Source organism: Macaca mulatta, chromosome 18, assembly GCF_049350105.2.
Source record: "Macaca mulatta isolate MMU2019108-1 chromosome 18, T2T-MMU8v2.0, whole genome shotgun sequence".
NCBI classification, from domain to species: domain Eukaryota; kingdom Metazoa; phylum Chordata; class Mammalia; order Primates; family Cercopithecidae; genus Macaca; species Macaca mulatta.
In genome coordinates, this window is record NC_133423.1 from 891,286 (window position 1) to 963,374 (window position 72,089).

General features: G+C 44.9%; 1 protein-coding gene and 1 long non-coding RNA gene across 8 annotated transcripts; both read right to left on the reverse strand.

Annotated features, from left to right (window-relative positions):
• Positions 1 to 538: 538 nt before the first annotated feature.
• Positions 539 to 30,421, reverse strand: ADNP2 (ADNP homeobox 2). Of its 5 annotated transcripts, none has more exons than XM_077974858.1 (5): positions 30,003 to 30,190; positions 21,780 to 21,900; positions 13,783 to 13,992; positions 7,739 to 7,828; positions 539 to 5,276 (listed from the first exon to the last, which is right to left on the reverse strand). In XM_077974858.1, exons 3-5 carry the CDS (start codon positions 13,843 to 13,845, stop codon positions 2,097 to 2,099), a joined length of 3,333 nt encoding a protein of 1,110 aa, XP_077830984.1. In that variant the 5' UTR covers positions 13,846 to 13,992; positions 21,780 to 21,900; positions 30,003 to 30,190; the 3' UTR covers positions 539 to 2,096. The 5 variants fall into 5 exon arrangements, with proteins under 5 accessions (XP_077830984.1, XP_077830983.1, XP_014977736.1 ...); XM_077974857.1 differs by lacking the exon at positions 13,783 to 13,992 and adding an exon at positions 22,654 to 22,773; XM_015122250.3 differs by lacking the exon at positions 13,783 to 13,992 and having other exon boundaries at positions 30,003 to 30,421.
• A 2,963-nt stretch (positions 30,422 to 33,384) lies between these two features.
• On the reverse strand, positions 33,385 to 67,589 carry LOC144336414 (uncharacterized). Of its 3 annotated transcripts, none has more exons than XR_013408189.1 (9): positions 61,850 to 67,589; positions 60,245 to 60,352; positions 57,342 to 57,501; positions 56,771 to 57,003; positions 55,883 to 56,065; positions 52,961 to 53,080; positions 52,610 to 52,704; positions 51,624 to 51,802; positions 33,385 to 35,534 (listed from the first exon to the last, which is right to left on the reverse strand). It is a non-coding gene; the product is annotated as an uncharacterized LOC144336414 (long non-coding RNA). The 3 variants fall into 3 exon arrangements; XR_013408190.1 differs by lacking the exon at positions 33,385 to 35,534 and adding an exon at positions 50,289 to 50,425; XR_013408191.1 differs by lacking the exon at positions 52,961 to 53,080.
• Between the last annotated feature and the right edge of the window lie 4,500 nt (positions 67,590 to 72,089).

The following is a 72,089-nucleotide window of genomic DNA, read 5'->3' on the forward strand; positions in this document are numbered from 1 at the left end:
ATTCTGCTCTGCCAGGGACCACCTGGCAATGACAGTTTTGGTGGCCACAATGGGGAGCAGGTAGGGACATGCGTGCTACTAGTGTCTAATGACACTGCTCAACATCCTACAGTGACAGAATAGCCACCCACCACAAAGAATTACCTGACCCAAAATGTCAGCAGTGCTGAGGCTGGGAAACCCTAACGTACATGATAAAAGAAAGGTGAGGATTAAACCACGGCAGACAGCAGCTGCCTCCTCATCAGCACCTCCTCCACACTGACCCTGAACGACAGCCTCAGCGAAGGAAACTTCACAGCACCGACACCCCAGTTACCTTCTTTGGCACTTTCCGGGCTACCAGTATAGAATCATCAGGAATCTCTAGTCACACCTATTTTGTGACCTCAGTAATTAGGCCTTTTGGATTATGTTCTTATTTTCACACAAATGACAAGTAAGGTTTTTCAGAAAATAAATGTGGTATCTATCCCCATACTGAGGTTATTCCTATGATTCGCAATGTTTTAACTTTTAAAAGAATTAAACAGTTCTATTTATAGCGGTGTAACAAATTTTAATTCAAAATAGACACTCTGAAAACAATAGGTAAAAAAAAAAATAAAGTTTAACAAGCTCTCTTTGAATTTACAACAGAGTACACCAACAATCACAAACCAGTTTCACAACTGCCTCAAGTATGCACATTATAGCAATTACATGCAAGTATTATATTTTTTAAAATCCACATAGTAACATTGTATCTCTTAGAGGCTGTCACATCCTCCAAATATTTCTACCTAAAGATAGAGTGAACAGGCTCCTCTGCTGTGTACCACCAGAAATATGACTCACCACCTCAACTGGCTGGTCTCCATGACTGGTTCTGGTGCTTTAAGTTTTTTTTAATATCATGTGGGGAAAAAAACGAGGTTTAACATCCACAGGACAGTGACAACAATGGAGATTCTTTAACAACATGCCATCCCATCCACCCGGAAACAGCTTCCAGCCGAAACCAGCTAGAGAAAAGCCCATTTCCCCACTAAACATGACCTTCAGAAAATGGGGTCAAAGACTTACTGTACCAACCATGGAGACTTAAATCTCAGTCTGCAAACTTCACCGTGTCCCCTGAAAACCTGTGCTGAAATTTAAGTTAGTATCCACACTCAGGGGCAATAATTTTATTCCTGAGTATCATAGTCCTTCCCTTTCACTAGTTTATGAGTAGTTAGGTTAGGAGAAGAGTTTTGGGGTGCATTTTTTCAATGTTTATTCTAAAGGCACTAAAAATTTATTGTTTTACCTCTGAATGGAGAAATGACTTAGCATATCAAAAGAAAGGGAAAATCTACACTGAAAAATATTTCTGCATCTACAGAATAAATTTATTTGTAAAATAACTCTTGATTTATGAGCTACATACCAGCATACCAGATGTCAGATTCAGTCTACTTTTAACAAATAAAAACATTTGATTTTCTATGAGTTATGGGTAAAAAAAAAAAAAAAAAAAGCCATTAGGACAAACCTAAAAAAATGCAGATCAAAATTATAATCTATAAGCAAAGATCTAAGATCTTACAAATAAATCAGCGTAAGTTAATGCACTGCATCCTCAAGGAGCCTTATACATACATCACAGGGATTTGTACCCACATCTCTGAACACTCACTGTACCATCCGCTGCTGCAGGGAAAGCTGAAGGAAATCGATGCTTCCTCTCGCAGTTAAATCAAGTATTCTGAAAAAGGCTGAAATGTCCTTAAACGAAAAAGCAAATTATTTATAGATTTCAGTTTCTTATCATACGATACTGACACTACTGGGAAAACAAGGCGTGCATGAAATATCAAAAGATTTCATTTACATGACAGAGAAAAAAACCTGAAAACAATTGTTACAAATCAAACTGCAGGAAACAATAGATGTGAAATAACTACTGGCTTCCTGGTAACAGGGGTCTCTCCAGCACCTGAAGTAACTCTGCAGAGCAGCACAGCGACCACTGAGGTGGATTCACCAACACAGTGAGGAAAACACTGTGAAATTTCAACCGAAAAAATCTATCTACTACTTTAGAGTTACTTTTTTTTTCTTTTTTACAAGTTTTATGGTTCATATTCAAAGTTCAATCTATGTTTCACATTTTTAAGTTCAGACATATCAAAGCCTAAAAGTACAGAAGGCTTGTGATTTTTTATTGCTTTCATGCAAATATACCTTCTTTTTCCAAAAAATGAAGCCACATCAATTTTCCACACCCAAAAGAGTGAGGATAACAATTCTATTTCCTTTTTACTAGGATATGGTTTCTTATGGAAATAATCTTTAAGAAACTGCTTCTTTTCTTCGTAAGAGCGGCCTTCGTATTTTTTAGGATCTAATGCTAAAATCTGAAGAGCCTCATCCTTGACAATAGGTCCCTCTGTTCTGCTTTCATTCCTTTGTCTTTTAAAAGGCACAACACTTGTAACCTTTTCCGGACCTGGGGCTGCATCGGCATTCAGGATGGGAGGCTGCTCCTCCCCACGCCGCTGGTCTTCGGCCCCTAAGTGGCCATCAGGCAGCTTTCTCTTAACAGAAAAACTGGAATCATGTATCACTTCACCGTTGACTAAAAGCAGTTCACTGTTCTGAATAAAATCCGGCTGGACTTGTAGGTCTGAGCTGCTGTCCTTAGGAGCACTCCTGCAGCGCACCAAATGGACAGCGATGGCAGCCAAGGTCATGTTTCCAGTGTAGACCCCACAGCAGTGGATGCACTTGAAGGCGGGAGACTTCAGGACCGTGTGGACTGTGGGCATGATGTGGTGCCTCTCCTTCAAATGCAGCTCGTAGGCCTCCGTTGTCACAAAGGGGCCAAAGCAAAAGGGGCAGGTGGACACTCGCTTGCCAGTGCTCCCAGGGGTGCCCTCAGCCTGAGGCCTCACCTTCACGTACACAGGCACCAGTGACTTGGAGTGTATCCCAGCCAGGATTGCCAAGTAGACTTCCCGCTCCCCAAGCTTCTCCTTTGGCAATATGGTAATGAAGTCAAGGTGGGGAAAGAGCAGGTTGCCATTGGCATCGACATCTAATTGAAAACCTCTGTTGCTATAATCCATAGGCAACTTCTTCTTCCCCAGGTGCCTGTTCCTGCTGTGCTCTGAAAGACCTTTGATATCATGGAAGGTGCATGGACAGAACAAGCACCCCAAACCATGCATCAGCAAGTGGTGTATAAGCTCCTCCTCAGAGACCAAGCATTTACAAGACAGACATCGCACCGTTTTCTCCCTCATCCACTTTAGAAATGGTGCGCACGCTGCCAGTTTTTCAGGCTCAAGTTTCTCGCCAGACTTGGACTCGCTGTGCTTATGTGCTACCTCCATGTGCACCTGGTAGACGTTGGACGGAAAGAGCTCATTGCAGACGGGGCAGGTCTTCCACTGCTTGGCCTGTCTGAGCACCTGGCTTGTGTCTGCTGCAGGGGCGGCGGCCTGAACAAACACGCTCTGAGCAGCATTCACCAGCACTGGAGGAGACGGCATGCCGGGCATGGAGCCGGCCATCGGTGCAGCTGCACCTGACGGTAGGAGCTGGATGGGCATCTGGGGTGGAGCGACAGTCGCAAGGCCTCCGGGGGGAACCGGCAGAGTGACAGACACGGGGGCCAGCGTGTAGGTCGGAATCCCATTCACTTGTTTTCCTGTAGGGATGAGCTGTCTGAGAATAGAGCCTGATGTTAGGAAGGTGGTGTTCTGCGAAGCACCAGGTCTCACTGGCTGGTTCACAGGCAGAATGTTGGTGCCCACAGTCTGGTTGAGTTGCAGGACCCCAGGCCTCACTGGCTGGCCCACAGGAAGAACTCCCGACACAACAGGCTGACTAAGCTGCAGAACCCCAGAATTCACACCCTGGTTTACAGGCACAACAGCCGAGGAGGAGACTGTCTGGCTGGGAGAAAGCAGCCCAGATGGGACCACCTGGCCTGCAGGGAGAACCCTCAGTGGGGCTGTCTGGCCAGGGGGAAGAACCCGTGACGGAGCTGTCTGGCCCACGGGGAGAACCCCTGACTGGACCATCTGGCCAGTAGGAAGAACCCCAGAGGTGGCTGTTTGCCCAGGGATAACCCCTGCAGGAGTCATCTGGCCTGCAGGAAGGACTCCAGACGGGACTGCCCGACTCACAGAAAGCACCCCTGGCGAGACAGCCTGCAGGACCCCGGGGGTGACAGAGGGACTCACAGGAAGAACCCCAGGCCCAACAGGTCTGTTTATGGGTCCCACAGGCTGGGTGAGGGGTAAAACCCCAGGGCGGACAGTCTGATTTATGGGGAGAACACTAGTTCCAACAGACTTATTGACAGGTCCGACTGGCTGACTCAAGGGCAACACAGAAGGATTCACAGACTGATGAAGTGGGACCCCATGAGAAAGAAAGACGGGCTGAGGTGCTGGGGGCTGCAGGGTGAGGCTGTTCTGGCCCACGGGCAGAGGGCTGGAGACCAGAGTCATGTGGGATTGGCCAGCAGCAGGCGGGGAATGAGTGAGGCTTCCAGGGGCACCCTGGGCCACAGTCACTGGTTGTCCTGCGGCTGGGCTCGGACTGTTCTGTGGCAAAGCAAGATGGAAGCAAGGAGGCGGCGCTGGAGCGCTTGGAGCACTGCCGTTTGCTGGTGCAGCCAAATGTGCCGCTGGTTTTGGAGCAATGTGCGTTTGCTTCAAGAGTCCAGTCCTCTTAATATGTTCTGAAATCACAGATCTAAGCTTATTCTCCAAATCTCTGTGTATGTCTGATGTCAAAATGTGATACATTAATGCATCCTGGCTGCTGGCATTGGCGTTGCACTTTTTACAGAAATATTTGTCAGGTGGTGGGATCTTCTCTATAGAAAGAGTATCGTTAGTTTTCGGTTGTTCATCCATTTCCTCAGTTCGCAGGCCAAAGTAGGAGTTAATTAAGTAGTGAAAATGGGCTACCAGCACATGCTTCTTCATGCTGTAGTACAAAGTGTTTGAAAAGTTACATTTTAGACATGTGAAACTTATCACATCACTCCTAGATGATTTAGTTTCACCTAAAATATTCACTGTGTAGTTCTGAACTTTCCGGACAGGCGCATGGAACATTCTGAAGTGCCTTCCCACAACTTTGGGCTGAGATGCAAATACACAGTTTGGGCAAGGGATCACCAGCTCTTGGTCAATTTCATCTTCATGGTAACGATGTAAATGATTTTTGAATGAAGTAAGCACCTTTGTAGAGTATTTACAGAGGCCACAACAGTATGGCTTTGTTCGGTATCTCTGTTAAAAGAAAAGAAAGCCTTAAGCAAAGTTGAATAAACTGTCAGATGCTAACCTTCCACAGTCCCTGAGGACTTGACCCCTTTTCTCTTAAATGTGCTAGGCATTTAACCTGACTTAGTGTTTTCTAACCCAGGGGTTGGTAAGCTTTTTCTGTGAAGGGCCTGAGAATGCTTATGTTAGGATTGTGGCCCATACAGTACAGTCTCTGTGGCAACTACTCAGCACTGCCATTGTTGTACAAAAGTCCCCAAAATAATGTGTAATTTATGTTCCAATAAAACTTTTATTTACAAACACCAACTTGAATTTCATATACTTTTCACACGTCACAAAATAGTATTGTCATTTTTTTCTTAAGCATTTAAAAGCCTAACAACTGTTCCTAGCTCATGGGTCATGGCTAATTCATACACATCTAGGATTTGGCTCACACTCACGATTTGCTGACCCTTGTTCTAAGTCATCCACTAAAACCACAAATACAATTACTTAGTCCTGTACTTTGAATTATTAACAGCATCAATTTTAAAAGCTTCATTAATTTTCTACAAGAGAAAGTATTTTCTCCCCCTCATCCCATTTCTCTTAATTCCAATGTTATTTTTGCTCCAAATTCTAAAACCTCTGGAATTTATCCACAACTAACCGAACTTTCAAACTGTTTTACTATCTTTCTACTTCCCCTATTTCTAGAGAAGGTAGGAGTCAAATGGACAGTGTCTGGCCCATGCAAGTACCCAATAAACTATCTGATAAATAGTAAAGAAAGTGCAACTAAGCCTAAACTCACACTATGGATGACCCTAACATAAGGATAAGGCCACAGAACGCAACACTGACCATATGGAATTTCTATTTAAGGCACGTTTTGGGGAACTTAACAAGTTCGGGGCCTAAAAACACATTCATACAACAGGGTGCACTCTGTTCTAACATCCAGTAAGACTTGCTGGTTTGCAATAACTTGAGAGCACACTGAAATCTCTGGTCTCATGACAGAGTCTTGAGAACCCAGAGCTGATGAACCACAGAACACCCGCTCCCCAGTTCCACAAACAAGGAAGCCAAGACCTAGCTTCATTTAAAGCCCCCGAGCTCACTGTGGCACTATCACAGTGATCAAGGGTTAATTCTCATCCTTTCCTAAATCTGTGTGCTCATTATCACTCACACACACACACTTCCATTCTTCAGATTTTTTTTTTTTTTTGGACAGAGTCTCACTCTGTCACTCAGGCTGGAGCACAGTGGCGTCATCTCAGCTCACTGCAACCTATACCTCCCCGGTTCAAGCAATTCTCCTGCCTCAGCCTCCTGAGTAACTGGAGTTACATTATAAGATATTTTAAGAATTCAGATGAGAAAAATCAATGAGGCTTAAGATTCATGAAGTCAAGATCTGCTAAATGAGGCATCCTGTAGTAGCCACAAGCTGTGCTCAGGTGAAGGACAACTAAATCACAGTGGTTTCAAGGAATCTTGCATCTCATGGTAGAGAGGAGAGTGTCGGGTCACAGACTGAAAAACGGCACTCAAAGAAAGTGGGCTAACAAAACTTATCTTTACAGAAAATTCTGACAAAGCACAGCCTGAGCAACACAGTGAGACCCCACCTCTACAAAAAATAAAAAAAAAATAAATTAGCCGGGCATGGTGGCATGCACCTGTGGTCTCAGCTACTCAGGAGGTTGAAGTGGAAGGACACTTTGAACCAATGAGGTCAAGGCTGCAGTGAGCTAAGATTACGTCACTGGACTCCAGCCCAGGCAACAGTGACACCCTGTCCCCCAAAAAATAATAAAAATAAAAAAAATTCTGACGACTAAATTACTGAAATATGTTAAAGCCCAAATTCCCAAGGCCAGCATGACTTTGACAACAGAAGCTGGTGAGAGGGTACAGCCAAGTCAAGTCTGGGATGAGCTGAGTTTGATACCGAAGAAGGTGCTAACAACCGGTGGCAGAAAAGGTGTCCCAGAAAACACTTTGATGAGAATTCAGCAGTATGGCTCATGTTTTAGCCTGAATTTGCTTAAAAGTTTGAGGTTTCTAATTACTTAAAATGTCCCTTGATTCAGAGGTCTACATTTTTATTTCAGTTTCTGAAACCAAGATGTACATTCACGGTATGCACTTAATGCAGTGGCATTTTGTTTTACTCAGAACAATTATTAAATCAAACGTCCTTCTTACAGCAATGACATCTTATAATCAAGGACAAACAATAGTTTCACTGCATCACTGTATCAACTCTGCACACAGAAAACTCTCAGAGCATCAGTAACCCTGCCTCACCACACACTATACTTGGTTTCTTGCCACTTCTCTGAAAGGTTGCATTATTCCTCCTCCCCATTCACTCACCAGCAACCCCAATACATGTGATGTTCTTTAGACCACATTTACATTCATTCCTCACTTTTGAGGAAACATGAAAAACAAATACAAAAAATACATACCACTTTCTTTCCAGAAGGTTCCCAGAGAGAAACATCTCCCCACGATGTGTTATGAAAGTATTTCTCTCCCGGATCAAAGCCTTTAAGGTCCTTTTAAAAAGGGAGAAAAAAAGAGAAAGAACAATATGTAAATTCGGAAGATAAAGAAATATTTAATTACAACCTGATGAGATTATAAGGCCAGGCACGGTGGCTCACGCTTGTAATCCCAGCACTTTGGGAGGCTGAGGAGGGTGGATCACTTGAGGCCAGGAGGTCGAGACCAGCCTGGCCAACATGGCAAAACTCCATCTCTACTGAAAAATACAAAAATTAGCTGGGCATGGTGACACAGGTCTGTACTCCAAGCTACTCGGGAGGCTGAGGCAGGAGAATTGACTGAACCCGGGAAGTGGAGGCTGCAGTGAACCGCACTCAAGCCTGGGAGACAGAGCAGGGCACTCTTGAAAAAGAAAAGAAAAAAGAGAGAGAGAGAAAGAGAGAGAGAGAAAGGGGGAGGGGGAGGGAAGAGGGGAGAGAGAAAGAGAAAGAAAAGGAAGAAGAGGAAAAGGAAAAGGGAAAGGGAAAAGGAAAAGGAAAGGAAAGGAAAGAACGAACCTGATGAGATTACTCGGTACCTTAGAAATCCACAGGGGAAGAGAGAAACAAAAGTGCAGTCACCCCTCGGTAGGGGGACTGGTTCCACGACCACCTGGAGGCACCAAATCCAAGACTGCTCAAGCCTCTTATGTTAAATCATGCAGTTACTTGCACATATGTAACCTATGCATATCTTCCTACTCACCTTGTTTAGAGAACAATGACAAGAAAACAAGTCTGTACATGTTCAGTACAGATGCAACCATCCATTTTCTCCCCCAAATATTTTCAACCCACAGCTGGTTTAATCAACAGATGCAGAACCCCTGGATATAGACAGACTATAAAGCTCTCAGCAAGTTTTGATGGAGTACCCTTTAAGTATGAGAACTGAGGAAAAGGTTGAAATAATCAAAGTCAAAATTACAGATTCATAAGAAATAAACAGAGGAGACCTCCCAACAAGTAACTATCTACATCCTTTATACGTATGCAAAGCCTAAACGTAAGGATTCTAAAACCCATGTAGCTTCATGAGTACATATAAAGAAACAAAAAAGTACTTCAAAGTAAAAGAATCTTCATCTGGGTTGGTTCCAAGTCTTTGCTACTGTGAATAGTGCCGCAATAAACACACGTGTGCATGTGTCTTTATAGTAGCATGATTTATAACTCATCATTTACATTAGGTATTTCTCCTAATGCTATCCCTCTCCCATTCTCCCCACCCCACGACAGGCCCCAGAGTGTGATGTTCCCCGCTCCGTGTCCAAGTGTTCTCATTGTTCCATTCCCTCCTATGAGGGAGAACATGTGGTGTTTGGTTTTCTGTCCTTGCAATAGTTTGCCCAGAATGATGGTTTCCAGCTTCATCTATGTCCCTACAAAGGACATGACTCATCCCTTTTTATGGCTGCATAGTATTGGCACGTGTATACATATGTAACAAACCTGCACGTTGTGCACATGTATCCTAGAACTTAAATAAAAAAAAAAGAATCTTCATCTTGAACACACTCTTTTTAAACTATACCTTAATGCTATTGTTCAATCCATTTGTCTTAGGGAATGAAAGAAAAGTATTTTTATCTTACTCTTTAAATATTTTTCAAAGCAGTTAAAGATCTAGAACGTGTAGAGGGTTTTTTCCTCAGATGGAATCAATCATTTTTCACTCAAAAATTTTACACTTGCTAGAGAGAGAAAACTATGCAAAAGACCTATAGTGTAGACAACGGTGTCAGGAAAAACCTCACAATCAGCTGAAAGAGGCAGCAGTGTGAGAAACACAGTGCATACTGGAGACTCTCAGGGGCAGGTGAACACGGAGAGAAGAGGAGCACGCAGGTCCTAGAAAGGGGTCCAGAGGCCAGAAATGCATGAGCCGAGACCTCCCACAGGAGCAGCATCCTCAGAGCAGGGGTTCAACGGCTGACTTCCAAAGCCTGCTGGCAGCAGGTAGGGAAGGGAGGAAAGGTAGAAGGAAGGCCTCCACCTTGCATTCAGGTAAAATGGCCTAAGACAAAATAATTACAAGCTCCACAGAACAGGAATCTACCTCATCCTTTTGTAGTCATCACTAATTCAACCCTCAAATATTTCCTTTTGGACTCTGGGGATCCAACCATGAATAAGACAAATGGGATCCCAACCTCACAGAGTTTCACAATTGAGAAACGCCGATATTTTGTAAAATTTTTCTTCACAAGAAAATACTGTCTTTCATGGGTGACAGGTGCTATGAATAATAACCGTGAAGTGGTAAAGGAGTATAAAGCAGAGAGCTCCAACTGCGTCTGCCTGACCCGAGCGTGACGTGGGCAGGGGGCTGGGGTGGCTAACATGACAGGGAGGGGACAGGAGAGAGAGAACAACAACAAGGCCTGGGGCAGAATCCAGATGCAGGGCAGCAGAAGGTTTTAAATAACAATGTTTTAAAAAGTGAAAATCAGACACTAAGTGAGAAGGCGTACAAGAAAAACATTTTCCATTTCTATCTAAAATTTTAAAGTCCATGTGGCCCAAGATTACTTTTCTTGAGTTGAAAGAAGTAAAAATCTACTCCCGTTTTGCTCTCAGCTACTTCCCAAAGCGTGTAGAAAGTGTAGTCATACAAAGCACTTCACCTGTGCAGCACAGCTCACTTGTTTAAAAGTGCAAACTGTATTAAGAAGTGAGCATAAAGAGGTATCAAGTCCATAATCGCATGGTGTGGACAGTCCTGTGAGGTAATAGTGCATTCAGAATTAGCTCACGACGCCAACTTCAGAACCTACAGAAAAGTACAAGTACAAATGCTCAAAAACAAATGACACAAATGCTCAAAGAAGGGACCCACCCTCACAGGCCCTTTAGGGGAGGGGTCATGACAAGAGCACCAGGAGCACCTGGATGCTGTAACATTTGAGCATCAGAAAGACAAACGGCTGGAGAGACCCAAACACACGAAGTCACAGGAGAGCCACAGAAGTGCTCAAGAAAGAAAAAAAGGCATTTCACGAATCACCATTTGGAAAGGTTAACTAACTACTCACTTTGAAAAGGATAAAACTATCCTGCCTTTCCCAGAGAAACCAAACAGTCCCAACTGCTGAGTAACAAGAGTTTACAGAAGAAAGTCTGCTAACAATCCACAAGTGACAGAATCAGAAAGACCTCACTCACAGCAAGTCCCCCAGTAAAACCACCATCTAGGACCAGGATTATCAACAGGTGTTAAATGCATTCCATTCCAGGCCACAGAAAGAATGTAATACACACAAAGACCAGACTGCCACCTACTGTAGTGAAGCAACAAAATATGACTGGGGTCCCTGAAGTGACACAAGCAGCACAGAACATCATATATATATTCTAGCCCAAAATGCTTAACTTGAATCAACTGGGCCTTTCAGTAGAAGTTCTCATTTAAAAGCAGCTCAGGGGACAGGGGACTAAGCTGAAACAACACTACAAGAAAGTACCAGACAGATCTGGAAGGAGGGGTATCTCTGCAGGACAAGAGGCTGGTCTGGCCAAGGGAAAGCACTGCGAACCCAACCACTAGATGTAACAGGGTCCACACGGTTTCTGGCTTACATAAACCGAGTGTAAAAAATGTTCTGGGGGTCGCGTGCGGTGGCTCACGCCTGTAATCCCAGCACTTTGGGAGGCTGAGGCAGGCGGATCATCCGAGGTAAGGAGTTCGAGACCAGCCTGGCCACATGGTGAAACCCCGTCTCTCCTAAAAATACAAAAACTAGCTGGGCATGGTGGTGGGTGCTCCTAATCCCAGCTACGCGGGAGGCTGAGGCAGGAGAACTGCTTGAACCCAGGAGACAGAGGTTGCAGTGAGCCGAGATTGCACCACTGCACTCCAGCCTGGGTGATAAGAGTGAAACTCCACCTCAAAACAAAAACAAACAAACAAAAAAAAGTTCTGGGTAAAACTGAAGAAATCTGAGTATGGACTGTGTATTAAATAAGGTGAACATGTAATACATGACAAGACAGAAGAGAGTGAAAAAAGCAAGTGATAAAATAGCTAATCAATACAATCTCATGGGAAGAACGATAACATACAGAAATAAACAGCTAAACAATACGATGTTAATGGTGGCAACTTCTGAATGACAGAAATGTGGCATTTTAAATTTCATCTTCTAATTAAAAACGGTTACCTGCATTTTCAAACATTCATATAGTATTATTTTTATAACAATGATTACTTTCAATATAAAAAAACTACAGAAAAACAGTTAATACAAGTACCTTTAACTCTACGATAGATAGTATGTGGCTTATCAAGTCAATTGAGAACTAACAAGAAAAAGACAAGTTATAAAAAGATTTCTTTTTATTTATTTATTTATTTTGAGACAGAGTGTTGCTCTGTTGCCCAGGCTGCAGTGCAGTGGCACAATCTCGGCTCACTGCAGCCTCCACCTCCCGTGTTCAAGCAATTCTCCTGCCTGAGCCTCCCAACTAGCTAGGACTACAGGCACATGCCGCCATGCCCGGCTGCTTTTTGTATTTTTAGTAGAGACGGGGTTTCACCATGTTGGCCAGGCTAGTCTTGATCTCCTGACTTCGTGATCCACCCACCTTAGCCTCCCAAAGTGCTGGGGTTACAGGTATGAGTCACCACACCTGGCCAAGTTATTACAAAGATTTCTACTGAAAATTAGGTTATTTTCAGAACTATCTTAAAAGATGAAGTATACAACACGTGGGGGTCCTTTATTCTGATTCCAACAAAGAGCAAAAACATTTGAAACAAAGAGAAATAAGCATAAACACTAGGAAACACAAAGGAACTTTAAGTACATCTTAAAAACCAGCACACAAGAATCTAAGCACACAATTGAAAGATGCTGCTAGAGCAGCAGAAATGAATAAAGAAGGCTTGGAATTAAGAAGAGCCCCACAGTAATTATGAAATCATTATCACCCAATAGAAAGCAAGAATTCACTATTTCAAAATAGACAAAAGAAATAAGCCACTATCCCACCATATTGACCTTGTGATAAATTTGCACAGGCTCTCCTGAAGACTTTTTCTGAGCACTGATGCTCTCATGTGTGAGAAAACCAATGGGACTTTTCCACTGGTTCACTAGTGGGAACCACTGAAAGAAGAAGGTAAAACAACTGTCAAAATGCCAGAGAGTCCACTGGGAGAGGGGAATGACCCCTTAATACAGTGACGTGACTCAAGCCCTCACAGCGAGGTCTGTCTCCACAGTCCCAGGCCGTCCAGACCCACTCTAGCAATGCTTAAAAATTCCAAGTGCCTTAAACATGTTCTAGAACAAAACCCAAATATATTTAAAGGAAACAACAAAATCTAGCACCCATAAAACACGATGTCCAGCATGTAGCCAAAAACTGCCAATCAGAAAACAAAAAACAAAAACTGCCAGTCATACAAAGAAGCAGAAAAATATGACCCAACACCAGGAGAACAAGAAATTACAGAAAACATGAATGCAACGAGAGAAGTGAAAGACAGTGAAAGATGGATGGTAAACTGCACTTCCACGAACGAAAAATGCACTATCATGAAAAATACAACGCATGGGATTAAGAGCAGATTAGATGCTGCCAAAGACTGGTAAATCTGAAGACAAAGCAAGAGAAATACTCACACACACACATACACACAAAAACACACCTGAAAAAAACCCAACAACGGCATCAATGAGCTACAGGGCAGTATCAAGGAGCCTAACATACAGGAGTCCCCCCCTTATCGGCACAGGACATGTTCCAAGACCCCAGTGGATGCTGACACTGTGGACAGTGCCAAATGCTACATACACTACATTTTTTTCCTACACAGACATATCTACAATAAAATACAACTTATAAATTAGATTTGGTACAGGACATCGGTACAGGAAGGTATTAACAATAATAAAATGGAACAATTGTAACAATATACAGTAATAAAAGTTATGTGAATGTGGTCTCTCGAGGTATCTTACCGTACTGTGCTCACCCTTCTTGTGGTGATGGGAGATGACACGATGCCTGTGTGGCGCCCACATGACAAGATGAGGTGAGGTGAAAGTAGAGCTCGGTGGTGCGATATCTCAACACACTCCTCAGAATGTCATGGAACTTAAAATGTATGAATTATTTCTGGAATTTTCCATATAGTATTTTCAAACCATGGTTGACTGTGGAAAGCAAAACTGAGAATACGGGGGAACTATTATATGTGTAATTGAGTATCAGGGACAAAGTGGGGAGGGGAAGAAAAACTATTTGAAGAAATGATGCCACAAAATTTTCCAAATCTGATGAAAACCATAAACACACAAAATCGAGAAGCTCACCAGACTCCAAGCAAAAGAAACACAAAGAAAACCAAACCAAGGCACATTATAATCAAAGTATTAAAAATACAGAGAGGAACAAAGATGACAGAAAACATATTGTTGGAAAAAATGCCAGCCAGAAGACAATAGAGTGAAATCTTTAAAATATTAAAAGGGAAAAAAACTAGAATTCCACACCTAGCAAAAATATCTTCCTTCCTAAAAGAAAGACAACTTTTTTTAGAGAGAAAGTATAGTGAGTTAATTAAGCACATCAGCACTACAAAATATGAAGTTCTTCAGGAGGCAGAGGAAATGCCTCGTGATGGAAATACACATCTACACAAAGGGATGAAGAGTATCATCAATGACATGTAGATCAATATAATTTTTCTCTTTTTTACCGTTTAAAATAAAAGTAACAACATATTGTAAGATTTCTAACATGTGGAAGAAAACAACAGAACAAAGGCTGGAAGAAGACATTACAGCACACTGCTCTAAGGTTCTAATACTACCGATGAAGTAGTAGGATATGAAGAAAGTCAGCGAAAGATGTATAGCTAATAACTCAATAATAGAGATAAAATGGAATCATAAAAAATATTCAATCCAAAAGAAAGCAGAAAAAGAGTGAAAACTAAAGAACAGATGAGACAAGCAAAAAAACAAACACCAAGATGGGAGATTTAAAACCAACCATATCAATAATCACATTAAATAACAAGGACTGGCAAACTTCTTCTGTAAAGGATAGGTTAATAAATAGTTTAGGTTTTGCTGCCTATAGAGTCTCTGATACAATTACTCAATCCTGCCACACTGTGCACAAAAGCAGCCTTGGACAATATATTAAACTAATGAGAATAGCTATTCCAATAAACTTTTAATTAAAAAAAATTTTTTTGAGACAGGGTCTCACTCTGTCGCCCAAGCTGGAGTGCAGTGGTGTAATCATGATTCATTGCAGCCTTGAACTCCTGGGCTCAAGGGATCCTCCCACCTAAGCCTCCAGAGTAGCTGAGACTACCAGTGCATACGACCACACCTATTTTTTTTTTTCTTTTTTAAGACGGAGTCTCACTCTGTCACCCAGGCTGGAGTGCAGTGGCACATTCCCGGCTCACTGCAAGCTCCGCCTCCCAGGTTCACGCCATTCTCCTGCCTCAGCCTCCCGAGTAGCTGGGACTACAGGCGCCTGCCACCAAGCCCGGCTAATTTTTTGTACCTTTAGTAGAGATGTGGTTGCACCATGCTACCCAGGATGGTCTCCTGACCTCGTGATCCACCTGCCTCAGCCTCCCAAAGCACTGGGATTACAGGCGTGAGCCACCGTGCCCGGCCTATTTATTATTTTAAAGACAGAGTCTTGCTATGTTGTCCCAGCTGGTCTAAAACTCCTGGCCTCAAGCAGTCCTCCCACTTCAGCCTCCCAAAGTGCTGGGATTACCACTGCACCTGGCCCCAATAAACTGTATTTACAAAAACAGGCAGCAAGCCCAACTTGACCCATAGTTTGCCAATCCCTGGGTCTAGATACTCAAAAGGCACAGACTAACAGGTTGGGTAACAAAGCAAGACCAATTACATGCTATCTATTAAAACTTTAAATATAAAGTCATTTTGGATTAAAGGTTTAAAAATAAAAAAATATGTACCATGTATGATATTCAGAAATATACATTTAGTCTTCATCCCTATTTCCTGACATACAACTCCTAAAACCCTTGGAATCTCCTAAATCAGATTAACTTGTAGTTAGGCCTATATATTATGAAATTTTTGAAAATTCAAGCAATATAGAAGTTTTTATAGAAAAATTACAAAATAGACACAAAACAAGAAAATAAGATTCACGAGTAAACCATTACCCTGAAATATTCAGAATTAACAGTTACGTTAATTTTTGTCTTTTTGTGTTCTAATGCGCCACTGCACTCCAGAATGGGCGACAGAGCAAGACTCCGTCTCAAAAAAAAAAAAGAAACAGAGTATGTTCACAAATAGGAAGACAATGTTGTTAAGATGTCAATAATCCCCAAACTAATATAAAACACAATCCTTATCAAAGTTCCAACAGTCTTCTTTGCAGAAATGAAAAAGTCTATCCTCATATTCATATGAAATTACAAGGGGCCCCAAAAAGCCAGAACAATACTGAAATAATACAATTGGAAGACTCACATTTCCCAATTTCAAAACTTATTATAAAACTTACTATTTGTTTAAATCAAAACAGTATAGGGGCCGGGCACAGTGGCTCATGCCTGTAATCCCAGCACTTTGGGAGGCTGAGGTGAGTGGATCACTTGAGGTCGGGAGTTTGGGATCAGCCTGGCCAACGTGACAAAACCCCATCTCTACTAAAAATACAAAAATTAGCCAGGCGTGGCCGTAGGCACCTGTAATCTCAGCTACTTGGGAGGCTGAAGCAGGAGAATCACTTCTTGAACCTGGGAGGCGGAGGTTGCAGCAAGCCAAGATCGTGCCACTGCACCCCAGCCTGGGCGACAGAGCAAGACTCAGTCTCAAAAGAGGAAAAAACAAAAACAGTATAGGATTGGTATAAGGACAGACATATAGATCAATGGAATATAATTGAGAGTATGGAAATAAACCCATATATCCAGGACCAACTGATTTTTAATAAGGGTGCCAAGTCCATTCAATAGGGAACAAGCAGTCTCTTGAAGAAATGGTGCTGCAACAACTGAATTTCTATCTACATGTAAGAGAACAACACTGGACTCCTACTTTACACAATATATAAGAATTAACTCAAAATAGACCAGCGACCTAACATGAGAACTACAACCACAAAACTCTTAGGAAAAACACAGGAGAACATCTTCATGACCGTGGACTTGGCAATGGATCCTCAGATACGACCTAAAAACACCAACAACAAAAGAAAAAAATAGATAAATTGGACTTCATCAAAATTAACAACTTTTGTGCAACAAAAGATCCAATTAAGAAACAGGGAAAGAACCTGCCAACAGGCATTTTTCCAAAGAAGATATACACATGGTTTACAAGCACAGGAAAAAATGCTGAAACGCATTTGTGTCTAAGAAAAGGCACATCGAAACCACCATGAGATTCCACTTTACACTATTAGGATGGCAAGTGAGGGAGGGAGAAAGGAAAAGGAAGAGGGACAGAAGGAAGGAAGCAGGAAGGGAGAAAGGAAGGGAAGAAAGAAAAAAATAAGTGCTGGTAATGATGTGAACAGATTTAATTCTTGTACACTTCTGGTAGGAATGTAAAATGGTACACTTTCACTGTGAAAAGTTTGGCAGTTCTTTGAAAAAGTAAACAATAACTATATGACCCAATAATTCCACTCCTAGGTATATACACCCGAAATAACTGAAAACAGTGACTCAAACAAATATTGTGCACCAAGGTTCATTGTAGCACTATTCACAATAGCCAAAAGGTAGAATCAATCCAAATGTCCACCAACAGATCGAGACCATCCTGGCCAACATGGTGAAACCCCATCTCTACTAAAAAATACAAAAATTAGCTGGGTGTGGTCACACGTGCCTGTAATCCCAGCTACTCAGGAGGCTGAGGCAGGAGAATCACTTGAACCAGGGAGTCAATGAGATTGCAGTGAGTCAGAGATTGCGCCACTGCACTCCAGCCTGGTGACAGAGTGAGACTCCATCTCAAAAAAACATAAATGAATAAAAGAAAATACTAGTCATGGGCCATGTGCAGTGGCTCACACATATATTAATCCCAGCATTTTGGGAGGCCAAGGCAAGCGGATCACTTGAGCCCAGCAGTTCGAGACTAGCCTGAGCAACATGGTGAAACTTTAACTTTATAAAAAATGCAAACAAAACGTACCCAGGTGTGTGGTGGTGCGCACCTATAGTGCCAGCTACTCAGAAAGCTGAGTTGTGAGGATGATCTGAGCCCAGGAAATCAAGGCTGCAGTGAGCCGTGATCGTACCACTGCACTCCAGCCTGGGTAAAAGAGCGAGACCCTGTCCAAAAAAAAAAAAAGAAAAGAAAAGAAAAGAAAAAAATATACCAGTGAGGGCCAGCTCCATGGGCATGTAACTAGCACAGCTGCACAAAGCCTGCACTCGAGGGATTTAATGCTCAGCAGTAACCATCATGAATTCTTAACAATTTATCTTTGAATTTGTGTTTTATATTATGAAAGTGAACTCTGATGGGACATGGAGCATATGCCAAGGGCTTGGAGTCTCAGCTCACACATGGTCTGCCTCCTTTACCCTTTCCAGGGTCAGGGCTGAAACTGCTCTCTGCCTTGCCCTCACCCCAAAGCCCACCTGGCCTCAGCCTTCCTCCCAGTCCCCAACCCTATAACCACTCTCTCACTCACATCTTCCACCTAAGACCGTACCAGGTTGTCAAGAGGTCCACATTTCACTGTAGCCCCAAACAGGGGACTGGCACAGATTGGGGGTTGGGGGGAGGTGGCTAGATGCCACACTTGCTGTGGCATCTCAGTGTGCAGCAAGGGGGCAAGCATCCCCGTCCTGCACTGGCAGCACCAAGGTACGTTTGGCAGGCAACTTGACAAGCGTCCCTCACCCATCCCAGATCCAATGTTAATTTCTGATCAGATGTTAACTTTTATAAAAAAACAACTCCTGGCCGGGCACGGTCGCTCATGCCTGTAATCCCAGCACTTTGGGAGGCCGAGGCGGGCAGATCACAAGGTCAGGAGATCAAGACCATCCTGGCTAACACGGTAAAACCCCGCCTCTACTAAAAATGCAAAAACTTAGCCAGGCGTGGCGGCGGGCGCCTGTAGTCCCAGCTGCTTGGGAGGCTGAGGCAGGAAAATGGCGTGAACCCAGGAGGCAGAGCTTGCAATGAGCCGAGATCGAGACACTGCACTCCAGCCTGGGTGACTGAGCGAGACTCTGTCTCAAAACAAACAAACAAACAACAAAAAAAAAAACAACTCATGAAGAGTTTCTATGTGTAGCAGGGTTTAGACATAGTTTAGAAAATATTAGGTGTGTCGAAGAGTCTACCTTTCCTAAAGCTTAACTTTTCTCAGCCAGGCTATTGACATTAGCCTCCTATTGGAGGTGTTAACTCTTGCTAAGATTGAAGTCACATGTGCTGTGGAAATCTTATGAGAAGGCAGAGTGACATACCACTCTGAAATCTGAAACACACAGCAAGGCAGTGGTGAGGATGATGGACAGGTAGTTCCCTCGGTTCCTCTTCTCTTTACAGGGCTGGTTCTCCAGTCAACTTGGATTTTTTTTTTTTTTTTTTTTTTTTTGAGACAGAGTCTCTCGCTCTGTCACCCAGGCAGGAGTGCAGTGATGCCATCTCAGCTCACTGCAAGCTCCGCCTCCCAGGTTCAAGCTGTTCTCCTGCCAAAGCCCACCAAGAGGCTTCCAATAAATCTTCTTTTGTATAAATTGGTCAGATTGGTTTCTGCTGCTTGAAAACAAAGAACTCTAATTGCTGTGCTGGATTAAGAATAAATGCATTTGACATGGAAAAAGGTTCCTACTATGAGGTTCAGTGAAAAAAGAAACAGCAGCTAGTACAGTATCTTACACAATTTGACTATATCCTTTTAAGAAACAAATGTGGAGGCCAGGCGCGGTAGCTCACGCCTGTAATCCCAGCACTGTGGGAGGCCGAGACGGGTGGATCACGAGGTCAGGAGATCGAGACCATCCTGGCGAACACAGTGAAACCCCGTCTCTACTAAAACTACAAAAAACTAGCCGGGCGAGGTGGCGGGCGCCTGTAGTCCCAGCTACTCGGGAGGCGGAGGCAGGAGAATGGTGTAAACCCGGGAGGCGGAGCTTGCAGTGAGCCGAGATCCGGCCACTGCACTCCAGCCTGGGCAACAGAGCGAGATTCCGTCTCAAAAAAAAAGAAACAAATGTGAATATATCCCATTTTTAAAAATCTATACATATATAACAATGTTAATTCTGGATATTTCAGGGTAATGGTTTACGTGTGAGTCTTACTGTCTTGTTTCTGTGTCTGTTTTCTAATTTTTCTATAAAAAAATTCTGTATTGCTTGAATTTTCAAAAATTTCATAATATATAAGCCCAACTACAAATAAAATTTTCTCCCCAAAATAGTTTTAATAATTCAACAGTTAATCTAACAGTTTTAAGCCATTCAAATCTCTTAATTTTCCCTTGTGAAGTACCATATCTCTCTGTTAATAAAGTCTTGGAAAGAAAAAGTAAACAGTTGTGAACAAATTCAGGTAAGTAAGCACATTCTCAGGCTAAGGAAGCAAAAGTTCATGAGTCATGTTCAGTTCTAGTCAAGTCAAAAACAAAGGACTCTAGGATGAGAAACTTTCATTGTTACTGACATGTTACCTAAAAAGAAAACAAACTTCCTAACAGAATTCCACCTTAAAAAATTGAATTGACATTAAAAGAAGACTAAAGAGACATGACAACCAAATACATATCTGATCCTAGACTAGATTTATTAACAAAGGGGAAAGCAAGGCTATAAACGATTAGACAAAACAAAAATATCATTACCAATGACTACAAGGATATATACGAACTCTTTTTTTTTTGAGACGGAGTCTCGCTCTGTCGCCCAGGCTGGAGTGCAGTGGCCGGATCTCAGCTCACTGCAAGCTCCGCCTCCCGGGTTCACGCCATTCTCCTGTCTCAGCCTCCTGAGTAGCTGGGACTACAGGCGCCCGCCACCTCGCCCGGCTAGTTTTTTGTATTTTTTAGTAGAGACGGGGTTTCACCGTGTTAGCCAGGATGGTCTCGATCTCCTGACCTCGTGATCCGCCCGTCTCGGCCTCCCAAAGTGCTGGGATTACAGGCTTGAGCCACCGCGCCTGGCCATAAGAACTCTTTTTATTTTTTTTTTTGAGACAGAGTCTCACTCTGTCACCCAGGCTGGAGTGCAGTGGCGCTATCTCGGCTCACTGCAACTTCTGACACCCAGGTTCAAGCAATTATTGTGCCTCAGCCTCCTGAGTAGCTGCGACTACAGGCACCCGCCACCACATCCGGCTAATTTTTGTGTTTTCAGTAGAGACAGGGTTTCACCATGTTGGCCAGGCTGGTCTCGAACTCCTGACTTCAAGTGATCCACCCACCCCAGCCTCCCAAAGTGCTGAGATTACAGGCATGAGCCACCATGCCCGGCCAGGATATACAACAACTTTTATTTAACATTTTTTAAAACTATATATGCCAACTATATATTCTCAATGTTATAAGGACAGACAAAATTTTAGGAAAACTTTTCTGAAATCACATATACAACTACACAAATCAGGATTTTTTAAAAAAAACCCTATCATTTCATTCATGCATGCCCATTTGTTGATTGCTCTAACAATACTGGGAAATTAAGTTAGTTTTCTTTTGCTAAAATAACAAATAAATCACATTTCTCTCAAACATCAAAAACAATTTTTTAATAACTAATGACTAGAAAAATCCCCTCCTTAAAGTAGCTTAAAAACCTGAACAGCTTACATAGCTCACTTTATGTCATAAAGACATAAATAACTACTAATGAGGCTTTCCCACAGTCATCTGAAGTATAATAGCAATTTCCATTTTGAGGAATCTCACCCACTTTTCGAAAACCCCAGTTCAAATCTCACCTCCATATTTCAGTTGGCTACTTATGTCCTCTTACCTTCAGTAACTCCTTGCAGCTGTCAAGCCCAATATCCACAAGAATACCTTTCACCTTTTTTCGCACCTTTCTGATGTTGTCAAGATTTTCCACAGGAATTTGAAACATTTTTGAAATTTTCCTTAAAAGGAAAGAAAACAAAACTGTAATAAGTACATGTATATAATACACAAAAATACATTTTTTGACAGGGTTGGTAAAACACTAGGATTAGAGTATAATTTTCAACAAATTGTTGCAGAACAAGTGAACATTCATATGCAAATGAATGAGGTGGACCTCTTCCTTACACCATATACAAAAATTAACTCAAAAGTGGATCACACCTACATGTAAGACCTAAAACTATAAAACTCTTACAAGAAAACATAAGCATAAACATTCACGACCTTAGATTCATTAAGGAATTCCTAGATAGGACACCAAAAAGCACCAGTAATGAAAGAAAAAATAGGTATGATGGATTTTATCAAAATTAAAAATTTTTATGCTTCAAAGGACACCATCAAAAAAGCAAAAAACCCACAAAACGGGAGAAAATAGTTGCAAACCATATTTCTTTCTAATAAGGAACTTATATGCAGAATACAGATAACTCTTGTATCTCAATAATAAAAACACAGATACCCAGTTTACAAATGGGCAAAGGATCTGAACAGACACTTCTCCAAAGAAAAATATCCATTAAGGTACATGAAAAGATGCTCAGGCAGGGGACAGTGGCTCACGCCTGTAATTCCAGCACCTTAGGAGGCTGAGGTAGGCAGATCAGGCAGACTGTCTGAGCTCAGGAGTTGAAGACCAGCCAGGGCAACATGGTGAAACCCTGCCTCTACAAAAAATACAAAAATTAGCCAGGCATCCTGGTGCACACCTGTAGTCCCAGCTATCCAGGAGGCTGAAGTGAGAGGATCACCTGAGCCCAGGAGGTAAGGCTGCAGTGAGTCTGATCATGCCACTATATTCCAGCCTGGTCAACAGAGTGAGACCCTGTCTTAAAACAAAACAAAACAAAACAAAATGCTCAACATCATTAGCCATTTGGTGAAATGCAAATCAAAACCACAAAGAGATACTATGCCCACCAGGATACCTATAAAGAAAAAAAAAAAAAGAAACGTGTTGGCAAGGACATGGAGAAACTGGAACTCTCATACATTCCTAACTGTAATGTAAACCAGTGCAGCCAGTCTTGGTGTGTGCCTGAAAACAGTCTGGCTGTCCCACAAAAGATTAAAAACATACGTAACATATGAACCAGCAATTCCACTCAAGAGAAATGAAAAGCATACATCTACACAAAAACTTACATAAGGATGTTCATGAAAACACTATTCAATCACCAAAATGTGTGAACAACCCAAATGCCCCCAGATTGGGGCATTTGATAGATAAACTGATGACTGGATAAATAAAATGTGGCATATCCATACAATAGATTATTTGGCCATAAAAGAAATGAAAAACATACATGCTACAATATGAATGAACCTTGGAAATATGCTAAGTAAAAGAAGCCAGACACAAGGATTATATGCTTCTATTTATATGAAGTGTCCAGAACAGGCAAATCCATGGAAAGCACAACAGTGGGCCAAGCGCAGTGGCTCACGCCCGTAATCCCAGCACTCTGGGAGGCCAAGGTGGGTGGATCACCCGAGGTCAGGAGTTCAAGACCAGCCTGGTCAACATGGTGAAACCCCGTCTCTACTAAAAATACAAAAAATTAGCTGGGCGCCTGTAATCTCAGCTACTCAGTAGGCTGAGGCAGGAGAATCGCTTGACCCTGGGAGGTGGAGGTTGCAGTGAGCCGAGGTCGCGCCACTGCACTCTAGCCTGAGCCACAAGAGCGAAACTCCACCTCAAAAAAAAAAAAAAAAAAAAGCACAGCAGTGGCTGCCAGGGCTGGGAGAACTGGGAAGTGATGGAAGCAGGGCTTCTTCGTTCTGAATTCAACTGTGGTGATGGATATACGATGTGAACGTGCTCACAGCCATTCACTGTACACCTTAAATTGGTGAATTGTATGGTATGTAAATTATATCTCAAGCTGTTTAAAACAGTATTTAAAAAGGCATAAAATTAAAATAAATCCTGTGGTACTTGACCAGACTAGGGGTTACTGAAGTGAACTCATGTAGTTATACACCCCAGTAGCAGTAGGCACAACTAGGGCTCAAATCTTAATTCCTAAATACCACTTTCCTTTAAAAAGAACCCTTGGAAAAATGGCTGGAGCATGATAAAGACAAGATGAGCCTAGAATACCCTGTGCCAGAATATAAAGAAATTGCTCAATAAGGCATGTCAAAAGAACACAAAAGTAACCAGCTTGAAAGGGCTCCCATAGGCCAGATAAGAGACAATTTGGGCATATATCAAGTAACAGATATAACCTGTGGCAAAGTGAATTTTCCCAACACACAACAATACCTTCCAACCCACATGCTCTTACAATATGGCCCTAACTCTCCTCCCGCAAGTGGGGGCATCTATGCCCCCTCCTCTTGACCTTTGGGCAGAACTCTGTGGCTGCCTTAACCAATAAAGTACGGAGGAAATGCCATGAGAATTCCAAGACTAGATCATAAAAATGCCACGTACCTCTCTCTCAGGATGATCATGCTCAGAATCCAGATACCACGTGTGCAGACAGTGCCAACTAGCCCACAGAGACACCACAGAGGTGTTCCACATCAACTGCCAGCATGGAAGCCAAGATGCCTCTTGAGGATTCCAGCCTCTAGCTGTCAAGTCACCCCCTGCCTTTGAGTCTTCCCAGATGAGGCCCCAGACACTGTGGACCAGAAACAAACCATCTCCCTTCCCTGTCTGAATAGAACTGACCCAGAGAACTGATGAGCTTTTTAAATAAAATGTCTTACTCCACTAAGTTTGGGGTGGTTTGGTATACAGTGATAATCTATATAGTTACATAGACTATACAGTTATAGTCTATACAGTTACATAGACTATATAACTACATAGACTATAACCCACTCGAATATAGTGATTTCCTGATTTTGATGGTTTTGTTATGGATATGTAGGAGAATGCTCTTGTTTAAAGGAAGAAGAGGAGAATGCTCTTGTAGTATTTAGGGTAATGTGGCAACTTTTTTGGCAACTTACTCTCAATTCAGCGAAAAAAATTATTTGTACTATACTTGTAACTTTCCTATAAATCTGCAACTATTCCAAAAAACATTTAAATGTGTAGGCTATAAAAGCTAAAATATGTATTAGTCAAATTCAAGTGGCAAATATTTGGTTATTTAACTTCATTAATAATAATTAAAGAAATGCCATTTAAAATGTCAATTTTTTACTATCAAAATAGTAACTACTAAGACTACTAACATCTGGTGGTAGTAAAAGTAGAAAAATTATAATTTTTATGCTTTTACAGGGTAATCTGGCAATACCCCTCAAGACTTTTTGAGACAGAGTCTTGCTCTTTCACCCAGGCTGGAGTGTAGTGACTTGATTAGAGCTCACTGCAGCCTCAACCTCCCAGGCTCAAGCAATCCTCCTGCCTCAGCCTCCTGAGTAGCTTGGACTACCGGTGTATGCCACCACACCTGGCTAACCTTTTTTATTTTTTGTAGAGACAGGGTCGCCCTATGTTACCCAGGCTGGTCTTGAACTCCTGAGTTCAAGCAGTCCTCCCCCTCAGCCTCTCAAAGTACGGGGATTACAGGCATGAGCCACCATGCCTGACTCTCTCATGATTTTTAAGGACAATTTCTGAGTAAGCAATTCTTCTTCTACATTCCTCTCTTGTATCCCCCACCCAAGGAGAGGCTTACTGATCCCTCCTAGGACTCAGCACAGTAACCATATACCACTCCACTGCACTCAACTCACCATGTTGCAATTATCTACTTATATATCCATTTCTCCTATTGGGCTACTACTTCAGGGCAGAAATCATGTAAACATATTTGCTTGACAGGGTCCCATCACAGAGCACAGTACATAGCAAATGTTCATTAAATGAACAAAAAATATAAAATAAAACAGGATAAGAACCATAAGATATGCAGAAAGTGCCAGGGAGTTCTGAAGAGGAAATGGCTATGGAAAGCTGGTGCCCAAGAAATACAAGGTGAATAAATTAGCATCAAAAAATTATTGAGGTAAAGGAGGAAAAGTATGAATTTATTTGGCAAAAGTCAAATCAAAAAGGTAGACTGGAATCAAACTGGGAAAGCAGTGGGAGGCAGAAAGGGTTAACATATAATAAGGAGAAATTTTTGGTGGGTAACAAGCAAATGCCAAGTTTCTGAGAAGCTGTTTTGGAGTTGCTAGATTTTCAAAGTTATCTATGTGAAAAATGTATCCTGGTCTCAGCAAAAGGAGAGATTTAAGGATCACTAGCATTGTAGAACTGGGAGGATATAAAATTTAAAATTTTTCTTTATAAAATTTTAAGTTTAAAAATTTTCTTTAATAAAATGCACTGATTTGGGTTCTAGCCTTCAAAAGCTTACACTCCCACACAAGAGCTGCCATAACCTCGTTATGCATTTCTAAACACTAAGCTCAAGGTCACTTTCTAGCCCAGACCAGCTTCTTTGGTCAGAGCAAAACTCAACAAAAATTTTGTTAGCTGCTTTCCATGGACTCTACCAGACTTGATTTCATTTCCTCCTTAAAGTTCCACTATCCTCTCTATCCTCTGGGGTTATTCTCCGAAAGCTGGCTGACAGACAATATTGTCTCAAGTAGGGACCATCATCCACATGTATCTGAAACAGAAAAGCTAAATTTACTGCTTCCAAGAAAGTCTCAACTCACACAGCAAGAGCTGATCTGATCACAGGGTTTTGAGAAGCCTGGAGTACAAAGACTTTTAAAAGCAGAGTGGTTGGTGACTGGCCGATTCACGTAAGCGTGGTTGTACATACGCGAACCTCAGAAAGGGTTTACTGAAACGAGGCTCTCAGCGACTGGGCAGGGTTCTGGGGTTACTTGTTCAAAGCTTGAGACTAGGGCCAAGGAGTTGTCACTGTTTAATTTTTTCCCCTTGAATTTGAAAAATAGGCACTTTTTATTCTCAAATGAAAGTGCTCCCATTCCTTCATCATTGTTATTGTGGCCCTTCTAAACAAAACAAAACACAAGCACACAAATACCTTTTCATTTAAAAAATGGGGGGAAGTTTCCTTTTTTTTTGTTGGTTTTTTTTGTTTGTTTGTTTGTTTTAGCAGTTTCCTAAGAGCTTTAGGGAAACCAACAAAGGATAAAAAATAAAATACAAGTAAACTACAGGTTTCATAACTGTTGCCAACCACTGAGGAAGGGAAGCTGACTTTTACCCATATAAGCTACCACAATTTATTCATTCTTAGATCCATTCTTACAGCATAATTTATCAATCCTAAGATAAAAGATTCCATATAAAATGCCCAGTGGATGAATTAACTAGGAAATAGTTCAATGTTTTCATATTTATAGATCCTCTATGGATACTGTTCTCCACAGATTCTTAGAGCTCAGTAAAATCTGTATTTTCACCACTAGAAAATAGCAAGCTAACCAGGTTGGCCAACTGTTTCTATATCATGCACTAACCTATATATCATGCACTAACATATCAATCTCAAGTCAAAATAAATCGCAATTTCTAAGGTTTGCGGTAGGCATGGAACTACCATAAAATTCCACTGATATGCACAAGAAAATATTATTTCCCAAAAGGGTACATAAAGGATTTCTCTGGGGATTTTTTAGTACAATGATCTCTTAAGGATATTCTATTATAGTAAAAAAATACACTCTAAAAAAAAAATGTTGGCCAGGCACGGTGGCTCCCGCCTGTAATCCCAGCACTTTGGGAGGCTGAGGTGGGAGAATCACCTGAGGTCAGGAGTTCGAGACCAGCCCGACCAACATGGGGAAACCCTGTCTCTACTAAAATTACAAAAACATTAGCCGGCATGATGGCGTGCGCCTGTAGTCCCAGCTACTGGGGACGCTGAGACAGGAGAATCGCTTGAACCCGGGAAGCAGAGGTTGCAGTGAGCCAAGATCACACCACTGCACTCCAGCCTGGGTGACAGAGCAAAACCCCGTCTCAAAAAAAACAAAAAAAAGTCATTCAAGTAATACAGTAATAAACAATACTTTTTAACGCCACAGAACTTTTTTCAGTTTCTGTGAAATTGCACAAAACGATGGTCACCAAAAAGGATTCTAGAGCTGTGTGCCTGGGTTTACATCAGCTCCACCGTTTATGAGCTGTGTAATCTTCAGGCAATCATTTACTCTCTCCAGGCCTCAGCTGGCTCTTCTGTAAAACAGGGCAAGTATAACCTAATTCACAGAGTAGCTATGAGGATAAATGAGTTAATACATGCAAAATAGCACATAAGCACTGAGTTTGCTATTAATTAACTCCAAAAAACTAAATGAAATGTCCCAACTATTGGAATACAGGGCTTTTTAGAGAACAACTTTAAAAACACAGAATATTTGGATCATATATTCGGCAGATCTGGGTTCAAATCACTGGGAGATACCTGTTTCCACCTATGTAAAACATTGCCCTAACAGGTCTACGATAGCCAGAGGGTGAAGGGCAGGGCAGAACCCAAGTTTGCAATATGCTGTTGGTGAACTTATGAAGGCAATCATAAATTAACCAACAGCATGTTGCAAACTTGGGTTCAAATTTAAAAGGTGTCTCCCAAACCCCAGAATCTCTTCAGCTAAAAATCTTAGCTTAGCTGTCATTTTCCCCCAGAAACAATGATCAACTCCTTTCAGACATGTCCTAACCCTCACTGTTCCTCCCCTCAACTAGAGGGCCGGTAGGACAACCTCTTGTCTCATCTCCACTCCTGTACTTCCTTTCTTAACACACATCTGTCACTTCCATGTTTAAGGACGACGGGCTCAATGCTGTCTTCAGAGTGAAGTCCTAACTCTAACCGAAATTTAACCGAAATATTAAAATACACTCATACAAGGCCAACTCTCCAGGAACATCTTTAAATAAGTTACACATACATTACCAACTTCCAAACACAGCTGAACATGTACTTTACCCAACTTTTTACACGTGGTCCTCTCTCCCACTAATGCTCCTCACCTCTACAAATGGTACCCAGACTTTTTTGACAAAGGCTCTTTATAAAAAAAAAAAAAAAACCCTTTTTTGACAAAGGCTCTGCGTGGCAGATGCCCACAGTACTCTACAAATATCTGCTGCCCCACTTGCCAATCTGCATTGTCAGTTACCTGCTTACCAGTTTCTCCTCCCCCACCCCACTCCTCCACACCCAGTATATTCCTCAAGATCCCAAGAGGCAGTGATTACCCATGCAAATAGAGTAAGTTTTAAGCACTCAGGCAAGTTTTTTTATTCTGCTCAAATAAACTACTTAAAATAATTATTTCTCATTCTGCATCTGCACAATATTTAAAAGGGCAGTTAAAATTTTTAACATTCCAAAGCCAACTGTGATAGAAATTTTGTAAACGGAATCTATTTCAACGCAACCAGCAACGGCTGATGAAAAGTATGTAAAGTCAACATCTGCATATCAATTATTGATATTCGCATCGAAAGCTCAACGGTGAAGAAACAGGGCCCCGTTATCAGCTGTTCTTCAAACCTTTCTAGGGGAAAAAACCTGGGCAGATTTAGGTGTCACTGTCAGCTCCTGCCCTACATTTGCCGTCACTCAAGGCTCCTCCAGGGAGAAGCTTCCAGGAGAACCCGGTCTCGGGGCTGCGGCGGGCGGGCCGGCGGCGGGGCGTTGCTGGGGTCCTCACAGGGGTCGCCACAGCTCCCTGCCCCCTCTCTTCTTCTCCATCCCCGTTCCCTCTCCCTCTACTCCTCGCTCCCTTCACCAGTCCCCCCTCTCTCCCTCGGTCCCCGTCCCCATCTTCCCCCTATTCCTCCTCTCCCCTTTGGTCCCCGTCCACTTCTCCGCCCTCCCGGGGCGGCCCCCGCTCCCACGTGACCGGCGGCGGGCGGGGCGGGCCGCGGGCGCGTCGGGGGTCGACGGGCGCCGTTCGGGCCGCGAACCCGCGCCGTGAGAACGTCCCGGGATTCCCGAGACGGCCACGGGCGGCGCCAGGGCAGGCGGCTGGCGTGGGTGTGGGCTGGGTACCGACGGGGGCGGGGCTCGGAGGGGGCCAGACTGGGGCGGGGGCCAGGACCGGGGCAGGGGGCGTCGCCGCGCGGGCCCGCGCTGGGCCGGGCCGTACCTACCACTCGGCCCCCGAGGAGCACCGCGTCTCTGCTGCTGCCTCTCGCAGAGCTGCCGCGTCTTCCGCCGAGCGCAGCCGCGTCCCGTGGGGCCGCCTGCACCCGCCCGCGCCTCCGCCCCGCGCGGCGGGACCCCCGCCTCAGCGCGCGCCCACCCCCGGCGCGACTCGTCCCCTCCTCCCGCGCAGCCAGAAAGAGAAAATGGCGCTCGATTGGCCTCAGGAAGTGACGTTGGCCCTCATTTGCATGTAGGCGCAGCTAGCCAATGGGAGCAGAGTGTGCTTGGGGGCCCCTGGCATTTCCCACAGGGCCCCCGGGGCCCCTGGCCAAAGCTGGACTGGAGGCTCTGGGGTGGCAGTGGGGGGCCCCTGTAGGGCCCCCTGACTCCCTTCTGGCCCAGGGAACTGCCCTGCCAGCTCCTTTCCACATCTGTGCAAACTCTCGTGAGAGTTTGAGTGGGTAATGACGTCACCAAAGGGGTGGGGAGAGTGTGTCATCAACCATGTGACTAATCACGTGGACTCACCACAGCTTTGACTTCATTTGCATGGAATGGGGTGGAGCTAGTGCCAGCTCCAGGAGTGGTGACCCCGCCCACATCTCAGAGCCAATGGGAGCCCAGCTGTGATAATGCTGCCTTGCCATTGGAAGATAGAACTTTGGCTCCCAGAACTGGGACAAGTGTGCCATGATTGACATATCCTGGTGAACCGACTGGCTGGGGTCTCCTGACTTCATCATTCCTGTGGGAAAGTGATCACACCTTTTCTTGAGAATTCTGATTTTTAGATCTACTACAAGTTGTGTGGGGAGAGGGTTAATTGCATACATTTGTATAAACTCTTAACCTAAAAGTTCACTTTTGCAGAGGTTTTTATCAATTGGGTAGCAATAATAATTTATTCCTCAAAATGAGTGGAACATGGAGTAGGGCTTTCAAAATGGCTCTAGGTCTTCGTTCTGTGGAGTCCCCAGGCCTCTGGCGGACGCCCTCGTGCCCCAGAGCACGTGGGAGTAACCACGAGGGCAGCGCAGGCACCTCCCCCAGTGCCCCCAACCTTAACCCTAATTCTGACCCTGCACCTGAACCTCACCCTAGCACTAACCCTGACTCTGACCCAAACTCTCCCCCAGTGTTCCTTCCCCTGACCCTAACTCAGCCGCACCCTCCGTGGCTGTTCCAGGCCTTTCCTTCTTGGCGAAGCCCCCTGCAGGACACGTGCCCATTTCAGCACAAGGCCATGTCTCCTTCCAGAGTGCTGAGCCCCTGCAACCCGCCACCGGCCTCCAGCCCTGAGGCCCACTCCAGCCGCCGCGGGGCAAAGGCTGTGCCCAGGCTGGGCCTTCCGCCCACAGACCTCTCCAGAGCCTCCTTGTCACCATCCACTTGCCCATAATTTCAGCTTTTCCCTCTCAATGGGAGCCCTCTGCTCAGTTTAGCCCAGTGACTAAAAACATAATAGGCACTAAATAAATGTCCATATTCGTTTTAAAATTGTGTTAAATGGTGGGCCGATATGACCTGACCACAATTTGCTTTTTTCCTACGGGAATACAAGTCATAGTTGAAGAAGAGTTTGCCCTTTATGTTTGCTTACGAGTTAAAATTTTATTTTGAGTTACAGTGGTAAATGGATGTGATGTCCCTATATATCCTCCTTGCAAAATTATGGGTGGGATGAAAAGTGTAGTTAAAGTCTGCAGTCTCCTGTTGATCCTCTAGTGACCTCTCATTCTATCACATTTCTCAAAACAGCAGTCCCTGTGTCTGTCTCCTCAGCCCCCTGCATGCCTCTCACCCCCACCCTCACCACTCTGCCGAAACGCCTTGGTCACCAGTGCCCTCCTAACTGTTGAGTCCAAAACAGATTTTAGGCCTCGTCTTTCTCGATCTATCTTCCACTTGTTACTACAGACCAATCCCCCTTTCCTACAGACCTTCCCCACAAACCCACCCCCTACTCCACTACTCCCCAAACGGGCTCTTTAATCTCCAAACTTACGAACTGTTTCCTCATCTTCGCCTGCGTCTCTTCCTGGCCCATCCTTGAACGCGGTGTTCTCTGGGATCCTGCTGGCTTTTTCCTACATGGTGCAGCACATATGCGCCACCTGCTTCCTGTGTGCCAGGCACCGTGCTGGGTATTGGAACTCCCACGCCTCTCATTTTTTTCTGCATTTTCTCCCTTGTTAATTTCGACCACAGATTCAAACCTTGTTATTTCCATTCCAAACCAGTATCTCCACCTTTTCCTACGTTTCAGTTGTATTTTTCTGGCTGCCAAAGGGGGCAGCTCCACTTCAGAGTCCCACAGGCAACTCAGATTCAAAATGTTCAAATCTGAGCCCATCGTTCTCTCCTCAACAGCCACTCCTACAGCAAGCAGCGTGTTCCCTGTCTCCAGTTTTCCAACTTTATATCCCAAATATTCGTCAGATCTGTTCCCTCATCTGCAGCCTCACTACCACTGCAGGCATTCAGGTCATCTCCTGCCTGTAACACCTGCACAGGCTCCCACCACCTTACCTCCAGCTTGGTACCTCAGGTACTTTCCCCAGTCAGCCCTTTTAAAGAGTGAATCTGACTGTCCTTCCCTTCTTGCCGCAATCACTCAAAATCCCCCAGGGATCAAGCCCAGCTGGTCAGCATGACACACAAATTCTCCAAAGCTGACCAGTCAGCCCCCAGCCCCATTTTGCTCCTGTAAACACCACATGGTGTTTGTTCATGGGATTCCTGTCCCAACCCCTGAGCTAATTTTCATTCCATTGCCATTCAAGGCTGAACCCTACCGGCCTCTCTCCCAGAAAGATCTCTCTGAACACACACATACACACACACATACACATCAAAATGTGGGAGGTAGTTCTTGACATTCCCAAAACATTCTGTGTCTCCTGCTGCCCTCGCCACCTTGTTTACTGTTATCTGCTCACTGCTTGTCTCTCTACGGGGCGCCAATAGGGACCATGTCTCATTCATCATTGTATCCCTTGTGCCTACATTACTTTAATAAATACAATATCAACATTTTCATAAATATAATAAATTTGATAAATATAAATATAATAAAATTTAAATGTCGAATGATTTTTTCCCCTTGCATTTTGCTATGAAAATGTTGAATGTACTGAAAAGTTGAAATAATTGTTCAGGGAACACCATCACCTAGCTTTTCCAGTTAACATTTGCTTACTTGTGTTATCACATATGTATTCAAATATTTACCTGTTACTCATTTTTTTTTAAGCAAACATCAGTACACCATCCCTAAACACTTCAGCGTGGATATCTGATGAATACAGTTTAAAACCGCCATCCACAGCGTTCAGATAAAAAAGACTGTCCCTCCCACCACAGAAGGAATGAGCAATATGACCTGGGGACTTGTCAAGATCATTTTCATAGACTCAGGAAAGTGCATGACACTGAAGTCATCAAACCAAAGACACAAGTTGGACCTCAGGACTTATCTACCAGGCAAGTCACAGCTCATGCAGGTTTATTCTGCACACCTACTTCTGAATAACAAGAAGACCACAGACTTGGTGGCAGTAGAAGAGTAGATTCCTCGACTCCGGTTGCTCCGTTAGGTTTGAAAATGAAGATGGCCCATGTGGAAGCTTCCCACGCTCTCAGCTAGGTCCCCCTACAACCAGCATTGGCATTTGTAAGACAGTTGTTCACAACAAAGGGAGCCCCAGAGTTGACTGTGGCAGCCACAGGCACCTTTGTGTGAATTAGAAAAGCAGGGCCTCTGGGTGTGTTGCTGTCCTCCGGGACCTGGCTCGTCAAGATGAAGGTGCCTTGGTATGTTTTCCAGTATCACTTCCTCTGCTTCTGTGCAGACCCAGCCCCACAGCAGGGCACAGACCTATGTGAACAGAGTGAGCTGGATTTCAGCTCCCACTTCCCGCTCCGCTCGCTCCGTGTAAAGCACAAGCACGTACAACTATAGTCAGCAGCCCGACTGGTCCACGCACAGAGACGACTGTGCACGTGCACATGTACAATCAAAGAAACTGCAGCGTTCATCTAAAACCAGTGAGCCACAGAAGAGGAGAGCTTTGGGAACAACTTACACGTACTCTTTCTCTACTTTGTTTTTTGAGGTTTCTTTTTTCTCTTAGAGACAGGGTCATACTCTTAGAGGCAGGCTGCAGTGACAGGATCATAGCTCATTGCAGCCTCGGCCTCCTGGGCTCAAGGGATCTCCCCACCTCTGCCTCTCAAGTAGCTGGGACTACAGGTGTGCACCACCATGACTGGCTAAGTTCTTCGGTTTTGTTAGAGAAAGGATCTCACTATGTTACCCAGATTGGGCTCATACTCCTGGATTCAAGAATCCTCCCGTCTCAGCTTCACAAAGTGCTGGACTGAGAGGCATAAACCACCACACCAGGTTATTTCTCCCCTGTATCCCACATACGCTCTGTGTAGGTCCACCAGGTGCCAAGAATACAGTGCTGGGCAGACTCCATCCCTGCTCTCCTGGAGCTTAAGCTAATGGAGGAGAAAGGCATCCGCGAAATAACTACACAATGAAAATGTACTTATAAACTTTGGTCAATGCTCCTGAGAAAGGAAATCTCCATATATGCCTGTGACCCAGAAACCTGATGTAGACCCGCAGTCTCGAAGAAGCAGGGTCTGGGATCAGGGGATACGTAAAGCTGTGAGAGGCGGAGAAGAGAGGTCTGCGAGAGGCCCCAAAGAAGGCCTGCGCCTGAGGGAGCCTGGCACAGCCAGACCAGAGCAGCCAAAGTGCAGGCCACAGGAAGAAGAGGATCACAGGGGAGGCCAGGGCCAGGCTAGGAAGCCATTTGGGTTGTATTAAGACCAAGGAGAAGCCAAGGAAGTGGTTTCAGTGGCTGGGTTGATAGGATCAGATTTGCATTTGAAATGTACAGCAGGGCTGTCCTGTGGAGAAAGGAATGTTGATTGAGGAAAGGAAGATGCAGCTTAAGAGGAGGTTGTTGGAGCAGTCCTGGTGAAAGATGATGACAGTTGGGAACTGACATGAGCGTGGCAGCAGTGAAGATGAAAAGCAGTGGCCAGCCTTGAGAGAAAATTTGGAGGGGAGAGAATCTGCAGTTGTTGGCATGGAGAGCTGGAGGCAGCCCTAGAGGGGGCACTTGTTTTTGTGGAGCTTACTGGCTTTGGAAATATGCTTGGCTTTCTCTGGTTGGTCCTGAGTTAGAAGTGGAAACAATAAAAGCATGGAAAACTGGCAGTCACTGACTTAGTCCTGGCCATTTTGGGCTGATTGCTGCAGAGGCACAGGTCACAGATCATCTTGTACAGTCAGACCATTTTTCGTTGGCACATTCAGTTTGGTCTCCCTTCCCCTTGTGGTCATTCTCTCACTGGAGAGTTTGGACAGCTCAGGGGAGGCTTGAGATCCAGATCTTCACAGCTTGGAGGATGTCTGGTTGCCTCCATAGGCAATCATTTCATGAGAAATCTTTTCTTTGTGTTGTAGCATCATGGAGATCATCTGATGACAGAGCAGCCACACAGAAGCACTGCAGACTCTGCAGAGGATGCAACCAACAGCATCATGACCACTAAGACAAAACATGACTAATAGTTCTCATAAGATGCTTCTGAACTGGGAACACCAGTTTCCCATCCCAGAACAAGAGAACAAATCCCATAGGCCATAGGGGATCCCATAGGATCAGCCTTAAAGAGACAAATAGTTTTTCCCTTATGGCATTGTATAGTCTCTTTCACTTTGCCTGTTTCATTCATCCAAGTACAGCGAGGAGTATTAGCAGCACAGATGCCATGACTCGCCAACAAGAAATCTAGAGCAATAGGCTTGTTCGTCACCATGTACACCCGTGAGCTGAGACTGGCCTGTGTTCCATCCAGGGCACAGGAGGTGGTGTTCACACTTCTCACTTCTGCCAGAGTGAGTAGTAATTTTCTCAAAGTCTCCTCTACTTGTATGATTCCCACCTCTGGGAACACTGCTCTGCTTGTTCGTATAAACAATGAGTCAGTAATTTCTCCAGGAATAGTGCCTGAATGATCAGCCGGATTTCCAGCCTTGGTGATTTCTAAAATTAGAGTCTGTATGTACAGACAAGTCTCAGAATTCTATTCCTAAAGTGCATGAGAGGCTGGGGCAAGGTGGCTCATGCCTGTAATCCCAGCACTTTTGGAGGCCAAGGTGGGCAGATCACCTGAGGTCAGGAGTTCAAGACTAGCCCCATCTCTACTAAAAATAAAAATTTTTTTTTAAAAATTAAAATTAAAATACAAAAATTAGCTGGGTGTGGTGGCGGCGGATGCCTGTAATCCCAGCTATTGAGGAGGCTGAGGCTGAAGAATCACTTGAAGCTGGGAGGCAGAGGTTGCAATTAGCCAAGATTGTGCCACTGCACTCCAGCCTAGAAGACAGAGCAAGACTCTGTCTCAAAAAATAAATAAATAAATAAAAATAAAAAATAAAGTTCGCCAGGTGTGGTGGCTCACGCCTGTAATCCCAGCACTTTGGGAGGCCAAGGTGGGCAGATCACGAGGTCTGGAGATCGAGACCATCCTGGCTCGAACATGGTGAAACTCCGTCTCTACTAAAAATACAAAAAAATTAGCCGGGCATGGTGGCGGGCACCTGTAGTCCCAGCTACTCAGGAGGCTGAGGCAGGAGAATGGCATGAACCCGGGAGGTGGAGCTTGCAGTGAGCCAAGATAGCGCCACTGCACTCCAGCCTGGGTGACAGAGGGAGACTCCATCTCAAAAAATAAATAAATAAAATAAAATAAAGTTCATGAAAGCAATCAGCTCTGGACCCAAAGAAAGTAGCATCCAATAGGGGTGTATGGAGATCCAGGAAAAAAGGGATTTGTCTATGACACTAGCTTGGAACCAAGGTTTTACATTAGCTGGGTTATGCTAATTGGGTCTCTATTGGTATCTTTAAGGTGGCAAATACTGGTCTATCACTCTATGAAGGTTGTTGAATGCAAATTTAGTTTTAGGTTTTATTGTTCATGTAGATGCAAGTGGAAACGCTATCAGCTGTGATCTGCTATGTCTCATTTAATAAAACTAGAATTGCCTAGAGGTTTTCATCATTGGAATGTGGTGATTGATGGCATGTCCTGTAGTCAGTAAGATTGAGGGCACTGACTACTGTCTGGGATAATCTGAGAATGGTGTTAGACTATTTTCTGATCTAACTATTATCATCAAAAGGGAAGAAAAGAGAAAAAGGGGGTCATTATGAGTGGACAGCAACAAGAGGCCTATAGAGAATTAGAAGAATGATCATAGGCAAAAGATGAAAACTAAAACAAGAATCAGAGTCTTGATCCACTGTCTTGAGTAGAAACCTTCCACTGTTTGAGCTTGTTCTAACAGTGGTCTTGAGTCAGTCAGCTTCCTACTTCCTAAGATGGGCTGCTTCTGGGGAATCTCTAAAGCTTGAGGTCTGCTCTTGGAATAGGCTTCCAATTGTGTGGGATTCTGGATTGCTTCTTTAGCAAGTTGTGAAATGTTTGGAGTTTCACTGCTGTGGTTGTTGTAAACGTACATGGTAAGTCCCTTCCAACAAAATTTAAGAGCAATTTTCTCAGACATCTCTTCTAACAGACAAAATCTCCAGGCTGAAGATCATGAGGAAGCTATTTAGGAAGATGCTGTAAGAAGGGGGCTGTTGAATATTCAACATCACCAGTATTTTGCTCGTCTGGGTGCAGCAGGGCCAGGGCTAGTATCAGAGGTGAAATCCTAAATGCATTACAAACTGTCTTAGTCCATTCAGGCTGCTATAACAAAATATCAGACTGAGTGGCTTATAAACAACAGAAATTTATTCCTCACAGTTCAGGAGGCTGGGAAGTCCAAGATCAAGGCAGTGATCAGATTCAGTGTCTGGTGAAGTCCTAGTTCATCATAGAAGGCCATCTTCTCACTGTACCTCACATGGTGGAAGAAGTGATGGGTCTCCTCTGGGTCTCTGTTTACAAGGGCACTAACCCCATCTATGAGGGCTTCACCCTCATAACTTACTCACCTCCCAAAGACCCCACTCTTAATAAATCACATTGGGGGTTAGGATTTCAACATATGAGTTTTGGTGAGACGTTCAGTCTATAGCACCAGTTCAGAGGGTAACTGATGTTCCCTCCTGAAGGAGGGATATGGCCAGAAGGGGAGTGGGACTACCTTTGGCCAAAGGAGCTCCAGGGGTTCTGAAAATTTTCCTACCTTTAATTAAGGATGCCGTTGGCTCTCTCAATCTATTCAGAATATGTGGGTAGTGAAGGCAGTGTGGTTTGGGGGTAGGAGGTAACACTTTATAGGATCCTCTTACAATGGCTCCATAGAGTGTGTACCTCGGTCACTTGATGTGAAAGCGGAGATGCTCCAAGGTTGGAAACATGGAAGCAAGCAGCTTTTTAGGAACTGTAAGGGCTGTGGCTTTTTGTTAAGGAAATATTTTAACCCACCCTGAAAATAGACATGCAATAACTAAAACATCCTCAACTCTCAACGGAGGGCAGAAGCAGGTAAAATCCATCTGTATTAACCTGTTTTCGCACTGCCGATAAAGACACACCCGAGACTGGGCAATTTAAAAAAGAAAGAGGTTCAGCTGGACTCACAGTTCCACGTGACCGGGGAGGCCTCACAATCATGGCAGAAGGTGAAAGGCACGTCTCATATGGTGGCAGCAAAAGAGAGTAGAGCCAAGTGAAATGGTTTTCCCCTTATCAAATCATCAGATCTCGTGAGACTTATTCACTACCATGAGAACAGCATGGGGGAAACCGCCCCCATGATTCAATTCTCTCTCACTGGGTCCCTCCTACAACATGTGGGAATTATGGAAGTACAATTCAAGATGAGATTTGGGTGGGGATACAGAGCCAAACCATATCACCATCTGAAGATGCTCATGGGACTATTGAGATCTTAATCCCTGGCCATGTTCCATCTTTATGGATTTTTCCACAATTATATGGTCGACAGGTCGTAATACATGCCTAAAATAATCTCAACTATCTTTTTAAAGTTCCCCCACCAATATCGATTTAAGAGAGTCACCAATTTGTCTGTACCATGAACTGTAGTTTCATTGAGAAATTTAGCCAATATTCATCTGAAATCATCTAGTACCACCAACAGGAAGTGCCAGAGATTATCTGAGTAACGATACAACCAGGCTTCTTCCACAACAGTGGATATCTTATAACGGCCTCTTTGAATCCCTCCAGGGGTTTATTCTTTAGGGGTTTAGATTAGGATCACAGCCTTTGTTAAAACGGTTTGGCATGAGGACCAAGTATTTCCTTTAGTTTCCATGTTGTCTCTTCTTGCCTAGGCCTCAACCTTATTAATAGAAGGGAAAGGCTTCACCTCTTTAGGAAGTAGGAGTCCAGCTAAAAGCTTCTGAACTTGTCGTCCATTTTGGATGGGGGTCCCAGTAGAAGTGAGAAACCTCCTGTTTGCAAAGCTTCCCACAGTTGTGTGCTGCTCCCAGAGCCCACCTGCTGTCCCTGCGTGCAGCCCCTCTGGACTCTCACTGTCTGACAATCTCTAGTAAGCACAGTGAGCTTGGCCATCAGGGTTGATTTTACCTCGGGAGAGGACGATATCCTTAACAAAGAAGAGAGAGTGGTGATAGCACATCCTACCTGACCACTTCCAGCTTCACTTTTGAGCTATAATCCATCCACAAATAGTATTAGGTCAGGGTTCTCCATCAAGGTCTCCAGTGAACCTAAAAAGTTACAGAAGGCTCCCTGGCTGAGGTAGCACTCCCTTCAGGCTCCCTTTCCTTGGCAGAGGCATGAGAGCAGCAGGATTCAGGGCATTGCAGTGTGAACAGTAAGGGGAGAGGAACAGAACCTCCTAAAAGGCTAATTGGCTGGCTGGGAAGTATGCATTTTCAGACAGCAGCAATGTCTGCATGGAAGCAGGAACAAGGAGGTCAAATGGGGAGACGAGAACTGTGATATGGTTTAGCTCTGTGTCCCCACCCAAATCTCATCTCAAATTGTAATCCTCATGTGTCACGGGAGGAACCTGGTGGGAGGTGATTGGATCACGGGGTGGTTTCCCATGTTGTTCTTGTGATAGTGAGGGAATTCTCACAAGATCTGATGGTTTAAAAGGAGCAGTTTCCACTGAGTTCTCTCTCTCCTGCCACCATATTAGAGGTTCCTTGCTTCTCCTTCACCTTCTGCCATGATTGTAAGCTTCCTGAGACCTCCCCAGCCATGTGGAACTGTGAGTCAATTAAACTCATTATAAATCACCAGTCACAGGTAGTATCTTTATAGCAGTGTGAAAATGGACTAATACAAACCGGTTCATCAGAAGCCTCAAAAAGTTTTCAGTGTCAGCTATTGTCCTAAGACAAGGAGAATAAGCCTCTGCACCCAGATCAAGGGTAAAGCGATAGTGAGTCCAGGGTCTTTGATGGTTCCCAGGAAGTTGAGTAAAAACCCCAAGCACTTGCACAGATTGCTCCTGCAAAACCGACCATGGGAATCTTTGCAGTTAGGGATGCCAAGGGAAGGGGCCATTGAAGAGCCTTCTTCAGGTCCCAGAGGCCTGTGCATGTTTATGCTCCCAAAGCAAAGGATCTCTTACTAAGTCCTTAGTCAATTCACAAAAAAAGTGTAGTAATTTTAGAAAAATTTGGCACTTATTGCAGTATCCAATTAAACCTAGAAATCCTCTCAATTGTCATTCTGTGAGAGATCTGGAATAAACTTGGGTAGTCTCCTTAGATAGGGCATGTCCTGAATAATAAACTATGTTTTGGCAAAAAGGTAACGTGTCTTCTGAAACATTATGTCCCTTTTCTACCAAGGCTGAGAGAAAGCCAATAGAATCTTTTTCGCAGGCTTCTTTGTTCTCTGAGAAATGTAGGAAATTATCTCTATATAGTATCAGAACCAAATCCATGGAAATTTAGATCTTTTATATTTTGATTTTTTCTTTTTTCTTTTTCTTTCTTTTTTTTTTTTTTTTTTTTTTTGAAACAGGGTCTTACTCTGTCACCCTGAGTATTTCAGGCTGGAATGCAGTGATGCAGTCATAGCTCACTGCAGCCTCAACCTCCTGGACTCAAGTGATCCTCCCACCTGAGCCTCCCAAAGTGCTGGGATTACAAGCATGAGTCACTGCACATGGCCATCTTTTAAGTCTTGATTGAAGACCTGCAAAAAATAGGAGGGAGCTTCATTGAGACTCTAAGGCATAACTGCCCAGGTATACTCTTGTCCTACCTAGGTGAGGACGAAGGGTGCTGAATGTCTCTATGCGGGGGCACACTGAAAAAGACAAAGAATCTCTATCATGACGGCAAGTGGCTTCAGGAGGAGTTGACAGCAGGAAGGGGTTTGGGTTAGGAGCCACTGGAAAGCAAGAGATGACAATTTTCTTGATGGCCTTCAGACCCTGAAAAATCGACATCCTCATCCATTTGGTTTCTTTACTGGCAGAACAACAGCATCAAGAGCTAGTGAAGTGCATGAGAAGGCCTTTGGATCCAAGGCCTTCAAAGATTGGGGTCAGCCCTTTGTTTCTGGCTTCAAGGAATATGGGGGAAGTTTAGGTTACAGTGTGGTAGAAGAGTTGTTGGAAAAAGGTAGGGCATCTGGACACAGGGGAGAGGAGGAAGGAGTTGATGGAGGTGTGGAAGGAGAGAAACAGGAGAGGACAAGGGGGAGGAGGAGGGCTAGACACAGGGGGACACGGAGGGCAGGCGGGTGAGGGGCTGTTTGTCAAGTCAGTCATTAGCATTGGCCAGACAATCTCTTAGCTAAATACTTTTTTATTCACAAATTCATTTGGAGGCCTCTGCATTTAGGCCTGGGGAATCTTATTCATTCTCTTCTATAAAGAATCTCTGAAATGAACAATGTTTTTCGAGCCAAATGTTCCCAGAGTTGCCATTGAAGACCCAAGTCACCCTTGGTGAAGTTTTGCCATTTAGAAAGATCAGCATGAGAATTGGGACCATGAGAAGCATAAGTCTTTCCTGGAAGAGTAGAGGATTCAACCGTGGATGCCCTGCGAGCTGGTGACGGGCGGCAGGCGTGTCATGCCAGTGCACAGTGTGTCTGAGGTCCCCAGCCTGTGGGCCGGCTTCCTCCAAAAACAGACCCAGGACCCGGCACCAGACCCCCACCCCCAAGCAGAAAACCAGAGAGAATGTTCTAAAAGCCAAGTTCTCAGGACAAAACCCCTGGACAGCAGAATCTCGCCCAGTTTCCCTGGTGATCCACAGCCAAGTTTGTGGATGTGAACAAGGGTCCAGTAAGAGCTGCAGACTCGCCTGTCTGTGAGGCTGACCCTTGTGCCCCTCATGCTTCTCCTTACTATGACGAACACCACGTTTAGAAAGCACAGCACTGTGCTCAAGATGCGAAGGAAACCATGGACAAAGAACTAAGGGCAGTTGGGACAATGATGCATGAACTGTAGGGAATACTAATAAATAGATATAAATAGATAATAAATATATATAAATAAATATTAATAAATATATAGTTGTGTGTCAAGCACAAACAAGCAAATAAAAGTTCTGAAGCCAAAAATTACAATCACGAAAATGAAAAATTCAACAGAGAGGCACAACAGCAGATTTGATTAAGCAGATGAAAGGATCAGCAAACTTCAATATAGGGCAATTGAAATTATCCAGTCAGAGGAGCAGAAAGAAAACAGAATAAAGAAAAATGAGGCCAGGTGCAGTGGCTCATGCCTTTAATTCCAGCACTTTAGGAGGTCAAGGTCAGATGATCATTTGAGGCCTGGAGTTTGAGACTAGCCAGAGCAACAGAGTGAGGCCCTATCTCTACAAAAAATTAAAAAGTAAATTAGCTGGGCATGGTGGCATGCAGCTATAGTCCTACATATTCAGGAAGCTGAGGTAGGTGGATCACTTGAGCCCAGGAGTTTGAGGTTACAGTGAGCTATGATTGTGCCACTGCACTCCAGCATGGACCACAGAGCAATATCCTGTCTCTACAAAGGAAATTAAAAAATGGGGGCCAGGTATGGTGGCTCACGCCTGTAATCCCAGCACTTTGGGAGGCTGAGGTAGACGAGGTCAGGAGATCAAGACCATCCTGGCTAACATGGTGAAACTCCGTCTCTACTAAAAATACCAAAAATTAGCTGGGCATGGTGGCAAGCACCTGTAGTCCTAGCCCTAGCTACTTGGGAGGCTGAGGCAGGAGAATGCTGTGAACCCAGGAGGTGGAGCTTGCAGTGAGCTGAGATCATGCCACTGCACTCCACCCTGGGCAACAAAGCAAGACTCCATCTCAATAAAAAAAAGGAAAGAGAAAATAATGGCCAAAAAACTTCTCAAATTTGATGAAAGACATGAATCTACATATCCAAGAAGCTCAATGAACTCCAAACAGGATAAACTCAAAGAGATTCACAATGAGACACATTACAATCAAAATACCAAAAGCCAAAGATAACGAGAAAATCTTGAATGCAGCCAGAGAAAAGCAACTTGTAACATACAAGTGATCTTTAATAAGATTAACAGCCAATTTATCACCAGAAACTATGGAGGCCAGAAGCAGTGGGATGATATGTTTTACATTACTGAAAGAAAAAAACCCGTCAAGTAGCAATTTTATATCTGGCAAACTATTCTTCAAAAATGAAGTAGAACTTAAGATATTCCCAGACAAACAGAAGCTAACAATTTATCACTAGTAGACCTTAGCTACAAAAAATGCTACAGCAAACACAAGGTCAAACAAAAGAAATCTAGATGGCAACTCAATGTTATGCAAACAAATAAAGATCTCTAGTAAAAGTAAATATGTAAGTAAATATAAAAGCTAGTATTATTGTATTGTTGGATTGTAACTCCAATTTTTGTTTCCTATGTGACTCAAAAGACAAATGCATAAAACAATAATTATAAATCCATCTATGCTAATGGTGACACACATATAAATATGTAATTAATGGCAGCAACAATGTAAAGTAGGGGATGAATCTGGATAGGAGTAGAATTAATGTATGCTGTTGAAGCTATGTTTGTATCAATTTAAACTAGATTGGTAAAAATTTAGGATTTAACTCTAATCCTAATAATAACCACAAAGAAAATAACTATATGGAAAAGGAAAAAGGGGGAAATCAAAATTGTTCAAGCACAAAAGGAGGCAATATTGGAGGAATTAAGGAATACAATTAAGGAAATATAGAAAACAAATAGCAAAATGGCAGAAGTAAATTCTTCATTATCAGTAATCACGTTAAATGTAAATGGATTAAATTCACCAATTAAAGGGCAGAGGCCAGCAATATAAATTTTAAAACATGATCCAAGTATATGCTGCCCACAAGAGACTCACTTTACACCCAAGACAAAAGTTAAAAGTGAAATGATGGAAAAAATTCCACATAAAGAGCAACCAAAAGAGCTGGAGTGGCTATATAAATATCATAGCAAACAGATTTAAGTAAAAAATAGTTATGAGAAAAAATAGGATGTTATACATTGATAAAAGGGCCAAGTCATCAATAAAATATAACAATTATAAATATAAGCATATATGCATCAAACAATGGAGCTCCAAAATATATGAAGCAGACATTGACAGAATTGAAGGGAGAAACAGTTCTACAATAATAATTAGAAATTTCAATACCCCATTTTCAATAATGAGTGGAATATCTAGACTGACAATCAATAAAAAATAGATTTTAAACACTATAGACGAATTAGACCTAACAGACACATAGAGAATACTCCATCCCACAACAGAACACAAATTATTCTCAAGTACAGACTGACCATTAAGTTTTGAATAAATAATAAATATCTGTTCTTTAGATCAGTTGGCTACTGGTAAAAAATATATATAATGATTCATTTGGGCCTTTGAATCTACATGCTGCCTTTATTTCTAATATTTCTAATGTGCTTTGCACTCAGAATTCAGTATAGTGTCAAGCAGAAACAAGCACTTCCTTGCGTCTACAGTTTCTGCATGTGACTGAAGTCCATGTAGAATGATTGTCAATAAGGAAAAAAACTGTATTTAAATTAAAATTATGCTGTTGCTTTCCCACTTGCTAATTTTTTGATGGAAGGAAATACTGCTCATATGAGAGGTTGGAAAAGTGAGACTTTGATCAGTCCACTGTCTCTACCAATGCTGGCAAGTTTATTATAGAAATTAAATATGGTAATAGAAAAGAAGGTACATTACTTTTACATTGCTCATAAAATTTTTCTACTCTAAAGAGCAAATTCAAATTTTGATATGATTGTCTTTATGCTGAGGCTACATTACTATAAATTAGGTCAGAGTAGGGAAGCAGATTAGAAGATTTAAAATGGGCCAGGTGTGGTGGCTCAACCCTGTAATCCCAGCACTTTGGGAGGCCGAGACGGGCAGATCACGAGGTCAGGAGATCAAGACCATCCTGGCTAACACGGTGAAACCCCATCTCTACTAAAAAATACAAAAAACTAGCTGGGTGAGGTGGCGGGCGCCTGTAGTCCCAGCTACTCGGGAGGCTGAGGCAGGAGAATGGCGTGAACCCGGGAGGCGGAGCTTGCAGTGAGCTGAGATCCGGCCACTGCACTCCAGCCTGGGCGACAGAGCAAGACTCCGCCTCAAAAAAAAAAAAAAGAAGATTTAAAATGGAACAAAATAGAAATTTTCTTTTTCCTTTATTTTCTTTTTATCCCTTTTTATCCCCTCTGCAGTAATCCTTGTTTATTAGCTCCTAATAAATTATGTAATCTTTCAGATAGTTTATATCTGAACATTTCATCCAAATAGTAAAGTGAAACAAAAACCATGCCTTTTATGCTGACTTATTCACCTTTTTCTAATAGAGATTTTGTCACATCTTGTTAAGCATTCAACTCACAATTACTGAGCATCACTGCTCCTTGTTATAGAGAAGGCAGTCAGTGAGAAGGACAGACAAGATAATTCATGCTGACAACAAGCAATAGATGTTTATACTGGATCTTCTAGGAGAAGCAGGATGGGGAGGGGGAAAATATAGGAAAACTTTTCCTAGAGAAGATGAGACCTGACTTGAATCTTGAAAAAGAAATAGGGCTTTAGACCATCAGACTAGAATAAATGCCTTCAAGGCAAAGGGTTAGCATATGTAAAGACAGGTATGCTGCTGTCTACGGCTACACACACACATTCCTTAGAATTGCTGGCAGTTCACTTGCATCTCAAAGAAATGTTATTTTTTCCTTCATTTCATGTGTGCAGAGAAGCTTTAGTTACACATGAAATGAGTTACCTTTCTCCAGAGCTCTTCGTACTCAATCAGGAAGCACTAACTAGGCTTTGCTCTGGAATGCTGGATCAGGGATGCCCACCAGAGAACCACCTGCAGGCTGGGGCAGGAGAAGTGTCAAATTGGGCATGTGCAACAGTAGTCCCTTATGAAGCAGAAGTGGTTTATATGAGTTCTGCAAGGATACTAGTGCTCCCTTCATTAATATGTGAATTAGTCTGTTCTCACATTGCTATAAAGAACTACCTGAAACTGGGTAGTTTATAAAGAAAAAAGTTTAATTGACTCACAGTTCCCCAGGCTGTACAGGAGGCATGGCTGGGGTGGGGGCCTCAGGAAACTTACAATCATGGCAGAAGGCAAAGGGGAAGCAAGCACGTCTTCACATGACAACAGGAGGAAGAGCAAAGAGGGAAACCCTACGCATTTTTAAACAACCAGCTTTCATGAGAACTCACTCACTATCATGAGAATGGCAAGGGGGAAATCTGCCCTCATGATCCAGTCACCGCCCACCAGGTCCCTCCCCTAACACTGGGGATTACAATGTAACATGAAATGTGGGTGGGGACACACAGCCAAACCATATCAGTATGTTTCTCCATGCTTTCATAAAGATGGTGCTCAATACTCTCTTAGGAGAACCTAGTGAGAAGATGCTTGAGCAGGACTCACTTGATAAATCGACATCATTTATATCTCCTTAAGCCTTTAAATTATTTCCTCTACATTAAATCAAGTTATGGATCTCAACTTCATTTAATGTTGGCCACAAACTACTCCAGCTATATTTTTCTAAAAGAATTCTAATTTGCATGTTTGTAGTCTGTTCTAGAGAGTGAGCGAGGGCCTGACCCATTGCTTTTCCTAAGCAATGGGTGGATGGGAACCCCTACTCCCAGGAGGAGTCCTAGCTCTTTAGGAGCAGTGCTGCCAAGAACAAAGGATGCCAGGCGTATTCATACTTTCTCACATTGCTCTAAAGAAATACCTGAGGCCGGGCACGGTGGCTCAAGCCTGTAATCCCAGCACTTTGGGAGGGTGAGACGGGCGGATCACGAGGTCAGGAGATCGAGACCATCCTGGCTAACACGGTGAAACCCCGTCTCTATTAAGAAATACAAAAAACTAGCCGGGCGAGGTGGAGGGCGCCTGTAGTCCCAGCTACTCGAGAGGCTGAGGCCGGAGAATGGCGTGAACCCGGGAGGCGGAGCTTGCAGTGAGCTGAGATCCGGCCACTGCACTCCAGCCTGGGTGACAGAGCGAGACTCCGTCTCAAAAAAAAAAAAAAAAAAAAAGAAATACCTGAGACTGGATAATTTATAAAGAAAATAAGTTTCATTGCCTCACAGTTCTGCAGGCTGTACAGGAAGCATGATACTGACATTTGCTTGGCTTCTGGGGAGGTCTCAGAAAACTTACAATCATGGTGGAAGGTGAAGGGGGAGCAGGAACGTCTTACAGAGCAGGAGCAAGGGAGAGAGTGAGAGGGGAGGTGCTGTACACTTTTAAACAAGATCTCATGAGAACTCACCATGGTGAGTGCTGAGGGGATGGTGCTAAACCATTCATGAGAAATCCACTCCCATGATCCAATCATCTCCCACTAGTCCTCACCTCCAACACTGGGGATTAAAATTCAACATGAGATTTGGACAGAAACACAGATCCAAACCATATCTCCAGGCCCATCAACTAACGAAGCAAACACAGTCATTCCCAGCTACTCACACTAACACATGGAGTCCAGAATATCTGCCAAGAACACCTGTATCAATAAATTCAGCCCAATCTAGCAGTTTTCCTCCTTCTCTAATACCAATAAAATTCATGTTTACACACTTTACTCATGTTTCTACTGATAACTAGGACAAATCATTTTTTTTGTTTTTGTTTTTTGAGACAGGGTCTTGCCCTGTCACCCACGTTGGAGTGCAGTGGCATGATCACAGCTCATTGCAGCCTCGACCTCCCAGGCTCAGGCAATCCTCCTGCCTCAGCCTCCTGAGTAGCTGGAACCACAGGTGTGCACCACCACACTCGACTGATTTTTAAATTACATGTGGAGATGGGATCTATGTTCCTCTGGCTTGTCTTTAATTTCTGGGCCCAAGCAACCTTCCCCCTCAGCCTCCCAAAGTGCTAGGATTATAGGCATGAGCCAATGCACCTGGCCAGGAAAAAATGTTGTGTAAGCCTCTTTCCCCCAGTCAGAGTTTGCATTCATCCCCCTTGGTGTGCAGGGATCTGACTGTGGTGATGGGTCTGGAGGCAGCAAGAGGTTTGGGGTTTGCTTTGAGAACGACCTGCTCTTGCAAGCTAATTGTCTCAATGAGAACATGACAAAGTCTTCCACAAGGGCAGGTTGATCCACTCAGGTGGGAAAAGAGCATTGGCTTCTAACAGCAAAAGGAAGATGATGTGGAATTTGAGGTTCCAGTTTCTCATTTGCACCACAATCCACCCAGTGATTCCCATTCCAACTCTTAGAGCCCTGCTCTTTTCCAATCAATGTCCTAACTTTCCAGTAAAATGCCTAGAAAGGCTGTGATATCAATTTGTGTTGTTTTCCAACACCCAGAAGGATAAAATTGGGTCTGGAACACAAAGAAACGGCTTTCCAGCTTGGGGCCTAGCCTGCTTGCCTTTCACTCCGAATCAGAACAGTTTATGAAAGTTCCACCAGGCCGGGCGCGGTGGCTCAAGCCTGTAATCCCAGCACTTTGGGAGGCCGAGACGGGCGGATCACGAGGTCAGGAGATCGAGACCATCCTGGCTAACACGGTGAAACCCCGTCTCTACTAAAAAAATACAAAAAATTAGCCGGGCGCTGTGGCAGGCGCCTGTAGTCCCAGCTACTCGGGAGGCTGAGGCAGGAGAATGGCGGGAACCTGAGAGGTGGAGCTTGCAGTGAGCTGAGATCACAGCCACTGCACTCCAGCCTGGGGGACAGAGCGAGACTCCGTCTCAAAAAAAAAAAAAAAAGAAAAAAAAAAAAGAAAGTTTCACCGACCTAGCAGGCATCCTTAGGACTCTGCACACAAGAAATCCATGCCTAGGGATTTTCAGGTAAAGGACATTGAGTCATTTCCCCATCAGCACTTCCAAGGTTCCAGTCTCTCTAGGGCACTTTACTATTTCCATTTTAGGCCCCTTTTCCTGCTCTTATTACTCTCAAAAAAGTTTCTAGGTGGGCATGGTGGCATGCAGCTATAATCCCAGCTACTCAGGAGTCTGAGGTGGGAGGATTGCTTGAGCCCAGGAGTTTGAGGCTGCAGTGAGCCATGATCACGCCACTGTACTCCAGCCTGGGTGAGAGAGCAAAACCCTGTCTCTTTTAAGAGAAAGTAAGAATGTTTCTAGCTTTGAGCTCTCCTTTCTGGCTCCTTCACCTCATTTATGTTCCCATTACCACCTTCTGTTTTCACTCTATGGGGAGTTACCTGGACAACCCCAAAGGGCCCCTCATCCCTCAGGGGATCCTCGTGGGGCTTCTCTTGGAGATTTGCAATACGTTTCCCTTAGAAACTCAGAGAAGTTCTGCAATTTTTTTAAAAACACCTTTTTAACATGTCAATTCATATTTTGTTTGATTTAGTACTTTCAAAGCCAGTATAAGATCTGATCCTTTTTAGAAAGGTAGTAAAATGAAGAGACCCTGTGTGAACAAATTAGACATAGTGGGAAAGATATAATTATTGCTGTACTTATCCCTTTCAAAGGGGAAGTACAGAGTCATTCAGAGAAGAGGGGAAGGAGAAAGGTTCCAAGATGGTCTGGTGTTTCAGAGCACAGCACTGACGGCTTAGATGGGAGAAGCTAACTGCAGGCAGGACACTCACAGCCTAGAGACACCAAGGTGGTAATTCACACCTACATCGTGAATAGCAGCTAACAGTGAATTGCAACGTGTAGAGTAGAAACAGCCTGGGACAGGCTCGAGGTCAAGAGAACAAACAGATTTAGAAAAGCAGAGCTCAGTCAGTGTTGCCCGTGCAGCTTTACCTTAGTGGGAGTGTTCTGCTTGCAAAAGGGGGGTAAAAACAGGTTGTCCTCCAGACAGCTTGTTGCCAGTAAGAGAGTGAGCGCTCCTCTCCCCTCGACCGCCTGGGCTCCCCAACCAGCATCTCAGATGCAGCACGTGCTCTGGTGCCCAAGAGGATTCGTCAAGTCAGTAGTTGTCTGGAAATTTCACACCCTTTGATAACAACAGCTCATCTTCAAGTGTGCCCCGCCTGCCTGCACTGTGCTGCCCCCGTGTCAGCCACAGGCCACGGCCTGGCTGAGGTCGCACAGGTGATGCTCTGCCATTTCATTTCAGCTCATGCCACAAACAAGTGCTCTTTTCACGGCCCACATAGCGCCATATTCTTCACACTTCTATGCTTTTTCTTAGTGATTTTGCTGTTTAAAATGACCCCAAGCCCAGTGCTGACATACTGTCTAGCATTCTAAGAGCAAGAGGCTGTGATGTGCCTCACAGGGAAATGCGTGTGAGACAGCTTTATTCAGGGGTGAGTTCCAGGGCTGCTGGCCATGGACACAGTGTTAGTGGGATCACCAACATCTATTCCAAAAGGTGTCTTTAAACAGGAACATGCATAAGCAAGGTTATGTACTGATTGGTTGATGAAAATGTTGTGACCAGAGGCTCGCAGGAACCCAGCCCTGTATTTCCGCAGAAGCAAGGGCTCTGTATTCACAAATTTAGTGTTTAGGTGACTTTTAGAACTCACGGTGGCAAATCACAAGAATCAACTGCATCTGCCTCCATTTTGCTCCACAGAGAAGCAAAGTGACAAGGAGGGCACACAGAAAACAGCCAGTGCCCTCCAGTCCCACACAACCTGGTGTCCAGGGGCAGAGTGGCTTGTGCTAAGCTTCTTCCCAGCCCCACTTTGTATTTCCTTTGTATTTCTGGTGATTCCCTCCTGTTTTCTCTGGCTCTGCAGAATACAGTCTTCCAAGTCGTTTTAATCAGATTCATTCCTACCTTGCTGAAGAACTAGTGAAACATTTGAGACTACTGACCTCCTAGTGGTCTTTAAATTTTTTTAAGGTGAATACACCTGTAGGCTCAGTGTTTTGGGAGGCCAAGGAAGGGGGATTTCTTGAGTCCAGAAGTTTGAGACCAGCCTGGGCAACATAGCAAGACCTCACCTCTACCACAAAACAAAACAAAACATTTCGAGCCCCAAAAAAAGTCATTGTTTAAAAAATCGACTCATACATACTATAACCCAGATTCTCAAATTTAAAAAAGACAATTCACATTTCTCATATGAGGTAGAGAAGGGGAATTAATGTTTCATTCTCACACTGTATGATCAATTGAACAATTTACCTCTGTGGGTCCTGTGGATCCAGGTCTTCAGCTGAGGCCCCTGGCAGCCTGCAAACCTCCCAGTCACCAGGCTCCTGAAGCAGTGCAATCCACTGTCCACGGCTCCTGAACACTGCTCCTGTCAGCAACGCGGATGGCGGATGGCGGATGGCGGATGGTGTGATGCCAATGCAAAATGGCTGTTGGTGGAAACACATTAGCTGTAATTACCAATTGTCACAGGTCTTTCTTTGAAAGGAATCTTTTTTCACAAAAATCCAACATTAACATCAGCCTCTCCTTGGTTTCCAACATGCTCAGGTTAGCCACAGTGATCCCAATTTCTGTTTCTTGTCACCTCTTGGCATACACACCCAAAATGTCAACTCCTATGGGAACAAACACTAAGCAAAGTGCAAGACCATGGGAGGCGTTCATCACAAGATGGCAGACTTGGATTTTGGCTGAATGTGTGGAAATTTGGAAAGAATGCTTTCAATTCCCTTTTACTGCATATGTCAGAACAATTTCCTGTTAACTAATACGATGTTCTCACTTTAGTTTTAGTATGTTTTAGTACAAATATCTAGGAACAAATTCTTCAGTTGAACAATCTGAGAAACAAATTGCTCAACTGATCCAAGATCTGTCATTGTCTCATTCTACAGATAAGGAAATTGCAGCTCAGAGAGACCAAGAAGATTGGGAGACGGGGGTCTTACTCTACAAGTGCCACAGCCTTCCAACACCAGACTTCAGCACCAGAACAGGGCCCGGCGTGGCCAGTCATGGCAGAGCAAAAACCAGTCTCCTGACAAACTCTCACACAAACTGGAGGAGGGGTTTGGAGGGGCAGTTAAGACCCAACTCCAGTTTCAGCAAGTCCGCATCACAGTTTTACGATCTCATCTTTGACCTTTTTCTTCCTTCATATCTAATTTATCTTCATTTTCTGGGTTTTGTACAAGTTCTCAGCCATCATTAAATCACATTAGAACTTCACCTACCACATCTCTCCTTCCTCTTCCTCCTTTGAAATACTCTCTTCCCTTCCTGTCATATAGACTTCTGACACCATGGAACAGTCTTCCCAAGTTGCCTGCTGTGATTAAAATAGCTTTTAACTCCTCAGACACCATCTCTCTGCTGCTCCCTTTTTGCTGTTCTCTTCCATGAAGTGCTGGTTCCAAGCACTAAAAACAAACTCATATTCAGGAGTAAATTTTGTTCATTAATATACCAGGACACTCTTCCATTTGAGTTTGTTTTCTAAAAGACCACATAAGACTACTGCTTTCTGAATTGTTTAAGGGGAAAGTTCACAATTGCATTTTAAAATAAAATAAAATGAGGCTCACATTGAGAACTCAGACTCAGGCTCTGCTGGGTGGGCAGCTCCCACACAGCAGGAACGTGTTCAACACACACAGGCCAGGCACAGCCACAGCTGCACTTGTGTTCATCGTCCACAGAATGCACTGCCAACGAAGACAAACGTGAAGTGAGGGCCCGGAACCTTTAAAGCTGGTAATTCACAAAAATTCCAACTATATATTTTGTATGGAAAACAAGGCGAAACTGTATAAAACCTAATTCAGAACTTGTCCCTTATGATTGTCATATTTTTAATAAATTTTACTCCTTTTCCTAAAAAAGCGGAATGCCTGCCATTTTTCAAACATGCACTTAACTTTTAAGATAGAAACGGTTTCCCCGCACCTCTGTCCACCCTCACATATTCTATGCGCAGCCTCGTTTGTGCGATGCAATGTGAGGTTTCTCTTATGTGGACTCCCACTTCTCTTCGCTTCCTCAGTGATTTTCTCCTATCCTTCTCTTTGGTTTTCCTGTTCTTTAGTGCTACATTATAAAATTAGAAGCAAAAGTGTTGCCTGGCCTTGCCCTGGTACACTGCTCGTGCTCACCAATAAATACAAACCGACTCCGTTTTGTCTGCTTGTGGTTTTGGGTCAGGGCTGCTCTTTAGCCATTCTGGGATCAGCTGTCCCTTGACAGCTGCCTGAGGGGCTGGGGAACACTCTGAAGGGTGTGGTGCGAGGAGCAGCCCATGGTTGAGAATGAATCCTTATTTTTGTGTCAGCTCTGATACCTGCTGGCTCAGGCGACCACATCCGACCAAAATCACGGGCTTTTTTGTCTCTCCAGCTACGTAAATGATAACCATGCATCCAAGTGTCAACTTAAAAACCCCAGAGCCTTGCTCTCGCTGTTAAAAGAGCTAATTGTGCCCTTGGGCACTAGCTGCCTTCATTCTCAAGAGGAAATCGGTGGAAATACAGAGGAAATACAGAGGAAATCGGTGAGGTCAGCCTTGGAAGACCCCCGGGTGGGGTGCAGTGTGGGTGCCTTCCTCTCGGCTCAGCCCCTCCCTCCTTCCTTCTCCACTTCTCAACTCTTTCACAGCCAGGAAGGGCCCCTGTACTCAATTTCTTTGTCCTGTCCTAGTAACTCCACTGTTCGACAACTCCATTTTTTTTCCCGGTGTTCTGCATCCTGTTTTTATTGTTTTGTGGCAGATCCCCACCGTAGAACATAATTGCAAGTACTCGGTGGTGCAAACGAGCAGTTAGTGCCTAAGTACAAAAACACGATTCTTTTGTTTTAAGTAAATACTTAAACATTGCTCAGGTCCTACAAGCATCTGGACTCCAGGTCTGAGTAGCGGAGTGCGTCTCCTGTGGGCCCGCAAGGACCCCTGGATTCCCTCCCGGCAGTGATCAAGATATGGAACTGGAGCCACAGTTGGATCACAAGACGTCCCTTTTCTAGAGCCTTTCCCGGCCCTCTACAGGCAGGATCCGGCAGGAAAAAGACGATCGGAATTTCTCGAAGGTCAATGGTCTGCACAGCTGAGGATTCTGTGTGGTTCCCTTGGTTCCCTTGGTGTCTGGAGGAGGCCGAGGCCCTTAGATGACCTTTCAGCTCCTCGCACAGGACCAGCATGAGGGGCCCCCAGCCTCTGAGGACGCTGGCCCAGTGCCCTGGAAGAAGGCCTTGTCCCCTCGTCTTTAAAGGTCTTCCCCCAACAGCCGAGGGTGCCATGTACGCGATGTGAGCTCCTCTGAGCCCAGGCTGCGTCATCGTCTGCCAGGCCACGTGGAAGGGGTGGGAGCTGCGGCCACGGTGGTCATCCAGCTCCCCACCACGGGCAAGCTCTTGGCATCCGGGAGCTCGCCCTTGGCTGAATTCTTCATGCTGAGACAGACGGCGGGAGATGATGGGTGCCCTGCACGGAGGTGTCGAAGGCGGGAGATGATGGGTGCCCTGCACGGAGATGTCGAAGCCCTGGAGGCTCTGGAGCCCGTCAGACTGGGCGACCTTCACCAGGCAGTGTCCCAGGCCTCAGGACTCGGCTCTGTGCCCAACTTCCCGACATTGGCTGCCAGGCGGGTCTGGCAAAATCCTGGGGGTACAGGAAGCAAAGGGAGGTGGCACCGGCCACTGGAGGCCAGGCCGCCCACCAAGTACCTCCAGAGCCGCGTGTGCCTGTCCATGCCCCTCCAGGGAACAGCTCACAAGTGAGCTAGTGAAACGATCCTTCATCCCTAGTGACCAAGACCCAGAGACAGCCAGGCCACTCAGAGGAAGCGCAAAGCCCCAGGAGCACCACGCCGGGAAATCTCCCCTCATGACAAAAGGAGAAGGTGTGAGGTCACCAGGAAAAATCATGAAAATCAACGAAAAGCTAAACATTTCAGGCTTTTTGTTTGTTTTTTAGAGACAGGGTCGTTGTTGCCCAGGCTGGAGTGCAGTGGTGCAATCACAGCTCACGGCTGCCTTGAACTCTGCGACTCAAGCAATTTTCCTGCCTCAGTCTCCCAAATAGCTGGGACTACAGGCGTGTGCCACCAGGCCCAGCCAATTTTTTTTTTTTTTTTTTTTTTTTTTTGAAGATTGGGTATGTTGCCTTGGCTGGTGGCCAACTCCTGACTGACCTCAAGCAAATCTCTGCCTCAGCCTCTCAAAGTGCTCAGATTACGGGCATGAACCACCACACCCGGCCCTTCAGTTTTCTTTAAGAGGCATATTCCAGATAAACATATTAGAATATTTCAAAAGCATTGGTTTGTGTCAAAATCATTTTTCATTTTTTCAGAACACAGTCTATAAGCAATAAAAAGACAAATGCCACCATGGTCCAAATGTCCCCCCAAATGCATGTGTTGAAACGTGAGTGGCAAAGTGATAGTATTAACAGGTGGGGCCTTTAGGGGTGACTGAGTCACAAGGTCAGAGCCTTCAGGAATGGGATTTGTTACCTTATGAAAGGGCTGGTGGGAACTAGGCAGGTCCTTTTCCCCGTCCGCTTTCTACCATGTGAGGACACAGCATCCCTTCCCCACAGAGGACACAGCAACAAGGGGCCATCTTGAAAGCAGAGAGCAGCCCTCCCCAGACCTCAGAGCTGCAGGGCCCTGATCACAGTCTTCCAGCCTCCAGAACTGTGAGAAATAAATGTGTGTTTTTTATAAGTTATCCAGTCTCAGATATTTCATTATAATATAACAGCATAAACAGACCAAGACAGAAGCCCAAGTACAATCCACTCAACTGTGGAGTTCTTTCTTTCTTTCTTTCTTTTTTTTTTTTTTGAGACAGTCTCGCTCTGTCGCCCAGGCTGGAGTGCAGTGGCCGGATCTCAGCCCACTGCAAGCTCTGCCTCCCGGGTTTACACCATTCTCCTGCCTCAGCCTCCTGAGTAGCAGGGACTACAGGCGCCCGCCACCTCGCCCGGCTAGTTTTTTTGTATTTTTTAGTAGAGACGGGGCTTCACCGTGTTAGCCAGGATGGTCTCGATCTCCTGACCTCGTCATCCGCCCGCCTCAGCCTCCCAAAGTGCTGGGATTACAGGCGGGAGCCACTGCACCCAGCCTCGTGGTGTTCTTTCTATTGACATTCTTATTACAAAGCTTTCACAGTCACGTAAAGGCCAGGCTGCAGGACTGAGGAAGACAGGGAGGGAGCCTCCAGAGCAGCGGTCCCCGGCCTCTTTGGCACCAGAGATGGGTTTTGTGGAAGACAATTTTTCCACTGACAGCAGGGACAGGGGGATGGTTTTGGGGTGATTCAAGTGCATTACATTTATTGTACACTTTATTTCTTTGTTATTACATTATAATATATAATAAAATAATTATACAACTCACCATTACGTAGACTCAGTGGGAACCGTGAGCTTGTTTCCCTGGACCTAGACGGTCCCATCTGGGGGTGATGGGAGACAGTGACGATCATCAGGCATAAGATTATCATGAGGAGAATGCAACCTAGATCCTCGCAGGCACAGTTCACAACAGGGTTCACGCTCCTACGAGAATCCACCACACCACAGACGTGACAGGAGGCAGAGCTCAGACAGTAGCACCAGTGATGGGAGCAGCTGCAAATACAGAGGAAGCTTCACTCACTCTCCCACTGCTCACCTCCTGCTGTGCAGCCCAGTTCCTAACAGGCCACGGATGGGGAGCAGCGCTTGGTTAGGAACCCCTGCTCCACAGCATTCCCTCGGAAAAGGAGGGAGGCAGCCGCTGCTCGACACAGCAGAGGAGGAGGAGTGGCAGTGCTCCGGGACTCCGGAATCGCACACGGCAGAGTGGACCCAGAACTGAGGACACAGCACAGCGCACGGACAGGCCCGACTCTCAACAGCCGGACTCACAACGGGCCAGCTTTACGACAGCATGAAAGCCATCTGCATTCAGTAACGCCCCCCCTTACCAGTGGTCTTACGGGGGTCCCGTCAGCGTAGACGCCACGTAAGTGGAGGAGCATCCGTGTGGTGCAGAGACGTTTCCACTCAGGGATGCTAACCGAAAGCCACGGTAGGCTGCAGTGCGTTACCGGGAGACACTCATGACAACGTCCTTGTTCACAGAGTCTACATCACAAAACGTCTAATTTTAGTGATACTCTCCCCAGTCAGACACAAAACTTCCACACGTACTTACTTCACTCCAGTAATGATCTCAATGAACCAGTTTTCACTGAGAAATACCAGAGCGCAGCCCTCACGTAAGGCTCACTTGGGAACACCCTAGGCAACGCTCCACATTTGGGACTGCTTCAAACTAAAGAACACTTATGCACAAAATCCCCCACACTTCTGTGACAACAGACAACGGCCTCCAATGCCGAGAAAATTACATGAGCTTCCGTTTCCCTGTCAGCCCATCTTAAAGGAGACAGGAGCGGTGTGTTCCTGTCAGACCAGCAGCTCCAGGCTGGGCACCACCGCTCACTCCTGTAGTCCCAGAGCTGTGGGAGGCTGAGGTGGGAGGATCACTTGAGGCCAAGAGTTGGAGACCAGCCTCAGCAACACAGAAAGACCCCGTTTCTTAAAAAAAAAAAAAAAAGTTAGCCAGGCATGGTCGTGCACACCTGTCGTCCCAGCTACTTGGGAGGCTGAGGTGAGAGGACTAACTGAGCCCAGGAGGTCAAAGCTGCAGTGAGCCATGACTGCACCACTGCACTTCAACCCGGGTGACAGAGCCAGACCCTGCCTTCTACAACAACAAAAGTACCAGCTCCAATCCCCTGTCTTGGTTTTGTTCCCATTTTACTCTGAGAGACTAGCTGGCAGCAATGGTGATCCCACAGCATCCTGGCCATCCCTGCTGGCACCCAGGTCCTCCTGGACAGGTCCACAGGCTGCTTTCTCACGTGCACAGAGCCTCACTCGTGCCAAAGGTGAAGCACACAGGCCCTGGGCTCTCCGTACACTCGGACACCAGCCAGCTTCAGGGCCACTTGGGATTACTTTCTGTACAAAGAAAGGGTGGCTAGGATGTAAGGCTACTCCCAGCCCTGAAAGATAGTTTCAACTCTGGCGAGGCGGCATTTAATGTGTGTCGAAACCTTAAAGCCAGTCCACAAAAACGTCCAACTGGATCCATAAATGGGACATCTGTCACTGGATCACAAACTTCTCAACAGCCCAGAGTCTGCAGAATATCCCTCGAATCTGTCGGCAAGCAGAACGGCACTCAGGGTGGGTGAGCAGGGGCTTGCCGCCGGGCGCCGGCCTGCAGGTCTGCACGGGGTGTAGGCAGCACAGTGAGCCCTCGGTGTGCACAGTGGTCCAGGCAGCACCGTGCGCCCTCCTGGGAGTGACCAACTGAGGCTAGTGTGGCAGCGATGAACACAAATGCAGGCTTCGTCCATGACTGGCTGCCCCCTCACCTCAAGATCAAAGCTGCAAACCCTGGATCCACCTACAGGGCTGCTGTTGGTGATATATTCAGAGCTTTCAGTCCACGCTTCTTGCTTTTCCATTTAAATGTAAGTCTTTGTATTGTAATACCTTGGGTATCCCAAGGTTTAGTCTTGTGAAATTTTACCTTCTCTAGAGCTGTCTTTTTGAAGTATTTGAGTTATAAATAAAGACAACACCAAAGTTTATATATTTAACCCAATAGTGGGTTTAGCAAAACGTGATGCCAGTAGAGAAACATTATACATTTGTGGTAAGGAGCAACTCTCTTTATTCCAATATCTAACACGAAAAATCTGCTTTGTGTCAGCTAATATTCCACAGATGTCCAGAGCACAACTACAAAAATAACTTGCTTAGAAGTCCCTGTCTTGCCAACTAATTTTTGACTGAACACAAAATGGGGGCCTTCCAAAAAGAAAATCTGGTTTCCAAATAGGACATTTCTTTTTAAAAATTAATTAATTAATTTTTTTTTTTTTTTTTTTTTTGAGACGGAGTCTGGCTCTGTCGCCCAGGCTGGAGTGCAGTGGCCGGATCTCAGCTCACTGCAAGCTCCGCCTCCCGGGTTTACGCCATTCTCCTGCCTCAGCCTCCCGAGTAGCTGGGACTACAGGCGCCCGCCACCTCGCCCGGCTAAGTTTTTGTATTTTTTAGTAGAGACGGGGTTTCACCGTGTCAGCCAGGATGGTCTCAATCTCCTGACCTCGTGATCCACCCGTCTCGGCCTCCCAAAGTGCTGGGATTACAGGCTTGAGCCACCGTGCCCGGCCTTAATTTTTTTTTTTAATTTATTTTTTTTGAGACAGAGTCTCACTCTGTTACCCAGGCTGAAGTGCAGTGGCACGATCTCGGCTCACTGCAACCTCCCCCTCCCGGGTTCAAACAATTCTCCTGCCTCAGCCTCCTGAGTAGCTGGGACTACAGTGCGTGCCACCATGCCTGGCTAATTTTTGTACTTTTAGTAGACACGGGGTTTCACCATGTTGGTCAGGCTGGTCTCGAACTCCTGACCTCATGATTCACCCACCTCGGCCTCCCAAAGTGCTGGGATTACAGGCGTGAGCCACTGTACGCAGCCTAAAAATAGGACATTTCTTTAGAGGTTTCAATAATTTTACGTAATCATGGGTTCATAGAAAAACTATTCCAAATTACCTAATGTACTGCTATATTTTTTGATACTCTTGATAATTTTTTAAAAAGTCATCTTAAGATGTTTATTTCTATAGAAGTATTTTGCTCACTTCTAGTTACTATTTATTCCATGTTGAGTTTTATTTTATACGATCATCCATTTTCCTTTATCAAACCATTCCCAAGCAAAATCAAAGAAAAACCCAGTGCAGGCTTAAGTCAAACCAGGCCGTTAAGGCAAAAAGTCGATATACGAAGAGTCCAAAGTACTCACTGAAAATTATGTGAAGCCATTCTGAAAACATAATGAGTGCAAATCCCATTGTTATTCATATTCTTGAGAAAAATAACTGGTGACTTCAATGATCAGCTCTTCATCAACCTTGAACGAGAGAAAGAGAAAGGAATTTACCCATGGTATTTACAAATGCCACCTAACCCAGCATTCAACATAAAAGAGACAGGCTGGGTGCGGTTGTGGTGGCTCACACCTGTAATCCCAGCACTTTGGGAGGCTGAGGCGGGTGGACTGCTTAAGGCCAGGAATTGAAGATCAGCCTGCGCAACACAGACAGACCCTGTCTCTAATAAAAACAATAATCATAAAAATAAAAACGAAAATAAAATAAAAGAGGCATGACCAGAATGCTGTTTGCCCCCCTTATGGATTTTTCATTTCATCTACATTTTGCTTTGCAATTTGAGAATAGAAGGATCTGCCCATTTAAGAAAAACATGCCATTCTGATGTTTAAAAGGCTCGTAAAGAAATAAATGTCCTGTACTGGGTCTATCTAGCCAAGTGGGACACAACTAAGTTCATATTGGGCCCCCAGAGAATTCAGCCCTTACTAGATATTCGCTCTTATTAATATTATTCTAGACCTGATTCTCTGAAGTTACAGAGTATTCATACGGATTTTAATATTTTAGAATTTTGTTTAAAAGGCTCATCTTCACAATACTGCTGTGGTTACAACCGGGACTTTTCCTCATTCCCACTGTGCTCCCGCAGAGAACGGGGTGCAGGGCAGGTCCCCTCAAGGGTACGGCTGGGTCAAAGGGTGAATGTGTTTGGGATTCCAGCAGACGCCGCTGGCCACTCCCCTAGGGAGGGCACCCCACCCGCCAGCAATGCAGAAGGGCATGTCACAACAACGCTGCTTCCAAACATTTTATGTATCACCCATCCAATAGCAGAAAAATAACTCCTTTTCCTTTTCTTTCACCGTGTCCCTTTCTGGAGCCCTTGCTAGTTAGGACCATGCCCAGGACTTGCACCCCGGGGTTCATGAGCTCCCCATCCTAACTGAGCCTCATTCTGAGCTGCTGGTGAGGCTGCCAAAAATTTCAGCAGAAGAGAGGATTTCGGTTGGTGCCAGAGAAACAGGAGCGGCTGCTCATTCCACACATCCAGGGCAGGACCATCCCAACAGGCACCAGTGAACCCGGAGGGTAAATGTGACTTGGCCAAGGGCATGGGGATTAGAGCCTAATCCAGTAACACAGTGGCCACTTCTGTGATCGAGGAAGCATCAGGGAGAATGATGCTAATAACTAAGAAAACAAAAGAAAAGCAGGGATTAAAAACTATATTTGCCACATGGAACTTTTACAGTGATGCCACCGTACGCGTTCCAACGCCTCACCCTCGTTCTGCCAGGAGCCGCACTGAGGACGGAGTTCTTGGGGGAGAGAATAATATGGTGGATTTTTTGGAATGGCATATTCTAATAAGAGGAGGAAAACATTTAAATTTTTGAGTTTTAATTCAATGAATATGTATTTAATTTAATAACTAACGCCTAAGGCTGCACACCTGTCAGGTCTACTTACTCTCCTCAATATGGAATCTTTTTTTTACATTATAAAAACAATACCTTGGCCGGGCGCAGTGGCTGAATCCTGTAATCCCAGCACTTCAGGAGGCCGAGACGGGCGGATCACGAGGTCAGGAGATCGAGACCATCCTGGCTAACCCGGTGAAACCCCGTCTCTACTAAAAAACACACACAAAAAAAATTAGCCGGGCGAGGTGGCGGGCGCCTGTAGTCCCAGCTACTGGGGAGGCTGAGGCAGGAGAATGGCGGGAACCCAGGGGGCGGAGCTTGCAGTGAGCTGAGATCCGGCCACTGCACTCCAGCCTGGGCGACAGAGTGAGACTCCGTCTCAAAAAAAAATACCTTTCTTGAAAAAATTCACACTACATATAAGTATATAAGGCAGCACCTGAGCCTCCATAACCTCATAACCCTACAACCTCCATAACCTCAGGCTCAGGGAGGGTTCTGTGCTCCTCCCAGACCTTTGTATGTGCCATAAAAACAGCCAAAGCCCAGTGGACACATCTGAGCTGGGTCCCCCTCCAGGCCTGTCCATTTGCTTTTACCCTTTGGAGACTGCGTTGCCATCCCCAGTTCACAGAGGAATGGACCGACATCCACTCAGCTTTCACCTCCAGGTAGATTTTGACCCACTTAACTCTAGCATATTTAAGTTGTGCAACAGAAGGAAACAGACAAGCTGTTATATTTCTATTCCAAGATACCCAGGTTTCTTATTTCCAGATCCTATACTACACTAAGTCAAGAGTTCAAAAAAACAACAAAAGGGAAGTATTTCTCATTATAAGATATGTTTAAAAAACAGTCTTTAGGCCGGGCGTGGTGGCTCACGCCTGTAATCCCAGCACTTTGGGAGGCCGAGGCGGGTGGATCACGAGGTCAGGAGATCGAGACCATCCTGACTAACACAGTGAAACCCCGTCTCTACTAAAAATACAAAAAATTAGCCGGGCGAGGTGGCGGGCGCCTGTAGTCCCAGCTGCTCGGGAGGCTGAGGCAGGAGAATGGCGGGAACCCGGGAGGCGGAGGTTGCAGTGACCCGAGATTGCGCCACTGCACTCCAGCCTGGGCAACAGAGCGAGACTCCATCTCAAAAAAAAACAAAAAACAAAAAAAACAAAAACAGTCTTTAAATGGTCGACTTTCAGAATTGCAGCAAGAGCAGAACTGGACACACCCAACAGGCCTTGTTTGTTCCCACACAATTGCCAAGCTTGAAGGACGGCCCTGGAAGGGGGCCGCCTACTTTGGTGGGCCTCATAATTGGCCTGCAGAATCTTCCAGGCATACTGGTCTGCAGGTCCCTGAGCAGGACCTCTGGGGCCCCCACTCCAGGTCATCTTCCTGCCCCGGCCGCCCTTCTCGGCTCAACTCTCCCCTTCCTGTCATGCTTGCCAGCTCCAGGGGTGGTGTCCTCGGTAGCCCCCAACTCCTCCCATCTCCCCTCTCTCCAGGCCCCAGCCCTTCCACTCCCGGGACACCTCCTTGTCTTTCACTGGCTACTTTCTGCGTGGCGTGGAACCTCAGCAGACGGCCTTCCGCGCCCCACACGCTCACCATGTGCAGCTTCTGCTGCTGCCCTGCTCCAAGCCCCCAACTGAGTTCTGGAGCAGGAACGTGTGTGCACCCAGGCCCCGGCACCTCCTCACCCAGGCCTGGGCAGGTGAGCACCCCCAACAGGCGGCGCGATTCTCAGTTGCAGCTGCTGCCTTCAGTGCCTGTGCCTCTCTGTCTTCTCTCCATTTTCCAAAGTCATAGAGGACCATCAGAAAATATCCAAAAACAAAAAGATCAACTACAGCTCTCTCCCAACACTTCCCAGCCTTACCTGCAAGCTTTCTTCGAGGTGAAGGTCCCACACCGGCCTCTCCTCCCTCCGACACCTTCCTCTGCCTGCCTGTAGGGCTCTTAGCCTCACATCCTAAATTCACACACAAAGCTTAGCTCCCTTTGAGCCACCTTGTGTCCTCCCTGCCATCAGCTCTACATACCTTGACTAATCGCAGGGAGCTACTGAGATTTGTGAAGTAATTCATTAAGAAGCTAAGTCCCTGGGGCTGCTTCTTATCTCTAAAAACACGGTCCCAGCTCTCATGTCCCTTGGGGAGCAATCTGCTCAGACCACACCAGGGAAGCATAAAGTTGTACAAGCAATGAAGAAACTCTCCCTGATGAGAAAGCCCAGCTTGAGGGTAGCTTCAGCACCACAGGCAGGACAGGAATCAACAGCAGACCCCTCCTTACCTTGCAAGAGATGGAGCGGAGAGAAGAGAACCCAGACAGCGTGTACCCCTCGTCTCCTCAGCACCCATGGACACATCCCCAGGGCCTACAAACCTCTTGTTGGGTCCAGGCATGGCCCCACCCCATTCATGCCCATCTCCAGGACCTTCTTCACCAAGGCTCACAGCTGGATGCTGTCCTGGAGATATGGTTAATTTTAAACACATCATTGTATTAGAAATCTCATCTTGGGTACGGGCTAAACACAGAACTGAATGCCCTGAAAAGAATCAAGTCCTCCAGAAACTTCTTTTTCCGCTGACTGAAACTCAGGTCCGAACTCATCCCCGTACAAGGCCTCACCAGATACAACCAGAAGGGCACACACTGCATGGGCTTCCACGAGCTCACATGGCGAAGCCAGTGGCTGCTGGACGCAGCCTCGGAGGCACAGCCGGCCGTGACCCGGGCCTCCCCATCTTGGTCAGCGGAGCACTCCACCCTCCCACCCCGTGGGTGCCCTCATCAGGGTCCTGCTGCCCCACGAGATGCATGTGGAGCCCACCCAGGACCCTGCACACTCACTCCTGGGCCCTCCTGACCACTGTCCTGTGGAACAGACAAGCAGGTAGAAATGTCCAGGCTGCACGCCCCGCTGCCCCCTACTCCTCGTGGCTGGCCCCAGCCCACGACCTCTGATCTCCCTCACTGCAGCCCAGGGACCTCCGAGGCTCTGGTCTGGCCAGGGGGACCCTGATGCAGGCCCTGCCAGGCAGCACCCTCCACAGAGCACACGTTCCAGGGGACTGAGGCTCCGCCCGGGCTCTGAGACTGGCTGGTCCCACAGCCTTTTTTAGGATGAAGAACAGGATGGGGAAGGTAAAGGCAGATGTGGGAGGTGATGCCACAGTATTACCCAGATCTGATTAGAACACACTGGAAGCTTTAAAAAGCATGCACTGGGGAGAAACCACTCAAGGTGAGAACTGGTTCACTTCCTGCCTGTGTGTGTTTTCATTTCACCGGGGAGAGTTTCATGAGTACCAGTGCTCAGAAAGCTTTAATAAGAAGCCTTCTGGACAAGCGGAACTCACAGTAATGCCCCTGTCAGAGTTCTGGAAGATTAAACCACAAGGAACACGCAGGGCTCCCAGAGGAGGGCGCAGATGTGTGGCAAACGTGCCTTCCTCATTCCTTTTTTCTGTGCACGACGGGTGTTAATCCAGTATACTTACCTCAATGCCTAACATGTCAAAAATTAAAATTAAAAAAATTAATTGTATTATTAATTTATTAATGTATTATTTGTAATTTATTGTATTATTTATAATGTGATGTTTATCAGTATAACTTACTGTTAATTTAATTTAAAAATAGCCTGGGCCCAGTGGTTCACGCTTATAATCCCAGCACTTTGGGAGGCTGAAGGAGGTGGATCACGAGGTCGGGGGTTCGAGACCAGCCTGGCCAAGATGGTGAAACTCTTGTTTCTACTAAAAATACAGAAATTAGCCGGGTGGAGTGGCGGGTGCCTGTAATCCTAGCTACTAGGGAGGCAAGGCAGGAGAATCACTTGAACCTGGGAGACAGAGGTTGCAGTGAGCCAAGATCACGCCACTGCACTCTAGCCTTGGTGATAGAGCAAGACTCCATCTCAAAATAAAATAAAATAAAATAAAAAATAAAAAAATAAGCAAGTTAGCCGCGATGACCCCTTAATGGGAAGTGGCCAATGTGCACATCTCTGCAGTCATGCAGTATTTCATCAGACGCCTCAAGTACTGTGTTTGTGAAACAGGAATGTCTGAGGGAGATGAATCCTGTTGCTTCATCCCCTTAAAAAACAAAAGCAAGACATTCACACACAGACACCAAACCTACACTTGGCGCAATCTAAAAGCAAAGGTGTAGTTTAGAACATTTGGAGTGATCCTATTTTATAAATATCCTCCCCATTACAGATCAAGTACACCAAGTCCACAAAAACCCAACTCAAATTTGTGACGTGTGCTGGTCAACAGGGAGAAGAAAAACATGATCCACAGGCAAAGCAGCACCTGTGTGGAGAGAACGCCACTTCCCACCGACATCCTAGTGGTGACGACAGAGACAGGCAACACTCGCCGAGGCCCAGCCACCTCCCACCCAGTGCTGTTGAGAAAGTAAAGACAGCTTGACAGGCTTGATGCCAAGGACCCAGGACATTTACTGTGGCGTGACAGTCCCCACAGGTTACTTCAGGGCGGATGTCCATGGCCTGAACCCCAGAGGCCGGGCGGTGAGTCCAGGCCTTGGTGCCCAGCAAGGAGCAGGTGTCCCTGAGAACCCAAACACCCCTGAGTGGATGTGGGAACCACCATGGAGAGCGAGACTCCCATAAGCCCACTGTTCAAGATGGCCTGGCAAACGGGTCGGTTATAAACGCTGCTGCAGGTCCCTGAAAAAAACAAAACTGGATGAGGTTTCCCTCTTGTCTTGCATGTCCTTGGGAGCTTGATCTTGTAACCATGTGGCTGTGCTTTCTTTTTTCACAATGGTGGCCCGGGTTTAGGGTCCAATTCCTGTCTTCGGGGATGAGTCCTTTGTCTTCTATTTATATGTGTTGTGTGTGTCATATAAAAGAGTTTTGGTTAATTGGTCTAATAACAATAACAGCTTAAATCAAATATTTTGTCAGAAAAGTAAAAAGTGTAATAACTTTTATTTAGCTCACGTTACTTAAGTAATCTTTGGGAAACAAAAATAGTTTTAAAGATTATTGGTAAAATAAAGACATTTGGTCTAAATTACGCAGGTCAGATATTAAGTTTACTACATGCTTTAAGGTCATAAACTGCTTCTTTGACTTTTGAAAGTTGTTCAATTCACCCACCTTGTGGACATTAGATTCTAGATAACACCGGGGGACATGTGGATAGCCACACCCGAGCTATGCTGGAGAGTCCGTCCTTATCTGCACTTCTGTCTGGTGGGCCCTAGGCTAGACTCCACACCTGGGACATAATTAAAATCCCTTACTTACCGAGATTTTCACCAAAGCAAAAGTTGCTAAGAGTTAACATTGTATTTGAGACTACTCAAGAAATAGTTCTACACCCAAGGCGAAAAGGAAAGTGGAATATACTTTTGGTAAAAAGATTTTAAGAAGTCATGGGAATGTGGATGTTTCTGCCTGGATTAAAGAGTTAAAGAATTGTTTTAAGTTAAGATCAAGCTAAAGGTTTGAACAAGTTGTGGAAGGTTTGTAAAAAATTAATTGTACAAGAAATTCTGTGTATGGACATTGGCTAAAGTTAAAGGGGTATTATTCTGTTTTCCTGTAAATTAAACATTGGAATAAAAACACAACAGGTTTTTCTTAAAGCAAAATCCTACTTATAATCTGCTCTTTAACAAAAAAAATTGTAAAGGGTTATAAAAGGTATAAGAATCTTACCTTAGGGGCCCGGCGTGGTGGCTCATGTCTGTAATCTCAGCACTTTGGAAGGCCGAGGTGGGCGGATCACAAGGTCAGGAGATTGAGACCATCCTGGCTAACACAGTGAAACTCTGTCTCTACTAAAAAAAAACAACACACAAAAAATTACCCAGTCATGGTGGTGGGCACCTGTAGTCCCAGCTTCTCGGGAGGCTGAGGCAGGAGAATGGCATGAACCTGGGAGTCAGAGCTTGCAATGAGCTGAGATCACATCACTGTACTCCAGCCTGGGTGACAGAGCGAGACTCTGTCACCAAAAAAAAAAAAAAAAATTGAGTAAAGCATATTCCTGTGAACAAAATTTTGTGCATATTTGTTTCTTTGTACTTGATTTCTCCAGAATTTGGAAACTATTTGTGAGTATTCTTAATTCATGGCAATATAGTTGTTTGCATAACTGCAATAAGAATCTGTTTTCATTTGTAACAGGACACAATTGGATTGGTTATTTTACCAAGGATTTGACTGGAATGGTTATTTTACCAAATTGGTTATTTTACCAAGGATTTGACTGGAATGGTATGTTTTCCTTTAAGGAATCAAACTTGACTTGTAGAGTCAATAAAAGCCCCTCAGGAAAACATACCTTGTCTATATGGTCCCTGGACAGGGGGCCTGACCTGTGGTAAGTAAAAAATGTTATTTATGACAGGCTCAGGAGCCCCAAGTTATCTTGGGACCTCAAGAGGAGAGGAATTTACCTAACTCATAGGTATTTGAGGGCACAAACCCATAGCTGGGCTCGGTTTTTTTTTAAAAAAAGTCTCATCCATTTATGTAGCCAACAGACACATGAAAAAATGCCCATCATCACTGGTCAATAGACAAATGCAAATCAAAACCACAATGAGATACCATCTCACATTAGCTAGAATGGCGATCATTAAAAAGTCAGGAAACAACAGATGCTGGAGAGGATGTGAAGAAATAGGAAAACTTTTACACTGTTGGTGGGAGTATAAACTAGTTCAACCATTGTGGAAGACAGCGTGGTGATTCCTCAAGGATCTAGAACTAGAAATATCATCTGACCCAGCGATCCCATTACTGGGTATATACCCAAAGGATTATAAATCATTCTACTATAAAGACACATGCACACATATGTTTATTGAGGCACTATTCACAATAGCAAAAACTTGAAACCAACCCAAATGTCCACCAATGATAGACTGGATTAAGAAAATGTGGCACATTTACACCATGGAATACTATGCAGCCATAAAAAGGATGAGTTCATGTCCTTTGCAGGGACATGGATGCAGCTGGAAACTATCATTCTCAGCAAACTATCACAGGAACAGAAAACCAAACACTGCATGTTCTCACTTATAGGTGGGAACTGAACAATGAGAACACTTGGACACAGGGTGGGGAACATCACACACAGGGGACTGTCATGGGGTGGGGGAAAGGGGGAAGGATAGCATTAGGAGAAATACCTAGTGTAAATGACGAGTTAATGGGTGCAGCACACCAACATGGCACATGTATACATATGTAACAAACCTGCACGTTGTGCACATGTACCCTAGAACTTAAAGTATAATAATAAATAATAATAATCATAATAATAAAAGAAAAAAGAAAAAAGTCTTATCTGAGATTCCTTCCATGGAACACAGTTCCATCAAAGCCTATTTTAAAAGTCTATGTGAAAAATAATTATTCTTGCTGCACTTTATACAAATAATCAGGCCAAGTGTAACAAAGCACATCAGTCTTACAATGATTTGTCCTTGGTGAAAATGGGGTACTGGAGAGAGAGAAATTATTTTTCAAAAACTATGGTACACCTATTTTTAGATTCTAGTCTCATCCGTTGTTTTTAGTAATATTTTCCTGCAATTTAGAATAACCCTGCTTATTCCTGTGAACCAACCAGTGAACGCTGGCTGCTGCTCAGAAGAAACAAGAGGGATGGGTAATGTAAAAATCTGAATCGAGATTCCAATTCTAGGCACATTGGAATCAGCTAGTGACCCCCTATGAGCTTGGTTCCAGCAGTTGCCCAGTTCATGGAAAGCCTTCTAATTTAGTGTACTTGGGATAATTTTACTTATTTTGCCTTACTGTTGTGGAATATATTGCTGTCGTGCTCTGTGTAGGGTTGCAGGATAAGCTTACTGAATGTTTTCTTAAATTTCTTAAGTTCTTAAATTTGCCAGAACTTGCAGTTATGAATGGCTGTCACCATACTGGAGCTTTCTGACTGAGCGCCTCGCCACCCTGAATGACCTGAAGGCAGGAATATCACCACCTCTATCCAGCCTGAAGTAGTTACAGAAGATGGATCTTTGTCCCTCTGCAAGTCTTAGGATTAAGGGTTCTCTTGTAAAAGGGAGGAGGGAAATGTCAGAGGCATTTGAACCAGAGCATTTCCATCTTAAACAGGGGTTTCCATATAGGAAGTTACTCTATATGGTCTACAAAGGGAAGGGATGAATAATCCACCCCGTTTAGTAAATAATCAAGAAATAACCATAAAAATGGGCAACCAGCAGCCTTTGGGGCTGTTCTGTCTATGGAGAAGCCATTCTTTATTCCTTTACTTTCCTAATCAACTCACTTCCATTTTACCCTATGGACTCACCCTGAATTCTTTCTTGCACGAGATCCAAGAACCTCTCTTGGGGTCTGGATCAGGACCCCTTTCCTGTAACACATTCGCTTAAAAACAAGACACTGGGTTTGCTGACACTTAGAGTTTACCGGCTGGATCAGGAGCCCTTTCCTGTAACACATTTGCTTAAAAATAAGACACTGGGTTTGCTGACACTTAAGAGTTTACCGGCTGTATCTATGCTGCCCAATGCTGAGTAAGCACCATGAAACACAAATAATAAAACTAAATTATAATACTTAACTCTAAGACACATCTCAAGTCACCACCCTCTCTCCTGCCTGGAGCCAGGGAGCCCCCGGCCACCTGCTGAAACGGGGCCCCCCCGACCCCTCTTCCTGCAGGACGCCCTTCATGCAGACCAGACGCCCGTGAACGTTTCTCTCTGGCTGTTTGTCAGAAGCTGCACAGGAGCAGCACACTCTTAGAAACACTGCGAAGTGAGTGAAAAACATTTTGCAAACACCATTTGAACAGCCGCTGAAAGAGAAACCAGACATTCTCACAGTGGGTTAGTTTCTCCCTTTCCCATTAGGCCACATTTAAGAATTTCTAAAATCCCAGAAAACCCGAATCATCCATGTCCAGCCCTCAGCACTGCACGCCAGGGGAAGCTGGGAAGGAGCTGAGTCTCCAAGGGCAGCCCTGAGCCTCCCAGGAAAGGCCCTGAGTGCCTCGGGAGGGTGGGGGATTCCGGGGGACCAGGTGGCTTTCTTTCTTGTTTTGGTGGTGCCGTGCTTTGGGTGTGGATAAAGCTGTGGTTTTGGCAAATGCACTGGAAAAGGTGAAGACAATTTCCTATAAAATGTGGGTCACACAGCTCTCGTCTCTCCTGGTCGCACCCGCAGGGGTCCACGCATGGGGCTGAGGGCTGGGGGTCTGCTCTGCAGAGCCAGGGGGCAGGGCTCAGTGAGCTATGACCCCCACACTCTGGGATCTGCAGAGAACCCTGGAGAGGCCAGTGACCCACCCCACCTCAAGACTCCCCCCAAGGAGGGATGTCCGGTCTCCCTGTCCCAGTCTCTGGGGCCCCAACCATGCACCAACGGAGGGGCGGGCACTCGTGCTGTTTTAGAAACACAGGGATGTGCGCAGAGCCTTGCGATTCCTCCTCACCCACACGACACCCTCTCCCTGGCCGCAAGGGCACTCCCTCCTGGGAAGGGCAGGGCCCCTTCCACACTGGCCTCTGTGGGACAAAGGCTCTTGGGCACCTGGCGCTGAAAATACTGGGGTCCTGGTGGTAGTTTCACCACAGGAGAGGCAAGCCAAGAAGACCTCAAGCTACTGCCTGCCCCCCAATCTCAACTCCTAGGTGGGTGATGATGGATGTCACCCAAAAGGAAATTTGCCAGGGTTCCCTCCCCACCACCCACCAAGCTCCAGGAATTTTGCCTGGAGGTAGAAGACTGTAAAACAGATAACTCCGAATCTCTTCCCAAAGGAGCTGATTTCACTGAAACAAAGTGTGGGGAGGTACAAGCCTAAGGGCGCTCTCAAAAAACGGTGAAGGTGATGGCTAAAGGGAAAGGAGCAGATGCAGGCTTGGCCGCACACCTGCTAGTTTGCCTAGGAAAACTGGTAAAAGAGCTCCGAGGAGCCTGCCTGAAGTCAGAACAAATCTCAAACACAGGCCTCAGGAACTACCCTTCAAAGGATCCTGAATTTGATTCTTTAGGATGTGGAGTGATTTATGCTCCAGAGTGTTGTTAAAACAACAGAGCCATTAGCGGATTAGACAGCTGGGTACGGCCAGGAAAAGAGAGTCAAAGTGAGTCATGCCCTGATCAAAGGAGAGCTCCTACTAAATCCCAGGGTGACTACGGACATGGCCAAGGCTGAGTTCCCTGAGGAACAACATTAGATACTTAACACTGGGAATCTGGGGTTGGGCATAGGTAGACTCCAGTAAAATAAGCCAGCCAGTCACTAAACAAATAAACAAGTAAATC

Coding starts and splice junctions, on each gene's coding strand:
- ADNP2 (XM_015122249.3), bottom strand. CDS start 24,403: ATGATCATCCTGAGAGAGAG. Junction 21,901..24,383: donor ATGATCATCCTGAGAGAGAG/GTACGTGGCATT, acceptor TTTCCTTTTAAG/GAAAATTTCAAAAATGTTTC. Junction 5,277..7,738: donor AACCTTCTGGAAAGAAAGTG/GTATGTATTTTT, acceptor TTCTTTTAACAG/AGATACCGAACAAAGCCATA.